The 69,382-nt window shown below is 45.6% G+C and overlaps 4 protein-coding genes across 5 annotated transcripts in view; 3 read left to right on the forward strand and 1 right to left on the reverse strand.

The window, feature by feature from the left end:
- Positions 1 to 1,625: 1,625 nt before the first annotated feature.
- Positions 1,626 to 14,728, reverse strand: LOC135449015 (acyl-CoA 6-desaturase-like). Its single transcript, XM_064715447.1, has 12 exons — positions 14,290 to 14,728; positions 10,815 to 10,925; positions 9,620 to 9,817; positions 9,405 to 9,506; positions 8,794 to 8,919; positions 7,519 to 7,579; positions 7,113 to 7,189; positions 6,851 to 6,948; positions 6,193 to 6,289; positions 5,209 to 5,288; positions 4,060 to 4,185; positions 1,626 to 3,177 (listed from the first exon to the last, which is right to left on the reverse strand). The coding sequence occupies exons 1-12, from the start codon at positions 14,494 to 14,496 to the stop codon at positions 3,126 to 3,128; spliced, it is 1,335 nt and encodes a 444-aa protein (XP_064571517.1). The 5' UTR covers positions 14,497 to 14,728; the 3' UTR covers positions 1,626 to 3,125.
- Positions 14,729 to 22,425: 7,697 nt separating this feature from the next.
- On the forward strand, positions 22,426 to 30,467 carry LOC135449017 (acyl-CoA (8-3)-desaturase-like). The gene is made up of 12 exons (XM_064715448.1): positions 22,426 to 22,689; positions 24,634 to 24,744; positions 25,014 to 25,211; positions 25,960 to 26,061; positions 26,193 to 26,321; positions 27,431 to 27,491; positions 27,602 to 27,678; positions 28,157 to 28,254; positions 28,564 to 28,660; positions 28,863 to 28,942; positions 29,336 to 29,461; positions 29,664 to 30,467. The coding sequence occupies exons 1-12, from the start codon at positions 22,492 to 22,494 to the stop codon at positions 29,713 to 29,715; spliced, it is 1,329 nt and encodes a 442-aa protein (XP_064571518.1). The 5' UTR covers positions 22,426 to 22,491; the 3' UTR covers positions 29,716 to 30,467.
- An 8,556-nt stretch (positions 30,468 to 39,023) lies between these two features.
- Positions 39,024 to 47,790, forward strand: LOC135449019 (acyl-CoA (8-3)-desaturase-like). Its single transcript, XM_064715452.1, has 12 exons — positions 39,024 to 39,242; positions 41,827 to 41,937; positions 42,318 to 42,515; positions 43,485 to 43,586; positions 43,750 to 43,878; positions 45,011 to 45,068; positions 45,424 to 45,500; positions 45,945 to 46,042; positions 46,344 to 46,440; positions 47,107 to 47,186; positions 47,295 to 47,420; positions 47,739 to 47,790. The coding sequence occupies exons 1-12, from the start codon at positions 39,024 to 39,026 to the stop codon at positions 47,788 to 47,790; spliced, it is 1,347 nt and encodes a 448-aa protein (XP_064571522.1).
- Positions 47,791 to 68,408: 20,618 nt separating this feature from the next.
- The window catches only part of LOC135449018 (acyl-CoA (8-3)-desaturase-like), a 9,172-nt gene continuing 8,198 nt past the window's right edge, over positions 68,409 to 69,382 (forward strand). Inside the window, exons 1-2 of one of the 2 annotated variants that reach the window (XM_064715449.1) lie at positions 68,409 to 68,541; positions 69,092 to 69,264. In XM_064715449.1, coding sequence (XP_064571519.1) covers positions 68,439 to 68,541; positions 69,092 to 69,264 — 276 coding nt within the window. In that variant the 5' untranslated portion in view covers positions 68,409 to 68,438. Of the gene's footprint in view, positions 68,542 to 69,018; positions 69,265 to 69,382 lie in introns of those variants that run through there. The other variant, XM_064715450.1, reaches the window with a different exon arrangement.

Raw genomic sequence — 69,382 nt, forward strand, 5'->3', positions numbered from 1 at the left:
AGGGGGCCTCAGTGTGAGACCCAGCTCACTCCGAGGTGCCTGTGGATGTCACCAGTCCCTGCCACCCCCTCTGAGCCCCAGCTCTGCCCTGTCCTGCCCTGTGGCTCCAGCACAGCCCTCCAGGCAGATTCCAGCCATGCTGGGAGATCATGGGACACCTGATCCCAAATTTCTCCTCCTTCATCCCTCAGTATTTTTTCTCCAACTCTCATGCATCCCTCCCCAACCCCTGACCTTCCCAAACTTCTCCCATCTGTCATTCTCTTCCCAAAACACACCCAGAGGCTTGTCTTTGCTGCAGTTTGTGCTTTTCTCTGGCATCCTCAATCATCCTGGTCCTCCAGCTCCTACTCCAGTCCCCCACAGAGAATGGGGAAAATAAATCCAGTCCTTCCCTGGCTGTTGTTTGATTCTCTGCCCTGAAACCAGCTCTGTGTTTCTAGCTCCCCACTGCCATGTGTGTAGCTGCGTTCAATAAACCCTGGCAGGCTCCCAGCACCTCATACTGGCTTAGAGGTTGTTTTTTTTTTTCCATGTTTGTGTCTCATTACAGTGCAAATGAATGACCCTTATCAAGTGAGACAGTGGACAAGATTTCACCTCATTATTTTCAGAGAAACTGGTTAGTTAAGAGTCCTCAAAAAGCTGGGCAAAGCTGTGCTGAAAATTCTGTGTTTCAGTCATTTTGATGGCAGATTTTAATCTGCTCATGTCTCATTCATTGCTGCCTTGTTGGAGACAAAGCTCATGGGAAGTTTATATCCATCTACATTTCCAGTCTTACTGAAACTTCTGGAATATCTCCAGATAAGCCTAATATCACTTGGAGAACAATGATAACAAAGCAGATTGATCCAGACTTCCAGGGCTCTTTGACCTGCTCCAGTTTAAGAGGGGAGAGCTTGCAGAATCCTGGAATGGTTTGGGTTGGAAGGGGCAATAAAGATCATCCAATTCCACCCTCCTGCCATGGACAGGGACACCTTCCCTAGACCAGGCTGCTCCAAACCTCATCCAACCTGGGCTGAAACACTTGCAGGGATGGGGTGTCAACAAGAAATCAAGGCACATAGAAAACAGCTCAAATTCCAAGAGAGAAAACTGGAATTTTTTGGAAGGAGAGGAAAAAGCTATATGAGCCGGAGAGGCTTTGCCTGAAAAAATAATAAGGTTTTTTGGGGAAAAAAATGCCCATTTGCCTAGCAGCTGATACTTCCCCAAGATCAACCCAAACAGCTTCCCAAGAAGAAAAGTGAGAAGAGATGAAGGTGGCAGGGCTAAGGAGGAAAACATCTGCTCTGGGAATAAGACAAAAAGCCCCAAGGGCTGTCAGAAGAAGCAGCTGGATATTTAAAAGCTTGCACTGCTGATGCCACTGTGCTCGTGGTCATCCTTGCTGGAGCACAGTGAGGTACATTCAAGGAAGGGATGCACAAGTTAAGGCAGTCCTGATGAGGTTAGCCAAAGGAGAGCTCCTTACTACCTGCCTGGGAAATCACAGCATCCAGAAGGATGTTACTTATGTAGCTTTTCACCCTAAACATTCCTGCTGGCACTTGGGTGAGCAAGACCCCCAGAACAAGCCCTTTACAAACTTAAACATTACTTGCTGAAGTTGCAAGATGCTGAATTCCCCACGGTAAGCAAAGATAAAATCTCATTTTATTCTCCAAAGAGGGTGTGGAGGGAATACATTTATTTTTGTTTTGCAATGCTGGCCGCAGTCCCAGAGTTGTCTCTATTCATGATGAAGCACCTTGCTGATTCTGTGGGATGCTGCTAGGATTCAAGGATTTGACAGAGAGGATCCAGTTTCAGAGCTGAGGGAAGTAATGAGGCGTGCAAAGTAACCAGAGTCTCCCTCCTGGTGTTTCCAGGGAACACTGAGGCAGATGCTGGAGCTGGAGGCTGCTTTTGGAACCATGGCCCTTTGTCCTACACCAGATATCTCTTCTGTTGTGTTGCAGCTGAACCTGAACCCCTGGATGTATTTGGGGTCAGGTCACCTGTTCCAGAAGCACCTGGAAGCTGTCCAACCATATCTCCTGATAAGCCATTAGTGAATCTTGGTAATTAGGTGGTGGGCAGAAAATGGAGTTTTAGACAGCTTGTAAGAGGGTTCTCCAAAGGTCTCTGATCAGCAGCACAGCCTGGGCAGGGCTGATTCCAGCTGGGATTTGAGCAGTTCCTCCTTTTGCAGGGAGAACTCCTTTTCTCCTGCGATTGTTCCCAAGGGAAGGGTGAACAGTGCCATGGCTCCTGGCCTCGGGCAGGCAGGAAGAGGCTCGGTGCCATGCCAGGCATGTGCAGACAGGCAGAACTCTGGGTTTCTGCAGGGCAGGATGGTGAAAAGGCCGTTTGTGGCTCCCCTGGAGCACTGAGGAGCAATTAGCACGTTTTGCTGGTTTGATTGTTTTGGTCTTTTGTGTGATTTACTAACCATTCGCTGTGCCAGACCTGCTGCTCATTAAAGAGAAAACAGACCCTCTCCTAAAGGAGACCTTTTGCTGTTTAAACCCAGAAATCTTCTACAGACCCCTGGGAAGAGGGGCTGATCCTAAAAACACGGCTATGTTAACCCTGCTGTGGTTAGGGGTTAGCTGTGCAGGGCCAGGTCACAGCTTGCACTAAAGGGATGCTACGGTTAGAGAAGGGGGGGAGGCAGGGAAAGGAGGGAGCTGGGCTCTGGACAGGGCTGGGAGCAGCTGCCAGTGCTGTGGGATGTGATTCCTCTTCCACACAAACATGGGAAAGAGGCATGAGCTGACTGGGGTGTCCTTGGATCACAAACATTCACTGAGGCCAAAAACCCCCAGGTGTGAATCAGGGTTTGTGTGGTTTAGGCAGAATGAGAGCAAATCTTGTGAAAAGAAGGTCAAGGTCAGATGTTAATGCCCCCTTTTTAAACATTTGCACTGCTGGCCTTGCATTCCACCCTCTGGAGCACATTTTAAATCTGTGTGGATTGAACAGGGCCTGCACCAGATGCAGCTGGCAAGACAGGAACTCCCCTCCAACCCTGGATTTAGACTGAGATCTGAGAGTAAAAGACACAAGTGTGAATTCCCCCCCACGTCCCCCCCATCCCTCCCAGTCAACTCACACCTCCCCAGAAAGATTCATGATCACTTATGGAGATAAGCATCCAGCCAGAGATCTCCAGATTTCTTGAGGGACCTGTGGGAAGAAAAGGAGAAGTTTGGGAATCTTGGTTCTGTTGTGTTTTTCCTGCAATGAAGGCTGTTACTGAATTTAATATCAATCACAGGATCACACTCACAGAACCCACCCTCTGTCAGTGTAAAGCCATTCCCCCTGCTCCTGTCACTCCAGATCTGTGTCCAGAGTCCCTCTCCAGCTCCTTTGGAGCCCCTTTAGGCACTGGAAGAGGCTGTAAGTTCTCCTGGGAGCCTCCAGGGCTCACTCCACTGTGCCTTGGTGCCGTGTGGCCCTGTCCTAACCAGATTTGGGGACAAAAGCAGGTTTGGAGCCAGCTCTCCTGCCCACTGTGGCCACCCCACTTCAATCCTGCTTTGTGCAGGAGGTGCCTGGACTGCAGAGCTTTCTCATGTTCCCTGCCATGAATTATTCCCCTCAGAGGAACTGAGACAGCAACATCAACACCGAGGCTGCTGACAAGGACTGTTAGATCCTCTCCAGCCCTGCCTGTAGGGAATTGCCTGTTGCTGCTGGCAGAGCTCTCAGGGGACACAGCAGGGGCTGTAACCTGACCAGTTTCCCTTTGATTCATCTCACTTTGCAGCAGGAGATCTGCTAGCAACTCCCAACAGCAGGAGCCACCAGCTGTCAGAGCAGGGTTATATAAAAATCAGAATCATTAGAGATGGAAAAGCCCTCTAAAATCAACCCCAGCACTGCTGAGCCACTGCGTCCCCAAACACCACGATTGGGTTTGTACCTGTCTAAAGGTGAAGTGTTTGGTACTTTGACAGCAACAACACAAATTTCTGAAAGGTCTGTCGTGTCCTGGATCCTCTGTGCTAGAAAATATCAGGTGTCCCTGAAAAATGAGCTGCAGTGGGCTCAGGAGGGCCTTACCCAACAATGTCTACAAACGCTTTCCCAAGAGGCTTCTCCTCATAGTGGACTCCATACTTGGCACATAAAGACTTCACCAAAGGCTTCACCTTCCAGAAGTTGTGCCGTGGCATTGTTGGAAACAGGCTGAAGACGAGAGAGAAAACAAAGCTGAGAAAACTCTTGAGACAAGCGACAAGGGCTGGGCATTAGGATTTGCATCCTCAGGGGCTCATCGTTGGTGCCTCCTCCTCAAACTGCACAAACAAAGGAAGGAGGCACAGAGACACCCCTGCTTTACACTCCTCTGTCTCAGGGAGGTGGTGAAAACTGATTTCCTGTCCTGCCTCAAAGCAAAGCCATGCTCAGGACACACTGAAAGCCAGTTTGTGCAAGAAGGGACATGACTGCAATGAGAGGGCAGTGGGAGTGAGGGAACAGCCTCAGAGATGGCCGACCATTCCTCTGGCAATAATTGTTTCTTGCTGAACTGAATTCCCAGTGAACTGCTTTTTCACCTGTGGAAGCAGGTAAAGAAGGATTTTGGGGGCACCTTGCCCTATGCTCTTCCATGGAGATTTCCTAAGCTGGCTCCCAAACCAGCCAGCCTCACCCTAAAAGCCATTTCTTTTACATTTGCTGTTGCCATTGGCAACAGACTGTCCATATGGCCCTGTTTTCCATATTTTTTCTGGAATCTGGTACCCAGCATCCTACACAGTCCCACACTCTATAAAACACTGGAATACTTTAGGGAAGGGGAGTTTTCTGAGGTGGATGCTTGGGATTTGAGCCCACAGCAACTGGTAGATGCATAACAACAACTCCTAATTAAACCCTAAATTAAGGCTGTGAGAGTGAAAGCTTTGAAGCAAGAGAGAAAAATGTCATGGCTGTAAGAGAAGCACACTATCATGGAATGGTTTGGGTGGGAAGGCATCTTTAAGCTCATTCAGTTCCTACCCCACCATGGCAGGGTCACCCACTAATGCAGGTTGCTCCAAGCCTCATCCAGCCTGGGCTTGAGCACTTCCAGGGATGGGGCAGCCACATCTTCCATGCCTGTGTAGTCTGGGACTCTGCTTCCTGGGCATACAATCCTTCCCCAGCCCATCATTCCCTCCCCTGGGCTGGGACAAGCTGGCAGTGCCATCCCAGCTCTGTACTCACTGGTGCTCGATCTGGAAGTTCAGGTGCCCGGTGAACCAGTCGTTGAAAAAGGACTGCTCAATGTTGCAGGTTGCTGCCATCTGCCAGGGAGAGAGGGAGCTGTGAGGGTTAGGGATGGCTCATCCCAAAATCAGGGTGAAATTCCTCTTCCCTGACTCTGGGAGTGCAGAGCCTGCCACGGCCAAGTGCAGCAAGGGGAGTTTTAATCTTTCCTCAGGGCCTCAGGTAATCAAACTCTCACTGGTGATGTAGCAGCCCAAGCCCAGATTCCTAAATCTCAGCCTCTCCCATTGGAATTCAGAGGATTGACAGCAGTACCAACGTGGAAAACAAGAGGAATATGGACACAAATCTTCCCCATCACCATGTAGTTATTGCTCAGTTTGCCTTAAGTGTGATATTTTGAGACTATTTCTTAGGTATTCTTGCCATTAATGATCATTAAAATTAGGTATTTTTTCTTAATATTCTTAAAATTCAACCAAATTTTTAATAGGGTTCCTCCCTCACACATTTTACTTGGATTTGCAGAGAGATAGAACTTCTAAAATATCAAGAATATGGTTCTAGAATAAAGAAGAGGAAAGAGAGAATTCAATCACTCATCTTCCAGAAAAAAGGACAAAGGCAGGCTCCAAAATGAAGAGTCAATATATTTTCCTCAGCTGTTTTGTTACTGGGATCTACAGGCCTCGCCAAAATATGCAGGAATGTTTTTTGGATTTGCAGTCACATCCAGCTTCACTCACCACAGGAGCAGGTAACCTTTTGATTGTCAAAGTAATTGCAGAACTTTGGAACTCCATGTCTTTCCCCAGCACTGCTGGCTCTGGGAAGAACATTTTTATGGGAAAACTAATAGACAGGACAACTCTGTTCTAGTAAGGGGTGGTGGTAACACTGGGGGTGGTGGTAACTCTCATGCTCTTTCAGTAAATCCCATTTTGGGGTGAGTCAGGGGTGGTTTTCCTCCCTCCCAGTTACCTGGGAGCTCAGCCAGTCTCTGTGCTTCTCAGAATCAATTTCCATTGGAATGTGATTCATCTGGGTGACCCACACGAACCAGTGACTCTCCAGAAACCTGCAAAACCAGGAAAAATTGTGAGAATTTCTACCAGACATGGGTACATCAGGTAACTAAAGTGGGGCTTGCAGGGGGCAGCAGAGACTTGGATGGATGTTGACAAGGAATTACCTGGAATCATCTTTGTTCCAGGCTTGTTTTCTGCAAAAGCAGATGATCCAGTTTTGCTTTTTTTTTTTCCTTGCACTTTGAGTTTCTTCAAATATTTTGGGAATAATGGGCTGGTTGTGATAAGTATTCCAGCTTGATTTCAGACTTGGAGCATGCACAGAATTACCTCCACAGTCTGCTGGGAGGTGGGTGGGATGAGGCACTCTGGGAGGGTCCAGCCATGACCAAAGTGGGGTCAGCAGTGTGTGGGAACTGGGAATGAGGAAAGGCAGGGGAATCCTGGCAGGACCATCACGGGGCAGGGGAGGGTGCAGGGAGAGTGCCAGAGGAGCTGGAACTCGGAGATGCTGACAGGGAAGTGAAGCAGTGGGACACAGCAGAGCTGAGGCCAGGCTCAAACAGCACTGGAGGGATGGGAGAGCAGCAGGGATGCCCTGGAATCCCTACCTGACAAACGTAAGGAGACACAGGGATCCCAGGACGCCGTAGAACGGGATGTAGGTGATGAAATAGCGCAGGTAGTAGCTGATGGCCCAGGCCAGGTCCTGGGGGACAGAGAAAAGACCAGGCATCACTTTGCCCATCTTGGATAATGTGTCCTTGCTGGTGATGTTTGGAACACTGGGTAATTCCTGCCTGCCCCCTGGCCTCCCTCTCTGCTCCAGTTTCCAGCCAGACCCCGTAAGGATGGAGGGAATGTTTCACTCACCGCCCAGAACCTGCGCTTGATCATGGTCGAGATGATTTGGATTTGGAAATACACAGGGATGAGCAGAGGTGGGAAGACTGCAAGGCAAAGGGAAATGGTTTGGCCATCAGAGGGGTGGGGAGGTGTGTGACATGAGGGACTGCTTCCATGGAACTGGGAACATGCAGTTTTTCCATGGAGCCTCTCACATGGAGGTTATTCCCAGCCTCAGCTGTTTTACTCCCTTGCTGTATGGGGCAATGTTCCAGGTGCTTGGATATCCCTGAGCTGATTCTGGGACCTGCACAGGGTCCTGAGGAAGGGTGGGATGAGTTGGGATTTGAGGAGTTGCTCTGCTCACACAGTGAGGGCTGGAAAGGACAAGTGGCGTTCCAGGAAAAGGGAAGAGAGGAGGGCGGATACTCACTGAGGAAGAAGTACTCATGCTGATGGTTGTAAGGCAGGTACTTCAGCTTCTTCTTGCCATACTGCAGGACACAAAGAGACAGCTCAGCCTGGGATTGGGACATTCCCAGGTAAAAGCAGATTCTCTGCAATAATTCTTAATTTATTGACCAGGGAGTTTTGACTGAATTCCCACAAGCAGGTAAGAAGAGATTCAGAGTGATTAAATGTCCTAACTTTGTCACTGTTAGGTGTAAACTCAATTTTTAAAGATGGTTTCTATTTACTTGATGGAATTTTGATGCACTTCACCTTCTGCCGTCCCTGTGTCTCTGAGAAGAGCTGCCAGCACCTCCATCTTTACTAATATGAATGTGATAGGCATAAAGTCTGATTTTTTGGAAGGGAAGGCTTGTAACACCAATAAATCAGGCACATTATTCCCTCTGGCTGAGCTCTGCAAGGCTGTGTGCTTGGCATCATTTGGAAAATGATTTTTGTACCAATGTGAGAATATTGGGATAGACTGTTTCTGTCCTAATATCAGATATTTTGAGGTGGAAATCCAGTTTTTCCTTGTTATCATAAATGTTTAGGTTTTCCTTTAAGTAATAGAACCATGGTCTGCTTTCTCAATAATACAAAATCTGTCTGAGAAACTATTTTTAATGTTGTATTTCCCTGTGTTGTCTTTGCTGCTTGACCCTTTTCTTGGGGTTTTGTTTTTAAAACTAGAAATCCTTGTTCCACTGTTAAAAACACCAATGATTTAAGTGCTTTGGGTAGGTTTTTATAAACAGGCAGTAAATATTTTGGCTCTGGAGGGGTAGATAGAACTAAAATTAAAATCACTTGATGCTGGAAGATATTTGCTATGGAAATGGAAGGTCAGATTTGAAATGCTCCTGCTGGAATACTGAGGAACACTGTATTCCCCCTCATATTGGTACTTCAAACCAGCAGCATGAAGTGACCTTTAGTGGCTTTTTGCTTTCTCTCCAGCCCCATCTGCATCATTTTTCCTGAGGTAACCCAAGACACTTTCTCCTGTGGTCAGCACAGGAAATGGATTGGGAATTAGTAGTCAGTGCTGCTCCTCAGCCCAGGGGTTGGCTCCAAACTGTCAGACCACGTAGCCAGACGAAATCCCTGGATTAAGCATTTCCTTTCTAGCATTCCTGGAAGTCCTGCCTGTGTAAGTCATGTCTAACAGTGGGAGCCAACTCCTGGATTTGCGCAACCACTCTCAGGGCCCTCTCGGACAGTAGTTTTCCATGTTTTCCCCACTTTTCCTTACCTCAACGGGCTGTGTGTCTCCCAGGACAAAAATGTGCAGCATGTTCACATCTGGGTCCTTCTGGAAGATGTTGGGCTTGGCGTGGTGCTGGAAGTGGCGGTGGTTCCACCAGTTTGCAGAGGCACCCTGGGCAAGGAGAACGAGGAGTTTTCATCCATGGAGAGCTGCTCCCAAGGTGGGAGTACCCAATCATTTATAGGGACTAAAGTGGTGAGAGTCAAGTTGTGGGATTTGCTTTGGAAAGAGCAGCAAGCAGGGAGTGGTGGAGTTGTTGGTTGCTATGAGACTGCTGCTTGCAGAGGGATCCCTAAGGATCATCCATATTGAAAGAATACAAAATAAACACACTCTGAGCGAGTTACAGGTCACTGTGTCTTCCCAGAAAATCCTGAAATGCTTTGAGTTGGAAGGGACTTTAAAGCTCATCCAGTCCCAACCCTGTGCCATGAGCAGGGACACCTTCCTCTAGCCCAGCTCGCTCCATGGGCAATGATCACCAACTTATTTTGTGCCTCTGCTCACTCTGGGAAGGTTGAGAGCCTCCCTTTCCTACTCTGCCACAGTCAAAGTGATGCATTCCCAGAATTCCCTGGCTCCATAATTCCCTTTACCTTCAGGTGCCCAATGACAAACTTGTGGACAATGTGGTTCCAGGAAGACTTCTTGAAGACAGAGAGGTGTCCAAAATCATGTTGCAGCCACCCTGCCTGGGCCTGGGACAGGGAGAAATCAAATAGTTAAGAAGCTATTGAGAATCAGAGCTAATCAGGAAAGAAATGGAGATGGAGGGCACATTGGCAGTGTGAGGAAGATCTCTCTTTGTCACCTGGGAAGTTGTAAGGATGCAGGCAAGGATAAGGGTTGTGATCCAGCCGGTCCCAAAGTAGGAAATCATGAGCCAAGCCAAAACTTCCATGACAATGATGTGTCCCAGGTAACAGGAGAAGAACAAGGGGCTGGCTTGGAATAGGTTCATGTCCTCTGCTGTCTTCCTCAGGGTCCGGAAATCTTCCACCAGCTGGGACTGCAACAGGACAGGCAAGAGCAGGGTAAGGCTTGGGAGTGAGCCTGGCTGAGTTGTGGGATGGATGGAGGAAGGATGAGCTCCATGCCAAGTTCCCTGGCTCTATATTCCAGCTTTTTGCCCTGTATCCCTATGAATAAACATCCTGGCTGGTCTGAGCCCACATCCTGACCTTTTGGACTTGGAGCCAAGAGAGTGAGTAATCCAAGCTCTGTTGAGTGTCACATCACCTGATGGCTCTTGTCTGAATGAGCTTCCTAAGCACTAAGGAGAAGCTGGAGCAAGAGGGAATTCAGCGCTATTGTGCCTAATTCCAGAGCTCTGATAATGAGCACCCACTATCACCCGTCATCCATTCAATCTGTGGGCCAGCTCCTGTGCAGCCATCCATGAGGGGCATTCCTGGGTCACTGGGGGCCAGCATTGTCCCCTCTATTGTGAGTGACACAGATATAGCACAATCATGGCCAGCCACAAACAACGGGGCAGGATTGAGTTTCCCGGGCAGAGCCAGTTGTGCCACGCTCTGGGCCTGAATAATGGATGAGCAGGGATACAGAGCTGCCCTGAGGATGGGCAGTGGCTGCTGCTCCTTAGCAAGGCCACCAAAATGGGACATCTGGGGACTTGTGTTTTGGAGCTTGGTCACCAGCAAAGGAGCAGCAAGAAGGGACCACAGTCACCAGGGCTGGTGCACATTTCCCATTCCACCTGTCCCAGTTCCCATTTCCCTTCAGGATGGGCTCAGTCCAGGCTGGGTGCCTGGAATGGGCTGCCAGAAATTGGCTGTTGGTGGCTCTGTGGGAAAGAAAATATTTGTACAGCCAAAAGTGTCACCCCTCTTTCCATACATATTCGAATCCATGATAGGATGAAAATACTCTACATGGAGATGTTCAGTCACTGAGAACTCCTCTCCCTCTCTGGAGAGCATCCCAAGAGGGAAAGAATGGTGGCAATAGGCAGCCTGAACCCCAGCTGAGGAATAAATACTCACATTTTTGTCTCGGTCCTGGCTGGGCTCCCCTGGAGCGAGTTCTCCAATAAGCAGGGGCTTGAGAAATTTCTGCACCAAGGTGGGATTGATGTGGAAGGCCTGGAATGCATCCTGGAGTGGAAACAGGAGAAACTCTGTGAGATCCAGGAGTAAGATGTGCTTCCTATTCACTGTGTCATTCCCACCCACCTGCAGCAGTTGTGGAACCGGTGGAAAAGGGGGCCAGGTGACCTCCAGCTCTGGGATCACTTGTTGGGACATCAATTCCACTGATGAATTTGCTGTGCTGGGAATGGTGAGTCCTGGGATGGCATCCAGCCATATGGTGAAAGGCACCTCAAGAAATTCTTTCTAAGCAACTAAATACTTAAATCCTGTTAATTCCCTTAGAAGGTAGGCAGAGGCGAATTTGTGCAAATCCCTCCTAGGATATAAATACCCTTGGAAAGTCTGCTCCTGGAGGCAAGTCAGGAGAGGGGCTGACTGGTGACTGAAGCTGGATGTGACTGCAAACACAAAAAATATTCCTGGGTGTTTTGGCCAGGCCTGGAGATCCCAGCTGTAAAACAGCTGAGGAAAAATTGGTGACTTTTCAAAAGAATAATGCCTTGTTTGTGGAGTCCTTTGGATCCTGGCATTCACGAGTTTATCTGGCTCTTCTTTTTCTCTGTTCCTTCCCCTTTCCACATATTTCTGTCCACCTGTATCCCACAGGTGCCTGATGCTCATAGTGGGATCTTGGCCAGATCCTTTCACATGGCACAGCCAGAATTTTAACCCCAAGGACAGCAGCAGGGACAGAAAGCTGACCCAGAACAGAAACCCTCACTCTGTCCTTGCCCTTTCCTCACTGCACAGAACTGGAGTCAGCTCTTGGAATTCACCTGGGAGAACAGGAAAGATTGGTTCCATGAAGTGCTAAGAGAGTATGGAAAAAAAAAATCATTAAAAACAGGAGTGAGGGGAACCGTGCTCCAGCCTTTCCCCTTTGTCCCATTGCCTAACAGTTGTAGTGACCAACTAATATTTCCCTCCTGGCTCTAAAGACAAAGGGCAGGCTGGAAAGCGCTCCCTGTGTCCAGCTGACCCTTCTGGGAGCTGCCCTCCATCTGGAGTTCAAAAATACCAGACAACAACCTCGGGCCCAAAGTCCTCCAAAATCAATTGAAACTTGTCACCTGGGAAGTTGACCCAGAAATGGGTCACTGAAATGTTGACTCTGGTTCCCTGTTTGGAACGATTTGTAGAAGATGTAAAAGAGGAAGGAAAAGCAGAATGAGGGGGAAGTAGACTGTATCTACTGCAAGACTCTGCAGTTTTGGGTGAAAACAAAAAAAAGGGGAAGAGAGAGGGTGACACAAAAAATAATACTGAATCAATATTTTTTAATGCTTCTTAACTGCTGGGAATAAAAAAGTCTGGAGGTCTGATTGGGTGCTTACTGCCTGGAGATCCTGCAAATGATGGAAGGATTGGATTTTTGTTATGTTTATCTGATTAAGCTCCTGTACTAATAGGTCCCAAATATAAGAGAGTTCCTGAATTTTGGAATTGTTCTCAGTTCTGTACTGCAGGAGATAAAAAGCTTAAGGGAAAAGATAATCCCTGGGAAATGCTGTGTGATGTTGGCACTTGACCTCCCAACTTTGTGATCTACTGACCAAATAAGCCGAAGTGTTTTATGGGATATGGGAGTTATTCCAGCTGCTTTTCGTGAGAAAAAAAGCTTTGTGTAATTGAGATATGAGCTGTACTTGAGCATTGGGAGTGCTTACAGCAGTCAGCACAAGGATTTTCTTTTACACCCCTGAACACTTCTGGGACAGAGACACTGCAAAGTGTCCCTGCCTTTGTGTTCTGTGCACAAGGTGACACCAGAACAGGTTGTGTTTAAAAAAATCAGAGTCTCATGGAATGGTTTGTGCTGAAAGGGACTTCAAAAATCATCCCATTCCACTCCCCTGCCATGGGCAAAGACACCTTCCATGGACCAGGTTGCTCCAAACCCCATCCAGCCTGGCCTTGGACACTTGCAGGGATAGAGCAGTCACAGCTTCTTTGGACAACCTGTGCCAGGGCCTCAGCATCCCCACAGGGAAGGATTTCCTCCTAAAATCCAATCTAAACCCACAGAGGGTTCTCCCCCTGAATGAGAGAGGGTTTTCTGGCTGCAAATGGTTATTCTCCACAGGGAAGCTGCAAAACTGATGCCAATCCTGATTTAGTGCTCAGAGTGGTGATTTAACAATTTCAGAGCATTTTTAAGGCCATGCCTTCATGGAGTGTGGGATGCAGTGTAACCTGGGGAGGTGGGAGGAGAACCAGCAATCCTGGAACCACCAACCTGTGTTTCAGCCTCCTTTCAAGGATTCTGCAGTAACAGATGCTTTCTGGTTGCTAATGAAGATACTGGAGTTAAATTCTTGGGGATAGGAGTCAAACTCCTCCTGTTTCAGCAGCTCTGGGTTTAAGCAGTTGAAAAGAAAACCTGGCCCATCTTTCTGAGGGAGAAAGCTATTCATTCAGAGGATTTACTGCAAAGGGACAGAAGGGCCAAAATGCAGCTCAGTGCTTCAAAGGAAAAGAATGGAGAATACCCACTGGACGCAGGGAAATGGGGGCTGATGGAAAGGGAAGGTTCTGCCAAAAAAATTTGTCACACATGGAGCCTCCTCCTTGCCAAGGTGTCGGGAGCCGTGGGAGAGCAGCAGTTCCTGTTCCTGCTTGGGCTCTCCAAGCTCTGAGGCTGCTTGGATTTCATTAACACGCCCTGAAGGGAGAACATGCTCTCTGGATGCACTTCTGAGGAAGGTGGTTTTGAGGGAAACCCCAGACAACAAACAATTTATTTCTAATTTGTTCCTGTTTCAAGATTGGGTGGGGTTTTTTTTGTTGTTGTTGTTTGGTTTCTTATCTTTGACTGAAACCTGAGAGGTGGCTGAACCCAGCGAAGGAGCAGCTGGAGCAGCAGCAAATGGTTTGCTGGTTTGTTTTTTTTTTTCCTCTTTTCTGTAGCAACCTGTAACCAAATTCTCCAGAGAATTTGCTCCTGGGGAAAAAATGCTAAAAAGCTCCTTGTTTTAAAGCCTCCTCACAGAAGCAACTTTGAGACACAGCCTGGCCTCTGTTTAACCCTCCCTGTGCTTGGCTGCGTGACTCTGCATGTCACAAGCTCCCCCTGGAAAAGGGGACATTTGGGACACTTTGCTCCTGAATTCAGGGCTCGGGGCACGGCACAAGCAGGAGACAAAGGCAAACCAGCAGGATTTAAGCAGAGCAATCCCTACCGACCCATCGCGGGGGGACCTGCATCCGCTTGAACCGAGCTGGGAGCAGCGGGAGGGCTGAGCCGGGTGTCCAGCAGGTGTTGGGGAGCTGGGGACAGGGGACAGCAGCAGCTGGCTGCCCTCGGGGAGGGAAGGAGCTGTCAGAGGATGCTGCTGGAGCCGGGAGAGCCGCGGGGGTCGCTCCTTACCGTGGCATCTTCGCCGGCGCAGTGGCTGATGACTCGCTGGCCCCCCGGGTGCCTCTTTGCCCACTTGGTGACATTATAAACCTTTCGCTCTATCACCAGCCACTTGTCCGTCCTCAGGTTGTGCTTCTGGATCTCCTCCCAGGTGTAGAAGCGGATCTGCGCCGCCGGCTCCCCCGAGTCCCCCCCTTGCTCACCCCCTTTCCCCATGGGGCCGCTCGATTCTTTTTGTCTTCTTGACCAGAGGGGGAGAGGAGGGGGGAGAAGCCGTCCCTGCGCCTCTCGGGGCTGTGCCGGAGAGGAAGAGCTTTCCTGGCGGGATTGGACTCAGCTGATCCCCTGCTCCCTCCCTTCGCCTTCGCTCATGTCCTCCCTTCTCTTTGTTTCTGCTTCTCTCCGCCTGCTCGGAAGTGCCCCCTAGGCTGGCTGTCCCCGCACTGATGCACTTTATCCTCGCACATAGCCCTGTGTTTGGAGGGAAGCTCGGCCCCTTCCACCCACACGCCCCCTCGCACCCCCCTCTCGGGCATCCCTCCCCGGGCATTCTCCTCCCTCGGCATGCCCTCCCTCTCCCGGCATCATCCTTTCTCCCAGACACTCTCCTCCCTCCCGGCATCGCCCCCCTCCCCAAACTCTGCATCCTCCTCTCCCCTGCCGGGCCCGCCGCCCCTCTCGCCGCCGCCCCCCCGCCGGTGCCGGGGCTCTCCCGGCGGGATCAGCCGAGCCCCAGCGCCAATCCCGGCTGTCCCGCCGCCCTCCCGCTCCCGCCCATTGGCCCGGACCGATCTTTCGAAGCGGCTGCGGGCCGGGACCGCCGGGGGACGGCAGCCCCTCGCCTCCACCTCCTCCTCCTCCCGCTCCCAGCTTCGTGTCCTCGAGATTTTTTGGCTCCTGATGTAAAGAGCTGCACCCGCCGGCTTTTTTTCTTTTTCCCGCGTTATTTTTCTTGCCCTTCCCCTTCTTCCCCCCCCCCCCCCTTTCCTTTTCCCTGTTTTCTTTTTTTTTCCTTCGTTTCCTTTTCTGCCCTCTCTTCCTTCCTTCATTTTCTCTCCCTCCCCTTCCCCACCTTTCCCACTTCCCTCCTTTCCCCTCTTTTTCCTCCCTTTATCCCCCTTTTCTTTCTTCTTCTCTTTCCTACTTTTCCTGCCTTTCCCCCTTTATTCCGTTTCCCTTTCTTCCCTCTTTCCCCCTTTCATCATCTCTTTCCCCTTTTCTCCCCTCTTGCTCCCTTTTTCCTCCCTTCTCCTCTCCTTCTCCCCTTCCTGCCTTTTCCCTTTCCACTCCTTTTCCCTCTTTTTTCCCTTCACCCCTCTTCCTGCTTCCCCTCTTTTCACCTTTTCTCCTCCTTCCCCTCTCCTTTTACTATTTTACCATTTTTACTCTTTTTTAAACATTTTTTCTATTTTTACTTTTTTTTTTTACCCTTTTCCTTCCCCTCTCTTTTTCATACCTTTTTTCCCTGCTTTTTCCTCTTTCTGCCTACCCTCCCCCAGACTTCTCACCCCACTCTTCACTGCTGAGCTCAGAAAGGAGCTATTGCTGTTCTGCCCGAAATCTGCATTGTTTTGCTCTGTTTTTGCCAGGCTGCCGCTGGTGGCTGCCAGGTTTCACAGCTTTGCTGTGGCACAGGCAGAGCTGGTTGAGCTCTGCTGCCCCAGGCCATGCTTTTATTGACAGGTGGGATAATGGCATCTTTGCCATCTTTTCCTTGCCGTGGGGCACGTTACTGTACACAATTCCTGCGTTAGGTTATGCAAGGTGTGGTGTGGCAAGGAAAAAAACAACACAGACCTCTTTCCCTGAGGCTTTGCTTACCTCCGACAGGACCTGTGGCCACTTTCCAGGGCCAGGCAGGTGTGATCGCCAGCTTTCCTGGTGATAGGAATATTTTCCAGTCACTATTTTGCATGAATAAGTGGGAGGATTATTAATCCTTTCTGTAGTGGCAGAGCAGGGGAAGGAACCCACAGGGTTAACCATAGAATCACAGAAGGCTTTGGGTGGGAAAGGACCTTAAAGCTCATCCAGTTCCAATCCCTTGGACAGGGAAATCTTCCACTATCCCAGGTTTCTCCAAGCTCCATCCAACCTGGCCTGGAACACTTCCAGGGATGGGGCAGCCACAGCTTCTCTGGGAAATCTGTGCCAGGGCCTCACCACCCCCACAGGGAAGGATTTCTTCCTATCCAAATCTCTCCTCTTTAGCTTTGAGCCAAGGCATGCCAGAGCTTTCCTCTGTTTCTGCCTGGTGTTAATGCTGCAGGATGGCTTCAGCCTGTCAGACAATCTTTGCCTGTGGTGTGGGGTGAGGAAAGTCAGAAATGACAGGAATGTTTTGCTAAGACATGCAAGTTTTATTTAGTTTGGTTCAAAATAGCCCTGTGACAAGGATCAGACTAAATTACAGCCAGACACCACATTAAGGTGGACCTGAAACTTGTTGCTTGTGGTGAGGAAAAAGTTCACTGAGTTCTTTGAATTTGGGGATTTTAATCCTGTAGATGGGCCTGCATATGTACAACCCAGGAAGAAATCCTTCCCTGCGAGGGTGCTGAGGCCCTGGCACAGATTTCCCAGAGAAACTGTGTCTGCCCTATCCCTGAAAGTCTCCAAGGCCAGGTTGGAGGGGTTTGGAGCAACCTGGGACAGTGGAAAGTGCTTCAAGCCCCATCCAACCTGGCAGGGGGTTGGAATAGGATGAGCCTTAAGGTCCCTCCCAAACCATTCCTGGATTCTGTGTTGATTCTATGAAATAAGCTGAAAAGGAGGTTGCTCCATTTTGGAATTTACCTGTAGATGGACAAAGAATCAAAATCAGCTCCCAGAACTCCCCACCTGGATATTTCCCATGGAAAATTGCACCATAACTTAATGACAAGCCATTGAAAGATGCTTCTGAAATAATCCCTGCTGCTCTCAGCCTCCTGCAGCACAGCCAGCCAGGCTGTCAGGCTTCAGGCAGGGCTTGTTCCGAGTTTTCTTTGGCTCCTGGGACTCAAACCAGCCCCAGCACAGAGAGGAGAACAGGCTCTGCTCTATGGCCAAGTGGGTGAAAGGCTGCGGTCGCTGCCCGGTGTAGCTTTAGCAGCACAAAGAGCTTGTGTGAGGGACATAAAAGCCCTGAGTTTAACCAAAGAGTCACGAGATGTGGGCAGAAAAGGTGAGGATTGTGAAAGGGAGCAAAGTTTGGGAAGGGGGGATGTAAAAGTGGGAGAGTTTTTGCAGAAGTGGCATGTCTGCTCTTCAGCTAATGAGTCAGTGAGGGATTTCTTACTGGAGTAGACTGGGATGGTGAAAAAAACAGGGAAAATTGGTAGCTCAGGTATCTTTACACTGTCTCATGCATTGGTTTAATGTTAAAAAAATTCCTTTTCCCTGAGGAAAGCGCTTTAATAATGTAGCAAAACCACAACATTTTCTGTGTTTGTTGTCTCATCCTATTGTGGAGTTTTATGTGGGAGGCAAGGTCTGATATGTTTATTTTTGCCAAGGTCTGATAAGTTTATTTTAATTTGGTTTTCAGAAAGGACTAGACTTTGACAGCAGCACGCAGACTGGCACCAGCACATGGAAATGCCCTTTAGCTGTGCTGCAATCCTCATGGATGCAGGGAAAATCCTCCTTTTCCACCAGTTTATAGTATGAGACCTACCACTTGGTAAGGCCAGATGGCTCCAAGGCATCTTGGCTTGGTGGGAAAAGGAGGCAGCAGGAAAGAGCAGTGAACAGGGGAAAGACACAAAGCAGCTTTCTGAAGGGGTAGAAGGCAGGAACTGAGGGTTTGGGGAGGAAAACACAGTGAAAATCAGGCTTAGCTGCACCTTTAAACTTTTTGATACTTTTAATAGTCTTTTTGATACATTTTTCCTTTCTGCCAAAAAAAAACATGTGAGGAGAGAAGGGACCCCAGGTTTTCTCTGTCTTTCGCAAGAGGGAAAGGCTGAGGAGCTCTGAACATAAAAATAAATAGTAAATTGATTAATAAATTCAAACACAGTGGGAAACAGCTGGGCAGGGAATGGGGGCCTGGAGCCTGAGGTGAGGGAACCCAATGATTAGGTGGGAATGCTGTAGCAGTCCATGCATTTAAAACAAACAGCTACCAAAGATTTCCTTGATATTTTTTTACTCTGACATATTCTGCTTTTTCTCTAATCCTGGGAGAGTGGCTGAGAGCTGAGGAACTTTGAGAGGGAAACAACCAACAAAGGAACAGAAATCCCCATTGTGTGGGATCCATGGCTGGCAGGGATTCCACATTCTGCAGTGGATCTCGGGCTGCCCGTGGGTTTATCAGGGTCAGGGCACAAACTGCCAGGGGAGCAGGGAGGGAATCACACTCAGACAGCAGCAGACACTGGAATTCCAGCAGGGCAGGAATAAGCAGATAAATGCTCTGTTCTGATGCTGTTTTGTAATGATTTCTAGTGAAAGTCCTGCTGGTATTCCCATGTTATCATGGGATCCTTTCCTTTTTTTCCTTACTCAGGTTTTGTTTTCAAAAGTGTCGAACTCTAAACAATCACCACCTCACTCCCTCAGTTGTTAATCTGAATTTATGACTTCTGAAGGACAAAAAATAAGCTTATTTTTATCTCCTCCTTTACACAGAGTAATTCCTGGGTGCTTCTCCTTCCTCACAATCTCAGTCTTTTTTGCATGTAAACAGTCACTTTTACATTTATCAGTCAGATGAGTTATTAGAGCAGAGCACTGAGCAAATATTCCATGAAGTTACACTGTTTGTATGGAAAATCAAGACTTTATTGTGGGTATGAAGTGTTTGCAACCCTAACAAAGAGTTCTGGGTACACCACTAACTCATTTAGGCCAACCTATTCCAGTATTCCAGCTTATTCCCAATAGTACAACAAGAATAAAGGCAATATTTCCAGTTCTCCTCTTCTGCTGTTGTTACATAGATGCTTGCAGTGGATCCCAAGCCTGGTGTAGGAATGGTGTTACAGGGAGCTGTCAAGCTCTTCCCTGGTAGTAACACAGTGACTAAATTAGTGGTTTCCTGCTGCATTTGCTTCATCAACGTGGCTGTTTTAATTGCACTGATGACAGAAGTTTGTAAATCATGCCACCACAATTCCCCTGTGCCTGGAATCTTCAGCTTTTCTTAGCCTGAATCAAAGCCAAGAACTGAGTCTTCTTTTAGGCTCTGCCCTTTTAAACTGTTTTTCGGCATTTGTTGTTTTCCTTTTATTTTTTTTTCCCTGTGGTTTCAGACCTCACCATCCATCATTGTAACTCATTTTCTCTAAAAGGAGAAAAGAGAGACTGCAATCCTTTCAACTCATCTCCCTCTTTCCCTGATTACTGGTTTGGTCACCAGATGCTCAAATATTTAGTGATCCCTCACCACCCAGGTCACTTGGTTATTTTAAAGCATGTTCCAGTCAAGTCGTGGTAGTGAAATAAGGAATTTTAATATATTTTCTCCAAATTCTGGTGATGCCCAGTCACCAGATTTGCAGGCTGATCAGAGGAGTGAACCAAAGAGCATCTCTTCCCTCCCTTTGGATTTTTGGTGGTTCATGGTAGTGGGTTTGGTTCATGGTGGTGGTTTTGGCAGTCTGGGGAGCTGGGTCACAGCATGATGGTGACAGCAGATACAGAGGTGGAAGCAGTGAAGGTAAAACAAGGAGTCAGGGCACTGAAGGACTCATTTTACCTGGTGAATTGTGTTCCAGCAGGGATTGGTGCCAGGAATCCCAGCTGGATGCAGGGTGCTGGTGAGTCTATGACAGCAGCTGGTTTTTCCCTGGCAGTTTTCATGACAAAGGTCCCGTTCTTGTCTCTGAGACACCCATTGAGATCCTGAGTGGGGCAAGGGCAGGGCAAACAAGCACTGCTGGCAACTGGCAGGACACAGAAACCTTCCCTGCTTAGGGCTGGTGATTCCAGGTGCCTCCATGGCTTGTCTTGAATTTTCTGCTCAGGGGAAAGCAATCACAGCCAGGGATTTCATGTCAGAAGGAGCTTGGAAGAAAATTCCAAGGGCTGTGGTATAATTTGTGTTAATAAGGCATTAACAGCCCTTATAGCTGCTGAAACCAGAGGAAGCACATGAATGGAACAAGAGTGGATTTTATCAAGTTTAGTGGTGCTTTTTGCCTTTTAAAATCCCTCAAAGCAAGTATTCAAAGGTTTAACTCATGTTGGAAGATGGAATTTATTTGCTTTTAACAAATATAGGAAAAAGAAAACTGATCTCTGCATGTCACCTGTATTCATGATAAAAGATCATAAATATCAATTAAATTTAGGATAAATATCCTGTTGTGCAATTGATGATGGGGAAAAAGATAATTTGAAATAATTACTGCACTGTTCTGAATATAATTATATTTTAAAAGATACTAAACATCCATTAATGTTTATTAATATGAATTGCTGAAGGGATGGAAATAAAAACATTCCATCCAGTGTTTTGCAGGCACAGAATTCCAAGATGTGATGTAGCCATCAGGTGATGCAGCCTGGTGGCTCTTTGTTTCTATGGTTACCTTCAACTGGAATTGCTGTAACTAGGTCAGATTGGAAGGTGTGAATGGAAACAAAGAAATCTGGGATCAATAACAGAGTTCAGGGAGAAGGCTGCTGCTACTGCTGTGGAAAGGGAATTGAGTGTGGGGAGAGGAATTTTAATTTGTAACTCATATGGATGAGGTCCCACACAGAGGGATTGGTCTGTTTTAGCATCATTCACTCTTCCAGCATTATTCTGCTGTCTGAAGAATCATCTGCAGGGTTTTGATGTGATTTACCTGTGGCAACACCTTCCCTCCCTCTGGCTGCATATCCAGGCATGAGCAGCCAGAAGGAGCCTCAGGACAGGAAAGACTGAGGCAGCTGGAAGGGAGAACAGATGGAAGAGAGGGAAGGATCTTCTGGAAAGGGGAAGCAAAATCAAGGGTAGGGAAGATATGTCACAATCAGCATAGAAATAAGGAGGAACAGGTTGTAAAAGTGGTTCAAAAGAAGGAACTTGAGTGTGAGGAAGGGAAACTCCCTGTGATGCCTTAAGTTTTAGCTTTCATATGTTCCAGATTCTGCACTGCATTAGTATATAACTCTGAACTTCACATAGAGTGTTAGCAAGTTGTCTTCACAGTTTAGTTAGACAAAACAATCCTTTTACAGCCCCAGAACCAAGGACACCATTGCAGCTTTGAGCCCAGTGTAAACAGTGAATTGAGGAGAGCAAACTGGGAGGATGGGACTTTATAATGAGAAGCTGTAATTGGACAATTAACCCCAATATGTAAATAGACCAAAACTTATAAAAGTGTGAAAATTCATGATCCCTTCATCTTAGGTGCATCTTGGGTAGAGACATGGCCAGGCTCTTGTTGTGCCCAGGGTGTATCCTTTGGGGGCCTTTTAATAAATACCTACTTTATTCCTTTAACTCTGTCTGGCCTCTGCTCCAGGTAGCCTCTCTAGGCATCACCTGGAAGGGCAGTGGAGACAGTTGGGGATCAGTCTCTTCCTCAGGTAACAAGTGACAGGACAGGAGGAAACAGCCTCAAGGTGTGCCAGGGGAGGTTTAAGTTGGATATGAAAGAGAATTGTTGTCAAGCCCTGGAACAGACTGTTGAGGCAGTGGTGGAATCAGCTGGGGGGAGTTAAAATCTGCATGTATGTGGCATTTGGAAATGTGTTTCAGGATGAGGAGCAAAGGCTATAAACTGAAACTCCAGAAGTTTCCCCTCAACGTGAGGAAGAACTTGACATTGAGGATGGCAGGGTCCTCTGGACAGGTGGCACATGATCCAGTGGGTGTGGAGACTCCAGAGAGGGGGACTCTACATCCCTCCTGAGGTCTCTAAGCAGCCTGTCCCAGTGCCCTGCCATCCTTGGCAGGGTCAGGTTGAACTGAATGATCTCCAGAGCTCCCTTCCAACCCGAACGCTGCCGTGGTTCAGTGACTGATGGCCTGGGCAGTGCTGGGGGACTCGCTGCTCTCCGATTCGGCTCCGGGAGCCATCCCAGCCCCGACAGCCCGTGCTCCCTCCCGTCCCTGCGCCACCCCCGAGGGCCCCGGCATCCCGGCCGCCCCTCTCGGCCCCGGGGGCGGGCGCACGGCGGGCGCAGCCCAGTGGGCGGGGGGGACCGGCCTGGGCGTGGGGGCTCCGCGGAGGCGGAGCCGGGCCGGGCCGAGCCGAGCCGAGCCTGGGCGAGCCGATCCCGGCCATGGAGGGCTCGGAGCCCGTGCGGAGGGAGATGCGGCGCTTCACCTGGGAGGAGATCGGGCAGCGGAACGGGCGGGGGCCGGCGCCGCAGGAGCGCTGGCTGGTGATCGACAGGAAGGTGTACGACATCAGCCACTTCTGCCGGAGACACCCGGGCGGCTCCCGGGTCATCAGCCACTACGCCGGGCAGGACGCCACGGTGAGCGGCCGGCTGCGGGCCCGGCAGGGAGGGCTGGAGCAGGGATGAGCGCCGAGCAGGATCCCTGGGGCTGGGAGCGGGATCCCGGGGGCTGGGAGCTGGGAGCAGGCACGGAGCCCGTGTCGCACGGCCGGACCCTCGGCTGTGGCACACACGGTACGCGGGGAGCGGTGTGCGAGGGGACGCACAGCGCACGCTCCGCCGGGAATTGTTTGGGATTGTTGTTACGAGGAAGCGCTGCTGGAGGAATGACTGAAAAACAGCAGCCAGTTATTAAAAAATAACCCAATCCCCTCGGTAATTTTTGCACGCAGAGCAGTATCGGGTGCTGCCACCCGTGTGGCACACGCGGTGACAGAGTTGTTGTTTGCCTTCTCCCTCCTCAACTTCCCGAACCCGAGAGATGGCACTAGAGCAGAATATCACTGAAAGTCGTATTTCAGTCACGAAAAAGGAATGAATCACTCGTGTCTGAGTGCCAGCGGCTGTTGCAGGATGGAGTAAATGCTGCTGGAGTAGGGTGGCTTTGCCAGCGGTGTTTCCTTCCTTTGTCTGCCTATTCCTTTTCCATGAATCTTTCCAAATGCGCGTGTTTGGACCCAGGGGTGGATATGGGGTGGGAATCCACCTCTAGGATGGTGTTGATGGACTGTGTTTCGGCCAGGCTGGAACTTGAGGTCTCCACGTGAAGATCCCATGGTAGGAATATCATTTAGAGCCAAAAATAACAACTGAATTTGCAACATTTGCGAGGGCAGAGTGCACATGTGCGCTTTCCATGCCCTAGCACTGGCGCAGGTTGCCCAGACAAGTGGTGGAGCCCCATCCCTGGAAGCGCTCCAGGCCGGGCTGGGTGGAGCTTGGAGCAACCTGCACGGTGTCCGTGGATGGGACGAATGAGACGAGTTTTGAGGGGCTTTTCTCAGCTGAACATTCTGAGTTTCTGTGAGCAGAAAAGGGTGAGCCCATGGAGTGAGCAGGGCTGCACGGTGGGATTGCAGCCAGCTGCATTCTTTAGGTGATGGTGATGATATCAGTGCCACCGCCGGCTGCAGCTGAACTGCTGACCGCTCAGAAACCCCTGCCAAGTTTTATTTCCCCATGGTTTTGTCCCTGGGGATCAAAAGAACGAGACTCCACAAAACGAGGAAAAAATGGGAAGTAAAGGAAGAAGTCTGATTTCTAGAAGGTACAGTCAGCCATCCCCTAACCCCAGCTGGGATTGCACTCCAGGTTTTACAGCCTGCAAGTAAAGGATTGGTCTAAATGTGTGGTACCATCCTCCCCTGCTCTGCCCACATACTCCTCCCCATTTTTTCCCTCTTTTCTAATGAGAAAATGCAAATGTTGGTTCCCCTCTCTTTTTCCCTCCTTTATTCAGTGACCCTGAGCAGGGAGGATGCTACAGCTGACCCAGAGCTGGCAATACAAGCCTGATTTTTAACCCCTTTCCTGACCAGAGATCTTTTAAAAGCACATTTTATTTTAAAAGCACACAATGATGGCCTAGTAATTATAGTGATAATCAATGCATGGTGCATTAATTTTACAAAGTGATGCCCAGCAAGCAAATATTGTCCCAGAAAATAAAAAAAACCCCACATCCTTAGGTTGAGGGAAATTGTAAAAATATGCTAATTTGGGCATCAGGAGGGAAATGTCAAAAAGGAGGTGAATGGGAGATCAGGAATTAGATGCCAAAGTGTCATGTGTGCCTACAGGATTTGTAATTTAAATATAGGGATGGAATCTGTAGTGATAACAGCCACTAGTGGTTTTTTTCACCTGGTTACCATGGAAATTGACACCATATTTCAATAATAAAAGTAACTGGTTTCCCCAACAGGAATCTTTTGAATACTCCAGCATATCATGGAATAGATTTGTTTTGCTGCTACCTGAATGATGGTTTTTCTTCTTCCTGTTCCTCTGTCTGCGTTTCAGGATCCTTTCATTGCTTTCCATCTTGACAAGGCACTGGTCAGGAAGTACATGAACCCTCTCCTGATTGGGGAACTGGCACCAGATCAGCCCAGCTTTGAGCCCAGCAAGAACGTGAGTGTCATAAAAACTTGGTTTGGGCTTGAAATTTTGCTGTTTAACTTTTCTGACTGGCAGGCAGAACTCCCTGTACATAAGATCACAGGATCTCCTGGAATCACTGTTGGCTGAAGCTTCAAATTATTATTTGTAGTTTTAGCAAAGATTTGTCTCCAGGTGACCCTCAGCTTTCCCCCTTTTCATCCCTGAGAGGGAAAACTATGCTCCTATTGATGTTCCTGAGGTGTTTTCTGACCAGTGGATGCTTTTGGGTCTCCCCACAGAAAAAGCTGGTGGAGGATTTCCGTGAGCTCCGTGCCACCGTGGAGAGGATGGGGCTTCTCCAGCCCAACCACATCTTTTTCATCCTTTATCTCTGCCACATCTTGATGCTGGATGTTGCAGCCTGGCTCATCATCTGGTATTTTGGAGCATCCTTGGTGCCTTTCCTCTTCTCTGCTGTGCTTCTGGGCACTGTCCAGGTGAGCAACTACACAAAATAAGCCCCAAAAAGCCAAATTTGGGACTTGGGGGCTTGTTGCATTAAGGAGGGGACAGATCTTATCATCATGGACTTCCTCAAATCCTGCTTCTCTCTGGATTCCACCAAAAAGCAAAACTGCACATGCTGCTTTGCCTCACTTTTTCCTCCCCATATTCCATCAAAGCCTTCCTTATTCCAGCCTTGCCCACACGATGAAAGCCGTGCCCCGCTCCTGAGCTCCACGGTGCCAGAACTCCGAGGCAGCGTGCAGGGGCCAAGCCACTGTGTTCCCATGGGAACTTGCAGGGAGTTAGAGGAGAGGGCAGAGCAGCTCTCAAAGCCCCAGCTATTCCTCCCGTGGCCAGTGATCCCCTTGGAATTACAAGTACTTGGAGGAGGCAGCAGCAAGCTGCTCCTTAAAGGAGACTTTGTTGCCGATTTCAGAGCAGTTTTGTGAGGGAATAAATGCTGGTTCTCAGCTCTGTGACTGGTTTTTTTCCCATGACTTTTTTTCCCTTCCTCATGGAAACAACTGTCCAGGACTAAAAGTCATTAGGCAGAGCCTGGAGTGCACTGGTGTGTAGTGAAAAAGGAGAGTTGGGATTGGGCCCTGGCAGTGGAAGTGCTATTGCTATCCAGGGATACGCTGTGAGGAGCGTGGGAGAGGGAGAAGAAAGCCCTTTTCAGACACAGACCCTCCTGGCAGCTCTTTTTCCCCAGCAGCACTGTTGCATTCTTCATTCCAGGCCCAGGCTGGCTGGCTGCAGCATGATTTTGGACACCTGTCAGTGTTCAGCAAGTCCAGGTGGAACCACTGGGTGCACAAGTTCGTCATCGGCCACCTCAAGGTGAGCGCTGGCTGTGGGCAGGGGCTGCCAGAGCCCTGCTCTGCCGCCAGAACCAGTCCCAGGGTAAGGAGAGACCTGAGGGCAGAAGATCCACCTTCTGTAGGGCACTTTCTCCTCATCCATTCCCACAGGGAGCCCCGGCCAGCTGGTGGAATCACCTCCACTTCCAGCACCACGCCAAGCCCAACTGCTTCCGGAAGGATCCCGATGTCAACATGCACCCCTTGTTTTTTGCTCTGGGGAAAACCCTCTCTGTGGAGGTGAGACCTGAGAGAAGCTGGGAAGTGACAGCAGTGGGATTCAAATTTGGGAAACTGCAGAGAGAGCTTGGACACTAATTAGTATGATTTTGTATGGTGCTAGTCCCTAATGTTCCTCAGTAATATTCCAGCAATTCTGAGACCTTTGTATTCTTCAAGCTTCACTCAAAGTTATTTTTGTGGTGTTGGAAGATAAGAATGAAATATTTGCCACAATTACAAGTTCCTATTTCCCTTGATGAGAGAATTTCAGTTTTATGAAGATCAGAACTACAAGTTTTTCTCTTTTGCCAAGATCAGTGTGACTAATTGTAGTGATCTGGGAATCAGATGGGAAGCAACAGATGACAAGCCAGGGCTGTCTGGAACTTTTACAATTCCTGATCAAAGAAGCTATTTCAGTGGTCTCAGCCTGGCAGTGGGTGTCACAGTGGTTCCCATCTGGAGTCCAGCTCTTTTTCTGGTACACTCTGCAGTTAAATGAGTGGCTTTAGCATTTGCTGTCCTTTAAAAAAAAAGCTATGTAAATTCATAGTGTCACTTTTAAATGCTCTGATTTCTATTGAAATTAAGGGATGGGCTATTGGGAATTAATTTGAGCATGTACAGGGATATCATGGCATTCCTTAAGGAAGCCAGTGGCTTGAGCTGTTATGTTTGTACAGCAAACATTGAAAAATGAGCAGCCTCAGAGGGAAGATAATCTGTTCACCCTCATTCTTGTGGACACAGTTTCATGCTTAGATGCTCACTTCTCTGTTTTCCAGAGTAATTGCAAGGAGATGGGAGTTCCACACACTGCCATCTTCATTAACAGTATCATAACAGTACCATAGCCTGGGGTTCTTTAGTTCTGAAGCTCTGCTTTGTCAGCAAACTGTTTGTGTGGGTTTCTATTTCAGCATTTTTAGGCAGCTTGTGCCCTCTGTAGGGGCAGAGCTTCCTGTGCAGGTCGCTGTGTGTGTGCAAGGCACTGCCCAGCCCCTTCTGCAGGGTAAAAACTTATCCAGGCCAAGGTTCCAGGGGATGGTTGGGTAGAACATCTCCTGGAAGTTTAGAAGTGTGTGCACAGGTGTCTTCATGGCCTGAGTAATTTGTGTATTTAACAGCTTGGTGTGCAAAAGAAGAAATTCATGCCTTACAACCACCAGCACAAGTACTTCTTCATCAGTGAGTAACCTCCCCCTGTGCAGTTCCATGGCCAGCAGTCACTCTGCCCCTTGTTTTCCCATTCCATCCCATCCTGCTGGGATAATTCATGGCTCTGTTTGTCCCTGCAGTTGGTCCCCCAGCGCTGGTGCCCCTTTATTTCCAGTGGTACATCTTCTACTTCGCCGTGCAGCGCAAGCAGTGGGTGGTGAGTCAGCTCCACCGGGGCCAGGGGGGCTTCTCCTGGGTTTGGGGATGAATTCCAGTGCCAGATTTACTGGGAGGTGTGTGTGTGTGCAGCAAAGGATGTGGGTATAGATTTGGGAATGGTGTTTGCCAAAGGGGGATCTTCCACAGCTTTTCTTTGTGAAAGATCCTCTGGGAAACAAAAAATGTTCTCTGGTGTTCTGAGTTTAGGGTTTCTCACTGCTTGGTTCCTCTTTAGATCCAGAGGAAAATGTGGTGCTTTAGAGCATGTCCTGTCTGGTGTTGGCCCTCTGCTGGGCTCATCGAACCAGGATAATTCCTGAGCACAGGGAATGGTGTCAGGTTACTTTGTGATGAGGCTGGGGAGGAAAAACTGATCAGTAGAAGATGTTATGGGATATTTTAAAGGAAGTGATGGTAAATTCAGAAGTCAGAAATTCTTCCTTCTAATGAAGTTTTGCCTGTCCCCTGTACTACAGGACCTGGCCTGGATGCTGTCCTTCTACATCCGATTCTACCTCACCTACTTGCCCTTCCTGGGTGTGAAGGGTACCCTGGCGCTCCACCTGCTAGTCAGGTATCATCCAACTGACAATTCCAACATTTTCTCTGCCCAGTTTGTATCAATCCTTCGTGTCAGCTTCTCTCCAGCCTTCTGGTTATTTTTCTCATCATTCCCTGTTCTTCTCTGTCCTGATCCTTTCAGTGGGACAGGGGTGATTTCTTGTCAGGCTGCAGGAGGTGGAAGGTGTGTGTGGGTCTGATCTGTTTGTGTTTCTGATGTTTATTTTGTCAGGCAACAACCAGCTGGTGTGTGCACAAGTGTTTTGTACTGACTTGTCACATCATGGGTGTGTGATCTGTGATGGTTTTTTGTTTTTGACAGGTTTATAGAAAGCAACTGGTTTGTCTGGGTCACACAAATGAATCACATCCCCATGCACATTGATTATGATAAGAATGTGGACTGGTTCTCTACCCAGGTGAGACCTTATTTATGGAGATATATGACAGTTCTGGGTGTGTAAAATCCATCTATCTCAGCCTGGCCAGCTTGTGTTGGCTGGAAATAACTCCTGAAGCTGTTGTGTCCAGCCAGAATTCCTGTGGGGATGAAAAACCTGTGTTTGAGACAGGGCATTGCTAAAATAATACTTAAAACAGGACTTCTGTTTTTTCTTTCAGCTCCAGGCAACCTGCAATGTTCATCAGTCCTTCTTCAATGACTGGTTCAGTGGCCACCTGAACTTCCAGATCGAGCACCAGTGAGTGGAAGCAGGGCTTGGGAATAGTTCCAAGGAGTGCTAGATACACCAGGGCTGAAGAGCCTCCAAGGTCCCTCTATCAGCTGAGATAGGAACAAAAGATAATGGGGGTTCCATTTTGTGCTCTTTGTGTGGGGGCAGAACAGGAGCTCCAAAATGAAAATTTCTGGAGCACCAGTGAGCACCAGCACCACTTCAGATCTAAGCTGCATGGCATAGGGGGGAGAATTCCCAGCACAGGCACTGAAGGGACACGAGAGGGACATTGCAGAGCACCCATGGCTTTGGCACAAGGGGAGCTGGGGGCACTTCCAGAATTAGGCACAGCAGTGGGGCCAGGATTCCATGTGGTGGTGAGGGATGCCATTGAATCAGCACCTCCTTTTCCCACAGCCTTTTCCCTACAATGCCACGGCACAACTACTGGAAGGTGGCACCTCTGGTGAAGTCCCTGTGTGCCAAGCATGGCATTGAGTACCAGTGCAAGCCTCTGCTCACAGCCTTTGCAGACATCGTGCAGTGAGTATTGACCCGCCGTGCTCCCAAGGCAGGGGCTGTCAGTGCTGTGGAGGAAAAAGGGGAGGGAACAGACAGGGAGGGGCAGCTCTACAGGTCCCTTCTGATCCAAATCACTCATGATCTCCTTTGCTTTGCCTGTAGACTTCTCCCCATGAGACTCTGGTTGGAACGTGTGTTCATTCCCTTGTTTCTGTCTTGGCAGCTCTTTGAAAGATTCAGGAGAGCTCTGGCTCGATGCTTATCTACATAAGTAAGCAGCAGTGGATCCCTGCAGAGGAATTCCCCAGCCTTGCTGCCTCCTGTGGTGGTCACCCTGAAGATCCTGCACTGAGGAGAGCTGGCTAAGCCAGATTTGGGGAGGTGGTGCTGCTTAATTCCATGGATGAATGTAATTAATATGATTTTTCCTTTTATTTGGTTGGTTTTCTTTTTTTGTTGTTTTTTTGTAATATGTGCTGTTAATTTTTTCTTGTGCTTCTTTCATTCCTCTTCTCTGGTGCTGAGTGCTGGGGAGAAGCTGGATGATGGAGGTTGTGTCCCACCAAGCTGGGTGCAGCTTTGGGACTGGGAACAGATTTCTTTCCATCTGCTGATCCTTCATTTATTGAGTATATAGGAAGGAAGCTTCTTATCTAACATAGGCTTTTTGGGGTGGCTCTCACTGTGAGTGTAGTAAGAAAGTTGGGAGAGTGTGAAATCAAGGAATGTGGGAATTAGGGAAATGTGGAAGCTCTAAGGAATTGTGTAGGTTCAGTATTTTCAAATCCCTGTTTGTAATAGGGAGCTCCCAGACCAATTTGTACATATGTGGGTGGGGAGGTGCAGGCAGCAGCTCTCTAGGAACAGGATCTAGTTAGAGCCCTCATTGAGGTAGGGAAACAGGAAAGTGGAAGTTGTTCCATGGGCCGTGTTCTGTGGGAATGCTGCCCTCCACATCTCTGGAAGCCTCTAGATTATTTGGCCACTGGTGACATTCCAGGGGGATCTGCAAGGGGTTTCCTCCGTGCCAGACTTTGGAGTGTTGTGAAGCCATTACTGAGTGAGAAGAGAGAGAAACCTGTCCTATCCACACCCAGGATCCCTACAGGAGTGACAGAGGAAGTGAAAGCATTCCAGACCAGGCTGGACAAGGCTTGGAGCAGCCTGATTTAGTGGAGTACAATAAACCGTGTCAAGGGGTGGAATGAGCTGAGGTTTAAGGTCCCTTCCAACCCAAACCATTCTACAATGATTCTGTGTGAAGGGTGATCATAATCACTCTTGATTTGTGCCTGAAGCTTTGGGCTTTTTTGGACCTCTGGGTGATTTGTTAAAAGGAGAGAATTCCTGTCTCCTGGCCCATGGAGAGTGAGGCATTCCTGCCTGAGCAGCAGACAAATCTAAGTTAGAAAGGTGGTGGGGGTCAGATTGCTGTTTAAAAGTGTTTAACTTTCCATTCAGCTGCATATCCGCAGGCACACCTCAGCCAAAACATTGCTGGTCTCCCTCTCTTGGATGATGTGCCTTCCAAACACATCCCAATCCTGTGGGATTTACTGAATATCTTACTGCCTTTCCTGGGGCCTTTTAGTTTACTTCCCCAACGTTACAGATGCCAAGCCAGGATGTAGCACCTGCCACATCACTGAGGAGGATGCTCCATCACCCTGGTCCCCCAGGGACTGGTGGATTATAATCCAGGAGGGATGGGTTGATATTGAGGAATTTTTTTCCCAATCAACATCCAAAAGGAGGATGAGGTGTTGACAGAATGGAAGAAATAGATCTTCTCAGGCCAAGAGTGTTGTTAAGCACAGGATAGAATTGTAATGGGAATAATAATACTGTCATACCTGTATAATATATATAATATTGTTATTGTTATAATAATATATTGTTATATAATAACAATACATCATGCAATCAAATACTTGGTGATTAAGACCGTAGAGAAAGTGGGCCTTAGTTATTGTTTTACCTTGGTTTTTTCCTGCTCCATTTCTTTCCCTCGTATTACAACTGTGGATGGAGGAAAGTCTATTAATAAAATTCCTTATCTTACCAATTTGTGCTGTCATCAGAGTAAAATACATCTGTGCAAGAGTCTTCACTCTGTAAAAGGTGGAACAAATGGCTGTCCACAACTACAGAGAGAGAACTGTCATAAACCTCTTTCTCCAGAATGTGCTTCTCCTGTGTTTTCCCTGCTACAATAAAGAGGGAACATTCACCATACAATAAACCAAATGCCTGGATAACCAGGAAAAATAACACAGATGAGCAGATTCACAATCCTGAAGAGTGAAAGGGGACCTGACTCAACATAACCAGGTATGAATGTACTGAGTTTCCTGGAAGTTATCCAGGCTTGAGAAGAGTTCTCCAGAGAGTTTTCCAGGCTGAGGAAATACACTGAATTACACGACCTTGGAAGAACACCAGCCCCAACTTTGCCATCTAGTGGAAACCTTTTGGCCTTGAAAACGGAACCTGAACATTTTGGAATAGCCACAGGGTGGCACTCAGACACCAGAAGGGGAGGAGGACATCTCAAAGGATCAGAAGGGAAGGATCAGATCATGAAAGAGACTTGGCAAGGGCATAGAGTGACAGAACAAGGGGGAATGGCTTCAAACTGAAAGAAGAGAAGTTTAGGTGGGGTAGTGGGAAGGAATTCTTCCCTGTACGGGTGGTGAGGCCCCAGTACAGGTTGCCAAGGGAAGCTGTGGCTGTCCCTGGATCCCTGGAAGTGTCCAAGGCTGGGTTGGACTGTGCCTGGAGGAACCTGAGATAGTGGGAGGTGTCCCTGCTCATGGCAGGGAGAAGAGGATATTGTTCCTGAAGATGTCAGAGGTTCATAAAGCTTTGAAGATTGTCCAGTTAAGTAGAATATCATTGAACAAAGAAGTGGCTCCAACCTGGAATAAATGGCTTTTTCCACATCAGGGAGGAACATCTTTAGCAATGGAGCAACTGGAATTGCAAAAATGTCAGGGTGATGTTCATACAGTTAAGGGTGATGGGGCAACTGAAAGTTGCTGTAGTTTTCCCGTTCCCAACACCCACCCATTTGGACTTGTTAATGGTGTGGATTTGCAGTCCTTGCCCAACTTGTGGATGTGTTTGCATCCATTATCCCAAATTCCTGAAGAGGGAAATGGTTTTCTTTATGGAATTTTCCCCACCTTTATAAAAGTAGGGGAAATCAAGCTGATTGTAGATCCCACAGGATGGATGATGAATGCAGCTGTCTGTCTCATAAACAAGAGGATTTGCTGCTTCCCAAGGTTCTTTTACAAGGAATATAAAGAGATTTCCTAACAGGTCAGGTGTAGAGGGCAAGTGCAGTAATGCAACACTGCTCATGGGTGGGAAAGGAAGAGGATTACACTGGAAGAGATTTTGCTGGGATTTGCATCTCCTGCAGGGACTGGTATTAAATGTTCAGAAAATGGGGAGGAATTTCCACCAAGAATAGTTTTGAAACATCAACAGGTAATGATACACCCGTGACAGCTTATATGAAATGCTGGTTATGATGGTGCCCCTTAGGCAAAATTTCCAAAGGTCTGATTGATCCATAGTAATCTCCCTTGGCTTTGCTCCCAAGAACTAGCCTGGCTTTTGGATTTTTGCAGCTCATTATTTAGGCTCTTGTCAGTCTGGTGATTTTTTTTGGTGAGAGAATAAAACTCAGCATTCCCTGACCCCAATAAAAGAAGAGGCAGTGACCTGATCATAAAATGAGAAGTTTTAGAGCAGAGAATACTTCAATCTGTCAGTAAGAAAGAAATATTCAGCAGCACGATCTGAAGTGTGCATCAATACCAGTTCAAGATACAGTGTAAGTGCAAATTCTAAGTACCAAGGTTAATTAGTCCAATTAGCAGGAGCAGTGCTAGATTGTCCTCTAAGGCTAATATAAAAATTCAAAAATAACTCAATTTTATGAGTGATAATTCCTTGTATAATATTTTGCTTTGACTCAGGAAGAGATCAGGGCAGGCCTGTGGGCAGTATTATCCTAATTAGGTCAGCTCCTGCATAATAGACTTTTTCAGATGAGCACTAACCCATCATTTAGCTGCAGACCAAGATAGAATGATAACTTCTTCTGGCAAGAAGGGGTGCCAATGTTCTAACAAGTGAGCCTGAATTCCTTTCCAGGATCGTCTCCCAGTCGGTTAGGAAAAAGAAACAAGGTGAGGTAAGAAATGCTGGGTGTTGCCCAAGTAAAATAAAAGGTGAGTGGAGATCTGCAATGAGCTCAGGTTTTGACATTTTCTTTGTTTTGTTCCCTCTTCTCCCCTCATCCATAGAGGAAGATCAAAAACATGTGAGACTAGGAAGCCACAGCTATTTCTGTCTTCAGCAAATATTCCAAAATTGCCAAAATAAAATTATGGGGCTTAGATCCCTAGCAAAGAGCGGAGAAACAAACTCAGGAGACCATTTTTGAGGGATGAGGGACAACCTGTGAGGCTGATTTGGAATAGAAAGAACAGTGAAAAGGTCATGGAACTACAAATAGGAGTTGCTACTTGTAGTAACTTCAGCCATTTAGTAATTGCTAAAGTGTCAAAGGAAAATTAAATTTTTCAAAAGAAGAAACAAAACATGGAAACTATGAGTGGTGCCCTTGCAGGCAGGGTAGGATGTTGAAGTGTAAGGATGAGGGACATCTGTGAGGCAAAATATTTACATTGCCCTAAGAATACACCCCAAAATATGTGGCTGAGGAAGGACAGAGGCAGATGGTGAAGGCCAGGGAAGGAATTATGGCCAAATATTGGCTGTGCCACGTTTATTGCAGAGGCTGGAAGGTGGCCCAAGGCCCACAGGAAGGTCAGAGAGAGGAAGGTGCTCTGAGTGTAGGCCATGGAGCCACCGTGGGTGTTTTAATCCTGGCTTAGGCCACCTTGTTCCTAATTAAGGTTGCACAAACCAAGTATTAAACTTTCGAGCATGGGCACCTTTTGTGGAGTTTCTCTTCTGTGGATGCCCAGTTTCAGGCAGCCAGAGCATTCAGAAGTTTGTAAGCAGTGGATGCTCTGCACTGGGCACAGGAAATGCAACAAAAATGCTGCCTGGTCTGAAAAAAAGCCAACCACAAATACACAACAGTGAGAAAACAAAATGGGTTTGTTACGGGCATTTAACAATTTTGACTTGGATCATGTTATGTCTTATTCTTTGTAACAATATAAAGCACTTGGGAGAGGAGAGTTACAGAATTTATTACTTTAGATCAGCTTAATTTAGATCTTAAATGCACAAAAGAGCCCCTGGGATTCTGATTATTCATTCTTCTGATTCTTTCATGAAGCTGAAGGGTGCAAAGGGTTTATTTCATAGGAGTTGCAAAAAAATTATATAATATGTGTTTTAATGCAATTTAATGTTCTGTGGGGAGATTTAGATGAGAAGGTTCACAGGACTTATTACAGAGCCTAATTTTAGCCCTCATTCTAATTAGCATCTCAGGGTTTTATTGTTTACTCATAAAATGCAACCAAAACCTGGGAGGGAAGGTGTGGCTTTCCCAGGTGTTTTTTTTCTTCTTTTGCAAAGGGTGTGAAGATGGTTTTCACAGAGAAAAAAAACCTCTGTGTTAATTTACTATTGATATCTGGACTAAGGAATGAAACAAAATTAATAAAAATTTTAAATATCTGAGCAAATTAAATCCCTCAAGGCAGGGTGTCCATTAAAAACTTGACTCTGTCTATAAAAAAACCCTTTGGCTTTGCTTTAGGTTTCTCTTTCCATTTCATGGGACATGGTATTCCTGGTAAGTAGCTCTGTCTGAGGTGCAGGGTGGTATTTCATCAACACCGAATATACTAAAAAAGGGAAAACCTGGTCCTTTTCTCCTCCTGACTGACATGGTGCCTTATAATGTTTTTATCCAAAAGCAGTAAATTACTAGAGTCTCTTTCCTTTCCAAAACAAAATTTTGCCAACTGTGCAAGTTTTTTATCACTTGAAAAGATTGCAAAGATCTTTCTGAATGCAGCTTTTTCTTGAATTATGGATTCCCCATTAAGTTTTGTTCTGGAGATAAAATAATTTTAATTGTTTCTATTTCCTGGCTGTGTTTGGGATGAGGCACATCACAGTCACAGAAGAGGGAGCCTTGAAGAAGAATCCATGAAATCCAGGCAGAAAAACAGACTGTGCACAGGAATGTGTGTGCTGACTGTGGATGGATGCAGGTAATTTCCTTGGAGCCACTGTAGGGCAGAGCATTCCTGAACCCTCCACAATCCTGTGAGCTCCATTCCAGAGTCCCTTGAGGACAAACTCTTCAAAGCATAGTTATGTTATATAAATTAGATGGTATTATTTTAGGTATAAATGTTGTATAAATTATATTATATAAATTATGTTATATGAATTACCTGCCTTCTGATGCAGAGACATCTCAGATCATCTCTGCTTTGATCAAAGATGCTGTTCCATGGCTCCAGAGCAGCCAGGACAGGGCAGAGAGGCTCAGCTCTGCTTCCAGAAGGAAGTGCAGGTGTACTTGTAGATGCTCATCCGAGGTCACACTTTTCCAGCTTTCCCCACTGTTGACACCTAATTTGGGAGACCTGTTCAGCCCAAAACTGTTTATCTTCTATCTAACAACTCTGGTGAGGCTCTACACTTCATAAAGTAGACATTCTGCACCCAGTTTTGCCTGGGAGCCCCACCTGGGAGGTGTTCCCAATTGCAAGGTTCTATGAAAACCCTCTATAAAAGTAAGACAGTATTACTCAGAACCTAAAGATCCTCTCTGGAAAAGAAGATTTTCTTAGAAACAAGAATCATTAATTCTTGCTGGAAGAACCTCTAAGACCATCAACCACTTCCAAATGTTCTGGGGTATTTCAGTACCAGATTTATTTTTGGATTTATTTATTTATTTATTTATCTCCAGTGGATTAAGTGTAAGCTGCAAACATTTACGTGCCAGACAATAAAAGGGCTGAGGCAGCAACTGCCAGCTGAGCAGTCACGTAGTGTCCTTCTGGAAATCTGGGAAAGTGTCAGGAGCCTGAGCAAGGAGGCTCTGAGTCACGGGAGCAGCCCCGTGCACGTGTACCAGCTCCCGGGAGCGCAGGACACGCTTCTTGGCAGCTGTGTGGGCAGCGGTTGCAGAACACCGAGTGTGGTGTAAATTCACTTCAACAGGTTTCTCAATCCTTGTTCTGGGTGAGCAGGACCATGCCTTTCACTGTCTGAGCTTCTGGAGTCAGTTTGGTAACCCGGATCATATAGACAGAGGCAGCTTCTGCTTTCACATTGGGAAGGGATTTTAATTTAACAGAATATCAGTGGGTGTTACAGGCCCCTCTGGATGGGATCTGATGCTGAATAAATTCAGACAATAAATATTTATACACACTGTCAATACAGAGGACAATCATCTTAGAGTTCCCAAACTTAATTCCAGCAGTTTGGTGGATGCTGGCACCCACAGTGTTAACAGTGAAAGTCACAGCTGCTGACTGTGGGTATAGACAGAGACATCCCTTATTTGTTCACTCCAACACATTCCTGGCTCTTTATCCTGCATCTCCTCGAGGACCGAAACCAAACCCCACATTTTTATCTCCTCCTTTTCAGACATGTTCAAGTCTGAATATAGGGCCATGGGAAGGATTTTTTGTACTTTCAGCCAGCTATGGAGTAACTTGATATTTTCACATGTGCACAAAACCCCACATCTGCACAAAATTGCGCAAACTGTTGCATATTTTATTGCCACCACCTCAAGTACTGAACATTGATTTAGGTAAGACTCTTCACATGTACATAGATCATGAACACATCATTAGCGTGGACACTCTCAGCCTTTATTTAGAGCAAGATAAAGAGTTACAAAATACAATGTGACAGCAGGATAGAAATTATTCCTCCCATTCTTTTATCACTGTCCAATGAATAGCAGCAGTTACATTTCTCTTTTACTTTGGGTGGTTCACCAATTGCCACATGTCAGACAGTTTAAATGGCAGTTTGGGGCTTGACTGATTAATTTGCAAGATGCTACATGATTTGAAGAATTAGACTTGCATAATATGGAGTTCTATGTCAGCCAGAAAACTGCCCACTCTGTGCTTGGAGACAGGGAAAACGCCTGACTCCGCTAAGGTGCCTTGGTCAAGAAAGTAGTTTGGCATTTTTATCTACCTTTATCTCTCTGTCCTGTTTGGAGTCTGCAACTTCACCTGAGTGTCTTCAGTCCTTCTCAGAACTGGGAGCTCACACAACAAGCAGTTTTCTTGGAATCCCAGAGTGTGAATTGTCTGGGAAGCTCATTGTTATGAGAGATAGCTGAGAACTTCAGCTGCCTGGCTTCAGGCAGGGACTGGGCATCACTGCAGGCCATATCTGGGGTTATAGACCTAAGAAATTCAGAAACATAAATAGAACATTTGGGGCAAGGGTGAAAAGTCAGGATTTAACACAGTATTGCATTACGAGGGGTATGATGGAAATACCCCATCTGTACCACCTCAGAATGTACCATGTCTGCCTGCTGCTTGTACCTTCCTTAAAAGCACCCAAGGCTTGGAATTTTGGATTTAAAAAACCCAACCAGGATTAAGACACTGCTAGATCTCAAGTAGGACAATATTTAATTTCTATTACTTAATTTTTTCTGCAAAACTGATGTGAGTTCATAGGAAACTTGGCATTGCCTTGTCACTGCATTTTATTACAGCTGAGAATTCTTTACCTCTTTATTGCCCAGCAGACCTTCACAGTATCAGAGATGCTTCGGCTTGGTTTCTGCAGGAGTAGTGTTTCAGTAAAGTTAGTTATGTCAACATTGCCTTTAAGCATAGGCTTCTGAATTTATAGCCAAAGTTGGTGTTAACAGTTATTGCTATTATTATTGTTATTATTATTGTTGTTATTTTATTGTTTAATTGTTTATTATTTATAATTATTGTTATTTTTATCATTATTATTACTACTACTATTACTACAAAATATTTTAATGTTATCAACTTATGAATGAATGAATGACTTGAACAATTAGGTGGTTGCATGGCCTCAGGAGCATACAAGAAACTCTGAAACCAACTGTATGCAAAGTATTATCAATATAGAAGCCAAATTAACTGGAAACAAAGAATGCTTTCTTAATGCATTCTTTCTTTTCTCTGATCTGGTGGTATTTTAATAAATTTTTTAGTTAAGAAAGGCACATTAATTTGGCATGCCAGAGTCAAGAAAATTTCAAAGACCAAGAGCAACATGAAGGGTTTTGGGTGGTGATGAGGCCATTTAGAGGTAACAGGTGGTCTTCCCAAATTTCTGTCTTTATTGATGTTTGTGTTCAGTGGAGCAGTCAGACCTTGCAAAGGCAGCTCAGAAAGGACAAGAAGGAGCAGGGCTTTTCCTCACGGGCGTGTCCAAGCGTCTGGAAGAGGAGGGAACTTGGGATGGGTGTGTTTGGGTGAGGAGAGCCAACCAGCCCTTGGAAGCGCAGGGAGTGGCTTGGAGTGGGGCTGTATAACGGGCAGGCCAGCATGGGCCACCCTCAGCCTGGACAGGGAGCTGGCGCTGGAGAATCCCAGCACGGATGGCTCCACAGACTGGCCCCAGCGAGAAGGAGACGGGACCTGTTCCAGCCTTTCCACAGCTTTTCACCTGGGAAGAGATCGGGATCCGCAACGGCCGCGGGCAGGGCCGGGAGCAGTGGCTGGTGGTTGACAGGAAGGTTTATGATGTCAGCCAGTTTTCCAAGAGGCATCCCGGGGGCAGCCGGGTTATCAGCCACTATGCCGGGCAGGATGCCACGGTAAGAGCTGGGAAAGCAGTGGAGGAAGGCGCTTCCAGTGGCAGGGAAGGAGGATGTGGTGGGGAATCCTGTCTGGTGGTGGTCATCGCTGTGCTTGGTCAGAGACAGCACTGAGAAAGCAGCATGATGACCTTGGGCTGCAGGACATGAGGAAAAGTCCTACAAATATAGTTGAATGCAGATCTTCCAGGGATTCCTACAAAAATCTTTGATCTAGAGGATTTATCTAAAATCATTTGGTGCTTTTTGGCAGGAATAATAAATTCTAAGCAGATCTCCCAGACTATGCTGAAAGGAGATGCTGAATTTCTGAATAGGCAGAAATCTGGGCATTGGAAACATGGGTATAAACTTGTGATGTGGGAGATTTAATTCTTGTCACGACAAGACTTTCTGACTTGAAGAAAGTTGCTTAGCCTGTCTTAATTCCTCATGTTTCAGCGTGTGGAATGGGATAGCACTTCTAATTCCCAGCCCAAAATGGACCAGATCAGTGACTTTTCCCATTTCATCCCTTGCACCCTGCTTGGAACTGGGGCAGAAAAATACCTGGTGATCTCAGAGGCAGCAAAAGGAGAGGTTTGAGTCTTGTTTGGTTTCTCCCAAGTTCACTGACCTTCAGAGCACAGACCAGCCCTGAGATCCTGGTGCTATCTCCTGCACTTTCTGCCACTGGACTTTTACAGGAGTCAAGGAATGCAGAATGCATGGAATGGTTTGTCCCCAAGCTATGTTTCCCCAGCTCCTGAAAGGACCTGCACTTTACATCATTGTATTTGTAGACACCCAGGGGCTTTAACTGCAGTGAATGGGTTTAAAAAATGACCTTTGATCTTACTTGCTTTTATTGTAGCAATAATTACAATCTGATTTTACTTGATCTTAAAGATATTTTCAAACCTCTAGCTGTACTACACCCCTTTGAAGACAGGACCACAACAAGTAGCCAAAATTGTGGGTTCAATGTGGATTTGTTTTGCATCCTAACAACACTTTCTGTCTTGACCTTGCTAATCCTTTTTGCTTTTAAAGTGCTGTTTTCTTTGTCTAGGAAATCCACATAGAAAAGCAGGACTGGAAGGTGTCTCAAAAACTTACTGGTGCAGGACTTTACCTAAAACCAGGATCCAGGATTTTTTTTTTCCCAACAACTCTTGACTGCTCTAGAGCTCATAATAGTCTATACACAGTGAGAATTTTCTTCCTCTGGGGAGGTTATTTTGAAAATACAAGGCAAGACCATTGCAGAGCATTTAACTGATGTCAAATGTTGTGAGTTATGTGTGTTGTAGGTGATAGTTCTTAAAGTTAATCTCTAGACTTAATCTTAAAGTTAGTAAGATGCTAATCAGGGCCTAAGACCAGGGAGGAGAAAAAACAGGCAGGACTTAAAGGCTTTCAGTGATAAGAATCTGTGATACTGATCTCATGGATAGGAGTTTCTGCTTGAAAGGATTCTGGTTCCTGTTTCCAAACTGCAGTATCGATACTTATGGATTATATCAGAATTCCTGGCAAGATGAAGGGATATAAAAATGTATAAGGACCTGGAGGATGAGGGGCACAAAATTATGATGGAAAGATTTCCCCAGTCCTCTTGGTCTGGACAGAGTTGTTCATTTGTCACTGTGACAAAGGGTCACTAGATGTCTGTAGAAAAGCCCAAGTGTCCAAAAAGTCACCCTGTTCTGACTTTTTCTAGACTACAGTACTCAGACTGTCTCCAGCCAAGAGGCTCCAAGGAAGTCCTCTGTCCTCTTCCAGGGATTTGATCCTGACCAGACCTGTGCAGAATATTTGGGTTGTGCTCATCCCTGCTGATTTTCAGAGCCAAAATCAGCAAAACCAGACTGTTCAAAATGAGGATTTTGTTCTGTCTGCTCTTTCTGGAAGAAAAAAGGGATGGCCAGCCTCTTTACCTTTCTTCTGGAAAATCCACTGAGGACACGAGCTAAAGAAGAGTTTTGATTTATCTGGAATCTCATCCTTTTTCCTGTTTATATTTGATTTGAAACTATGATTTGAAATGGTTCTTGGACAGGAACTTTTGTGTCATTAGTGTTCCCACATCCCCAAAACATCAACCTGTTCTGGAAATTGGGAGGGAACTGTAAAGAGACAACCAGATTGTGCTGCTGAATATGAGACTTCAGCATCTATTTTGTATGGCCTAGTGTTGCACAGACATGATTTCAAAGCCTCATCCCAAGCATGGCAGAGACACACCTCATTCCCTGCTCCTGGTTCCCGTCCATAGGGCAGGGCTGCTGGCTGGAGCCTTCTAGGGACAGACTGTGCTGAAACAAGCAGATGAAGGAACAGGTTTCCCTCTGCAGAGGGTTTTTCATCAAACCCTTTCATGTTTATTACCAGCCTCACCCAGGGGGTTTTATGAAATCTGGGTGCTTGAAACTCCTCCAGCTTCCTTGGGCCAAGCTCCAGTCAATAGGAAAGAGTGACAGGAGAGACAAAATGGACAAGGGGAGCAAGATTTTGTGTTATAATCCAGACCTGGGGAATGAGAGGCTCAGCTCTGGTGTTTGGTCACGTGCCCTCTCTCACTCCCTCCCTTTGTGTCCCTCAGGATGCCTTCGTGGCATTCCACAATGACAAGAGCCTGGTGAAAAAGTACCTGAAATCTCTGCTGATTGGGGAGCTGGCACCTGATCAACCCAGCTTTGAGTCCAATAAGAAGGTGAGTGCCCTAGATTCCAGCGGTGGGAATGGCTCAGGGTTCAGCATGGAAGGAGAAGGAAAACAGGAGAGGTAGCAGGAATGGCCTCTGAGGGAGCACGCGTGATGCTGTGGGTGGTGACAGGCAGGCATGGAAATATGACTGTCCCAGCATCACTAAATCCACCCCTGGGAGCAAGGAATGAGGTCCAGAGCCCCAAATCCTGCTCTCCTCTCCTCGCTGGGGTGTCTCAGAATCAAAGCAAAGTCTGTTGACTTCATGCTTGTTTTGGCACAGAGCCCCTACTGACAGACATCTCAAACTTCTGTGGCTGTTTTGGGGTTCCTGGCTCTGCTCTATTTTCAAAGTAAATAGTGCATTAATATTCACTTTACCCACAGAAATCCCTCTTGGAGGATTTTCGTGAGCTGCGCTGCACCATTGAGAAGATGGGACTTCTGAGGCCCAATTACTTCTTCTTCTTCCTGATTTTCCTTCACCTCCTGGTGCTGGATGCTGCATCCTGGCTCGTGCTCTGGTACTTTGGCGTATCCCTGGTGCCTTTCCTGGCTGGCATGGTGTTCTTCACCACTGCCCAGGTAAACTGCTGACGGGTGCTCAATGCTGCAGACGCCCTCGGCTCCTCCAGGTGGAGAGGATTAATGGAATGCTCCCATCCCAGGCATTGCCTCTCCTTAGATCCCATTATCTGGCTGAAGATGACAGGCACGTTCTACGTCACAATTTTTGTTGCCTCCAGCAGATCTCATTTTGCTGACAGGCTGCTCCCTCGGGATGGTGGGGTTCTTGTGGAACTGGCTCTTTCACAAGATGGGATGAGCTGATTTAATCACTTACCCCAACAAAAAGAAGGAATATTTCATTCTCACCTGCACTTTTGGCTCTCTGTTTCTTCTGTCAGATGGCTCTAGTATTTTTTGGTTTCTTGAGTCCCCTCTAGCCCTGAATAGTTTTCTGCTGGATTAATAAATTCAGCCATATAAGCAAAGGATCAATTTCAGTGTGGGTGTAGGGATTTGTGGCACTTAGATGGGAGAAATTGAAGGGTGTGGTGGAGGGAGGAACACGAGATTTTCTTATTAGCCCTGAATGCTTAAGTTTGCTCGGGTCCCCCTGGAGCAGGTGCAAATGAGCTAATTTATTTAATTAATCTGTTTTAATTGCCTAATATCTGCTAAGGCAGATATCCCTCAAAGAGCAGTCTTGTATTTCCATGGAAATATGGAATGCAGTGAAGCCACAGACTTGCTGTGGCTGGTTACTTGGAAATTAATTATTCGTGATGGTAGCAACACAATTCCATGCTGTGACAGTGAAGTTAATTGCAGTGATGCTTCACTGCTTTCCCTGTAATATTCCTGATGAAACTAATATCTGGAATTGAGCAGCTGTAGTGGACAGTGGCCTGGATGGAAGTTCCCAGCCCTATGAGTGTCTCCTGACACATCAGAAGGAGGATGAAACTCACACTATGAAGATAGAGACTCACAAAGGAAATTATTGCAGTGAAGCAGTTCTCTTTCCTCAGTGATCTTTTTGTCTCCCAGATCCAGATGGGCTGGTTCCAGCACGATCTGGGGCACTGCTCTGTCTTCAGGAAGCCCAGGTGGAATCGTCTCCTGCAGATCGTGGTGATAAACATGCTGAAGGTAGTGGTGGGAATGTTCTCTGGGGCTGATCGGGACTAAGCAATGGATGGGAGTGTCCCTAAATCCAGGCAAGGTCTCCTGTGAGGGAATTGCAGTAAATAGAGATGGGATCCTTGATATTGCTCCAGTTTGAATCCCTGGTGTTGCCCTTTTCCCCACGCAGGGGCTGCCTGCCAGCTGGTGGAACCACCTGCACAACCAGCACCACGCCAAGCCCAACTGCTTCCGCAAGGACCCCGACCTCAACATGCACCCTCTGCTCTTCAGCCTGGGAAAGACCCTCTCCATGGAGGTCTGCAAAAGCAGATTTAGTCACAGAAAGCCAGAGTGTGATATGTATTGATATGTGTCTAATATAGAATAATAACAACCCAGATTGTGCCTTGAAACAAAGTGGTTTTTAAGGTCCCTTCCAACCCTGACTATTGTAGGATTTTATGATAATTCCTGAAGTTTTCCAAGATCTGAGAATCTTGTGTTATTGCAATGCTGAGGCACTTGCTCCTGAGAAACAAAGGCTCAAAATCAGTGCTTAAGTAAGGGCAAGCACCTTAAGGCAGCTCCAGGGGTGAGTCAGCCCCTTGCATTAGAGAGTGGCAGTGAGTCAGATGTTCCCTCTGGATCCTCCTGGCTGCCAGAGCTGTTGGGCACCCAAATCCTTCAGGGCTGGCGGAGCTGCCGCGCACCGAACCAAACACAGCAGAGGATTTCCTAATCCTGAACTTCATGGCTTTCATAAAAAGAGAAGCTATGAATAGATCCTCCCTGCTTCCATGATGGTTTCTGACAGCATCAGGATAGGCAAGGGCTCGTTTGCCTTTTCCTTGTAATTCGTTTTACTCATCATTTAGTGATGAAACAGCCTCGTTGCGAGATACACCAGCCTCTTAAAATAATGCTCTCTCTCTTTTACCTGCTGATGAAACTCTCCAAGGCACATGGAAAATTCCAGCTCTGCTGTCCCGGACATATTCCTGCAATGGGAGATACAAAATGCTTATTGATAGAAAACCATTGGATTTTGTCAGGGATTTTGGGAGAGCTCTCATGTAGGAGCATAAACATCCAGAGCAGGCTGGCTGTGCTCCAGTGGGTTTGGTGGAGTGAAAATGTAGGAAATCAGTTCTCATGTCTTCCTGCTTTTCAGCAGGATCAGTGTTAGGCACACTATGGATAGGCAAAGTGGATTGCAGGGCTTTTGTTTATCCAGTTTATTTGTTGCTCTAGTGTTGATCCAGTGCAGACTGGAGCTCTGGAAATAGTTTGCTTTATCTCCTTATTATTTTGTCTTTTGAAGAATTATATTCACAAAAGTTTGGGGTGATGTTAAGAAACTTTTTGTGCAATTGGTGAAAAATTACAAGGTGAAGAAATAAACTTAATTGTGCTTTTTGTGAATATTTCTATATCTTTTCATTTTTCAGCTTGGAAAGCAGAAGAAGAAGTTCATGCCTTACAATTACCAGCACAAGTATTTCATCTGTGAGTATCCCCTAAAACCACTAGTGCATCCCCTTCCCTACAAAATACGGGTTTTTAAAGATATTCCGATTGAAGTGAGAGCTCTAGGAAGATTCCTTCACGTTAAAGAAGGTCCCATGAGGAGGAATTACCCCTTAAGTGTGTGTTTGGGTTATAAGATGTAGTTGGGGGGGTATCAAACAGATACAGAGATAAGGAAGAAATGGAGAAGTGATGAGAAGAAAAGAGGAAGAGATTATGTGGGTGCATGGAGGTTAATATGAGTGAAAGCAAATTTTCTTCTACTGGAAAGAAGAATTATTTTTATGATGCAGTGAAAATACAAACATCTCTCTTTTTCTGTTCTGTCCTTCAGTGCTGGCCCCACTCGCCCTCATACCCTTCTTCCAGCTGTCAACAATCTACTTTGCAATCAAGAGGAAAAAGTGGTTGGTAAGCACTGCTTCCCTGTCTGGAAAACTCCAAAAATGTCACTGCATCCACCTTCACCTCCTATTGGTCAGGTGGCTGGGGGTAAGAGAGAAGAAGGATAGAGAAGGCTGATTCTAGGCTTGCTGCAGCAAGAGAAAATAGTTTAGAAGAGGCTTTTTAGCCTTTTAGCAGATAAATAAAAATTACCAGGAAATTCCCAGACCCAGAGTGTGATGGCAGGGCTGTTGTCTGCAGTTATTGATGGTTAAGTAGGAATATTTCAGGGACACACCCACGTTATGCAGAATGGAGCATACTCCTGACAAATCAGAAATTTGCATATCAGAACATTTTTTAAGCTACAGTTCAAGAAAAAGAGAGAGGATGGAATGGAGGCATTTGATCAACAAAGGCTGATTTTCATCCTGATTTGTTTGGGGGGGTTTTTGTTGTTTTTTTTTTCAGGACCTGATATTGGTTGTGACTTTCAACATCCGAGTCTGCCTCATGTATGTTCCTTTAATGGGATTTAAAACCTTCATGATATACTACTGGCTGTCCAGGTAACTCAGAACACATGGGGCTCTGGAGCACAATAATTAATATTTGTCATCAATATTGAGCTTCAAAAGAAAGAAATGAAAACTAAAGCAATTATTTTCGCAGAAATAAACAGTCCAGAAGAAACAGTTTAACTTTGGGGTGGGGGGGGTGGCTGCTCAGGGACATCTGCATCTAAAACTTGAGTGGTTCTTAAACTCCAAAAGTGCTTTTTCACTTAAGAGGAGACATAGCCAAGTGTTTTAGTGTTAAATTTGGATGGGATTAGAGATATGACAAGAGTTTCTGGATTTATCTGCCCAGGTACCTTGAGAGTAGCTGGTTTATTTGGGTGTCCCAGATGAACCACATCCCAATGAACATTGATTATGACAAGAACAAAGACTGGGTGTCTACTCAGGTGAGAAACTCTTTTTTCTGGAATAGTGGGTCTGCTGGTCTAAATTATAGAACAAAGACAGTGTTGTTATTCTCTTAGATTTACTTTTAATGAGGTTAAATAAACCTCTATTCATTAAATAAACCTTTCTCTGATATTCAAGCCATTTAAAATTTTAGTTGGAAAACAAGAAATCTAGATGTAAAAAATACTGTTTATTCACTGAAAGGACTTGACATATTTTTCACAACCCTTTCCCCTCTCTATTATAGAAAAGTACTGGTGGTATAACAGCCAATTTCCTTTTTAGGCCAAGTAAAGGGAAGCAAAGTGGGATACCTTGATTTTTACCCTACAGGCTGCAAGTTTACTACAGATAAATCTGACAAAATTGCCTGATAAAATAGAACATGTAAAGAGAGCTTTGCTCACATCTATCCTGCCTCCAGCACTATCATCCCACATAGTGGGTTTGCAGCAGTTTCCTGTTTTATCAAGGATGAAAAACTCAGCCTGGCTAGTCTAGACTGTGTTGAATTCCTCAGGGCAATGATGGCTGTAATCCCTGACTTTGCCTTGATTTTTAGACTAGATAAGGGTGGGCAGTGATTGCTGGGGTTCAATTGTTGGACTTGCAGGAAAATAAAATCTAAATCATCTGAGGGTTTTGGGTTTTTCCCCTCCCAGCTCCACGCAACCTGCAACGTGAACCAGTCTGTGTTTAATGACTGGTTCACCGGGCACCTGAACTTCCAAATCGAGCATCAGTGAGTACCATGCTGGGGGAAAAAATGGGAATCATCTGGGGCAGGGGGATGTTTTGAAGAGGGAGAAAGCCAAGCCTTGCAATAACTCTCCCTCATCCCATTGTGCAGCCTGTTCCCCACCATGCCTCGGCACAACTACTGGAAAGTGGCTCCCCTGGTGAAGAGCCTCTGTGACAAGCATGGCATTGAGTACAAAACCAAGCCTTTGCTGACAGCCTTTGTAGACATTTTGCAGTAAGTATCAATTAACCAGATGATTTTGCTCTGTGGTGGCAGGTAAGAGACACCCAGGCAGCCATTTCAAATCAATGTCCATGGCGAGATGAAATCTAGAGTTTATTTAGACTTCTCTAAAGTTTTAGAGTTTCAAAGCTTGTTTTTCTCATCTTTAAATCCTTTCAGCTCATTGCCAGCAGTCAGACTTTGCTATGAGGTGTTCATGCAATTTAAAATCCATTTCTTTCCCTTTTATTTCTACAACTACAGTTGGCCTTCCACAAAGTTGAACTCTGTCTCCTCCTAAGTGATTTTTTTTCCCTTCTGCTCCTGCAGTTCCCTGAAGGATTCTGGGGAGCACTGGCTGGAAGCGTATCTGCATGGATAGAAACTGGCAACTCTCCAAAGGAATCCCTTCACCACACAACTGCTGCCAAAAGCCAGGACACATCCCTGTGCATCCCTCAGGCATGGGAACTCAGGAGCTGGGCAAAGTTAATTTCAGTAAGAATGAAATGGGAAAGTGGCTTCAAGATATATTTTCACCTTGTTCCCCACCACGAACCTCTGTTTTTTCCTGCTCTCAGTCTCTGAATTCAGAGATGTGCTTTTAAACTTGGGGAGAAGTAGCTCTTCATTCAACTTGACCAGTTTAACTTTATTGGAAGTGCCAGCTCCTTGCTTATGGAAAAGGTTTGAAAGGAAATTCTTCTCCGAGTCATAGAATCCTGGAATGGTTTGGGTTGGAAGGGACCTTAAAGATCATCTTGCTGCACCCCCTGCCATGGGCAGGGACACCTTCCACCAGACCAGGTTGCCCAAGCCCTGTCCCTGGCCTTGAACAGTTCCAGGAATTGGACATCCACAGCTTCCCTGGGAAACCTGCTCCAGTGCCTCACAATAAAGAATGTCTTCCTAATGTCCAATCTACACCCACTCTCTGTCAATTCAAATTGAATTGTTGTCCTCAAAAGTCCTGATATAAACTCTCCATCTTTCTCACAAGCCTCTTTCAGTATTAAGGTCTCCTTTGTGTTCTTGGCTGAGTGGATCAGTGAAAAAATGCAGGAAAAGTGCAGGAAGTCAGGAGACATTAGGCCAGAGGGGATTTTTTTAATTTTAATTTTCTTGAACAGATCAAACAAATGTACAAAGAACAAGATAGCCTCTGGGGCACGTCCCCATCCCTTCTGGTCAGCTTGCTGTGACTCTTAAGGGTTGTAACCTGTTCTGTTCCTGGATGGCAGGGGCAGGCAGATCAGCTGGGGGCTGCTGACACCTGCAGAGGCAGTGTGAACACAGTTGGCATGGCCAGTGGTGTCTGTAGGCATAAATACATGTCTGGGTTCTAACTGAGTGCTGAATCGGGCTGAGGAGACAAAGCACTGAGGAGTAGGTCCAGATTTCAAGGGTATTTAGTGTACTCCTGCTTTTTTATATACATTACATTTTATCTAAAAGTTTACCTCTTGGTGGTTTAGTACAGTTAGTTTTATGAGAGAATTATGAATAGAGTTCTTGGTCATGAATTTTAGATTGAAGTCAAAGCCTGTTTTAGAAGGAGCTCTGATTTATCTTGCTGATTTTGAAAGCAATTATTATTCAATGACATTTCCTAATGCGACTTAGAGCAAATAATATTCCATTATGGCACTGGCAGAACCCCTGTGGTACTATACCCACCTCATTGATCCAAAACTAGAAAGGTTTTCATGGCAAGAACGTGTAGTGGCAGATAAAGAGATAATTTGCCCATAAATGCAAAGGCCACATGGTTCCTGTCCTCTGCCTTCACGCCCAGAACTTTCAGTAGATAAATCACCCACAGGAGGAAGATGTGGGAGTTATAAAAGCAGCTCTCTTGTGTTGCAATTTCTGAGTAACAAGATCAAGCCCAACAAACAAAGCAGAAGGCGTTTGGAGTTTTTATTTTTGCCTTTGTTTTTTTTCCAAAACATCTCCATTTCTTCTTGGGTTTTTTTTATATTTTTATGTGTAGGTGCAGGTACCAATAACACTGTTCTGGATGTATCATAAGAATGGTTGACAGGTGTCTTTGAAAGGGGTCCTGTTTAAAAAAGTAATTGTTAAAAAGTGGTTAAAATGTAGTTTAGAAATCCCTGATAACTGATCCCTAGAGCAATTAAGTGTTCCTGAATCCAGGGCTGGTTATTATGGTGATATCCATAATTATTTGCAAAAGCAGAAACATTATATAATTATTTAATGGACAATAATATCCTAAGATGAATACAGGGATTTCATGGTACTATGTAAAGACATATTAAAATTATAATTAAAATTTCTGTCCTGCTGAAGGTAATATAAGTATTAAGAACTCCTCCTTTTTTTACCAGTGAGACTTTAAAGCTGTGCTGATCCTGTGAAATCAATACAAAGCTGAATCAAAAGGGTTCTTTGTAGTGTCAGTCCCATAAATTAAACTGATCATTTGTACTGTTTGATTAGAATTCTGCTTATTTGAATGTCATTATTATTGATTCTTTTTCAAATCTGGTTTTAATTAAAACATTTCTGTCTCTATTTGTCTCAACAGGCTGCTCTGTGTTGATAATAATTTCTTTATCTTTTTAATAAAGGTTATTCACAGTGGAGCTGGTTTACCTTGGTTAAATTCTAACATGCATTACAAAGTCCAAGGGGTCAGGTGAGAATTTTAATATTCCCTGAAAGACAATATTTGCCATCTGAAATACCTGGAAGAGACAAGGAATTTAGGGAGATGCTTTGCAGAATCCTCCTGGCTGCTGGAGTTTGTGCTGAGATGCTGCTGGAAGTGGTTTCTTTTATCCAGGTAGAGCAAAAGTTCTTTTGTATCTTTTTGTTCTTCCCCCAGGCCCCAGATTTAGGGGTGCAATTGGATAATATGCTTTGGGTGGAATCTGATGAAGAGGATTTAGAAATGGAGAGAACAACTCCCACTGTGTGGCAGCATCTCAGTCCAGCACCTCTTTTCCTGATGTAAAATTATTCACTTAGGCACTGATTCCTCTTACCAGCCACCCCTGCAAAAAAACTCCTTCAGTTTTATTGCCTAAAAACTCTTCAATGATTGTTTGGAGGGCAGCTTGTAGCCTAATTTGAAGGAAATTGCAGTTTATGTGTCCATAAAGAAAGAGCCAGAAACAGAGGTTGTATTTACACTGAACTCCAAAAAAAACAGGTGACCTTATTCCAGCTTGCCACCTAAAATGCCTTTTCCTCAGGTGCTGCCCACAGAAGGTGTGTTCTGCTATTACTCCTCAGCCCGAAGTGCTGAGCTGTGCTCCCCTGCAAGTACAGAGCTGCCTCTGTCTGAGCAATTTTCCTCTTATCTCCCACCCAAGGGTGGGGCGTGCTCGGTTTTCCTGGCTGCCGTCCCCCTCAGGGACCTCATCCCATGGGCATGCTTGGATCACACTCTTAAAGGCAGCACTATGCTTTCCAGAGGATATTTATGGCTGTTTTCTCTCAAAAATGGAGCTGGGAGAAGCAATCCTGCATCCTTTGTCATTAAACTTACAAGAGCAATGTGGTACCTAAGGTTTCATCTCAGTCCATGGCCCTTCAGTTCAACTTGTCCCTCAGGAAATTCCTCATCTCCTCCATGGATTGTGGCAGATTTACATCAAAATATTAATTCTTTCACTCTGCTTCAAGTCTTAACTGGGGAATGCTGAGGATGTTCCTCACTTAGGCTCTTGGCCTCCCAAAGGTATTTTTCTATTTTCTCAGAAAAATATAAATGCATCTTTCTTATATCCTCTTATCCTTGGTGATAGATGAAGAAAAATCAAGTGAAATAATCTTTACTGATTTGTCTGGTCACTAAAGTCAATCTAGTCTGTAAAAAGTAATTTTTCCATAGCAGGTCTGTATTCTCTCTTGGAAGTGACACCTGAAAACACATAAAAATAGATGTGAGAATACACCTTTTAGGGATGGTTTAGGTTCTGGAAATGGTCTAGAACTCTCCCTACTGATTGTTCCATCCTTACAAATATTTACCACTCAAGTCTTATTTACACGATCTGTGTGTTTTATCTGCGGGGTTGTTAGGCTTAGAAGGGTAAATATGTTTATATTTGAGATTTTGATTTTGTGGGGTTTTTTTTCCATTCTAAAAAATATCATGCTCAGCCACCATGTTATCTTTTTGTGCCAATTAATCCAGTTTATTGATTGAAGGTGTTGACACAAAGGTGCCCACTGGAGCTGTTATTCCAGTCTGTGATGAGTTAGAAGAGATTCACTTTAAATGTATTCATAAAATAAAAACAAAGGCATTTTTTTAAGTACTATCCCTTGCTTTTTGGGGGTTTTAATAGCATATAACACCTGAAAAATCCAGCAAAAACTTCCAGAATCCAGTCCTGTGAGGAGATTATTGAGCAAGAACAAGCTAATTATGCAAATAAAGCCCATATTGCCTGCAAGAATTGCTGCACACAGCGATCTGCATGACCTTCATTTTCACTCTGACTCATAATTCCACTTTTGGGAGCAGAACTGTGCACACCAGTTGGATCTCAGTCAGTGAAGGGCTGGGGTTTGCTTACGGGGCTTTTCTGCCCTTTCACAACCGGTTGGATCAGTATCAGCTTTGGTTCATGGTCTGTGGGGTATCCAGAACAACAAACAGGCAGGAGAGGGCAAAAGAGAGACCTCATCAGATCAGGGCATTATCCCAGTGCCCAAAAGTGGAGGCCTGAAGAAAGAAATAAACCCAGCTTCAATAGGGATTAATTAGTGTTTATTTTATTATCCTACATGGGCTGAATCCACAGGGACTTATCCCATGTGGGAAGAGGCAGCTCTGATTTAAAGGGTGGCTCCTCTTGGGAATTACTCATTCCACTTCCACTGATTTATTAGGACCTTTGGAATTGCATCCTCATGCCAGAGGTCCCAAATATTCACTTAACCTTCTTCTGTTCCTCTGGAATGATGAAATAGCCTAAACCCCTTTGACCTGTTGCAACAGTGGATTTACCAGGCTTTGGCTCCTCATGAAGCTCGAAGAGGATTTGTGGGTTTTATTTTTGTCTTTATTTTCTTGTTGATGTGGGTGTTATATCTACACACACCATGACAAAAAAAAAATCAAATAAAAAACTCCACACCAAACCCAAAGCCTCCATAAAAATTGCATATTAAAATATCTATGCCATAAAAACCAAAACCAAACATAATGAAACTTCAAACTAAGATTTCCTGCATTCTGTGGTCAGGGAGAGAGGAGCCAAACAATTTTGGAACATTCTACCTGGGCTTTTTTTAGGGAAATAGATGGGATACAAACTCCAGCTGGGATTTTCTGAGGCTGTGTTTCAACACCCCATTGTGAAGCTCCAGTTTGCTGAATCAGAAATCCATCAGCTGTGCACAGCAATGAGCAAAGTAAAGCAGGCAGGGACTACCCAGCAAAATGCTCATTAAAATTATTTAAATATCAGCTGTGGGACATGAGCTAAAAGTGTGATATTGCAGCACACAAAATTTGCTCAATATAAGTGGTGGTGATGTAAGATTTTTAACCCTAGGATTGAAGTTGCAGGCTTTGGGTGTGTGAGAATGAAAGAGATGCTCTCAGGGTAGTTTTAAACCCTCTTTTATTAACCCATCTCTTCTTTTTATTGCTCCTACCAACTCTTAAATGAAAAAATCCCTTGAGTAAGAAGGTGAGACCTACTGACAGCCTGTGAGGTGAGAGAAAACTCTGCCAATGTGACCATCCATCCAACAGTCCTGAATTCTGTGATCTCTGGAATGAGGTGAAATCCAGTAGTGCCTAAGAATGTAGTAGAAAAAGTACTGAGGAAATTTTTTCCTGACTCAGGGTATTCTTGGGGCTGTAATTTATAGTTTGAGCCTCTCTCTGTGCTCCTCCAATGAAATATATCAACTCCTTTTTGTCCTTTTAATCCTTTCAGTTCCTTGCAGCATGGCCCTGAGTTCTTCATTTTGACTGTTTATATTTAAAAATAGTTGATGATGAAAGGCCCCGTGTTATATCTTTAACCAGCATCTCCTTTTTTTCAGTATAAACTCTTGATTTGCATCCTTGCTACACTCCCCAGTCCAAAATCTGAATATCCCTGGATAGTTTCACTGCCTGTGTGAGTTATCTTGCCACCTCCATCTCTCCCTAATAACACCTTGGGAAGGGATTTACCTCTGGGCTACTCTCTCCAGTTTTGTTACTCCTGGGATTCTGCCACTCTTCCCCCACAAAGCTGGTTTAAAATAAATATTGGGGGGGGGGGGGGATGTCCAGAGTAATATCCAGATTTAGGCAGCTGTGCTTAGTAAAATCTGCTGGTATTTCTTATCATGAATACACCCAGTGACTTACAGAGCAGAGGAGGAGAGATCCCAGCTAATGTCCTGCAAATTTGTTGTCAGTGTGCCAAGATAACAGATATCATGCCAACAAATCCAAGCAGTTGGGTAGTTGGCTTTTCCAGGGAGCTGCACAAGATCCCAGTTCCCCATCCTTGTATTCCTTGTATTATGGTGCCTTTCAGGCCCAACTGCAGTCCTTTCATGTAGCCAGGGCCTCACTGCCCTCACAGGGAAGAATTTCTTACCAATATCCAATCCAAACCCATCCTCTGGCAATTCGAAGCCATTCCCCAGTGTCCAAGGAAATAAAAACCTTCCATTTTTCTCTTAATGAAAACATGGCTTTGGGGAAAAAAAAGGTCTGTGGAATATAATTTGATTTGGTGTTGCTTCTTCAGGGCTGCAATCCCTGTGGAACAGAAGATTCCTGGAAAAGGAATTCTCTCTTGACTAACAAGCTCTTAAATATGACCTCAGATATTAAAAGCAAGTTTGAGGCATAGCTGCCTCCTTCATGCAGTGTTTTATTGTCTGCTGTCACTCTTCAGTTGCATGAACCAGGGTGTGCCTGGTGTTCTTGTCTGAATCTGTAGACAGCAAGATAATCCCTCTTGTCTCTGCAAAGAAAATCTTTTAACAAGTTTCCCACTGGGAGACCTGGAACCTGGCAAGCCCAGAACTCAACTTGGCCTCTGGGTCGCTGCTTGACACTTTTAGCATCATTCCCACCTGGAACTGGGAGTAAACCTTGCCTGCTCCAGGTGCACTGGTGCTTACTAAAGCTGAATATTGGCTGCAGCTCTGTGCTCCCCCCTGCTGGTAAATGCATCCAGGTGACCATGGAATACATGTCAGGATTAGACTTTGCATTTTCTAAACCCAAAATGTGAAATCGTTGATTTTGGAGTGTAATCCTCAGCTACTGGGGGTATTTTATTTGACCTCCTCAATTCTGGAGTCAGCAGTTCCCCTTATGACTTGAAATCAAATTAAAACTTTAAAAAAAATTATTTTCCAGATGATTTCAAAGGAGTGTTTGAATGTGGATCTGGAGAAAACCACTGTGATTTTCTTCACTCCCGAGGGAGAGGTTGCTGAGTTTCTAATTGATTGATATTTGGACAGCTAAGGAGAGGAAGGTTGGAGAGCCTCGACAATTGAATCAGCTGGAAGTGTTCTCAAGGAAAAAAAACAGGGAAAGGATGAGGGAAAAATGATTCAAGTTTGCCCCGCTGTGGCAGAATCCCGCTGTTGCACCTGGAAATGGGCCAGTTTTGCCTTTTCTTTGGATGAATTCCTCACTGGAACAGGCGCTGCGAATAACATAGAAATGTTCTCCAAATCACAATAACAAATGACAATATGAAAAAAACCCTTAATTATAGCTGCTGTGAATAACGCAGAAGTGTTCTCCAAAACACTATAACAAATGACAACATTAAAAAAAAAATCTTTCTCCTGGATTACATTTGGATTAGGTGTATTTGATAATGAAAAGGTGCAGCAATTGTAACACTTTATAGCAACTTTACAGCTGGAGCTATTTTATAAATGCTCTGCTCTGGGAGTAAAAGAACCCAAATTATCTCCAGACAAGAATTCCAACTTTTAAGCAGCTCATGAAAGAGAGGAAAAAATGAGATGAAAACCCTAATATTTTTGGGTGAGTTATTTTGAAATAATGGTGGATTTAGAAGCTAGGACTACACAGGACTTATAATTTACAAATTTCATCCCCCCCAAACGTGTATATTTTAAAGAAGACATTCCACCTCCTGAACAAGAAGAATCATTGTCCACATGAAATTTCAGAGTGTGAGAATTTGGTTCACTTGTTTTGCCACCACATCGTGAGGGTTTGTGCATAAAGGAGAGGCCTTGTCTGCCTGCAGCTGTGACAAGGGGGTTCGGCCCATGGCCTCACACTTATCACTGCTGCTCCCCGTGGTGTGCAGGCCTGCTCCTCAGCTCCTGCTTTGTGGGGATACCCTTGGATGCTGTGAGGCTGTGCCAGTGTCCAGGAGGACAAATGGCACCTTTGAGGTGATTTTTTTACCACAGAAAGTGTTTGCTACCAATTTTTTGGTGCCTCATTTTCTGAGGGGGAGAGCCTCGGAGTTCGGTCAGAGTCCTTCTCCTCCTCCAGAGTTCCATTCTCCTCCTAAACTTCTTCCCCAAGGAAAGGAGCTCAGGAATAGCTGCATGGCCTCTCAAAAAGCCTTTTCATTCAATTTATCTTATAAAAAATAAAAGGGGATGTGGTGTTTCCATTGCTTGCTCCATGTGAGAGACCAGCAGTGGCTGGGCCTGACTCAGCCTTGCATGGTTAAACTCATTACTTTGCTTCCCTCTGCAGCTCCCACAACCCTATCATGCCTCTTCCAACTGGGAAATTTAATTTCATTGTGTCCCTGATATAATCCCTAAAGGTGCAAATTAATTACTGAGCCTGTTATCCTTTAATTAATTACCCTATTGTTGTCCCAGGGCAGGGGAGATCCCACTATGGTAAAGGTTTTATTTCTAGATCTATATGTATTTCCATCCATTATCCTGGGATAATCCCAGCTGCTCTCAAGATTTCTGTTCCATGCCCAAAGCACAGGACATGGAGTGCTTTGGTGCCTCCTCTGGTTTGCACCTGTGATCAATCAGGACATGAACAAAGGTGATGGTTTTAGCTGCTCAGGGCTAAGATTATCCAATTAGTACTTGAGAAGTATCCCACAGGCACAGCCCAAGGCCTCTGTTTGTCTCATCAAGGATTAGGAGCAATTAAGGGAAGTCAGTTGCAATACTGGCATAATATCCACTAATATCCATCTTGCTGGGCTGGAGCAAAAGGATTTATAATGCAATTTCCTTCCAGGGTTAACACTCCAGGTGGCTCATGGAGCACCTAAAGAAGATCCCATACTAGAACAACAGAGCATTCAAACCACTTAACCTATGGAACAGTAATCCATGAGTCCAAATAAACAACTAGTCCCTTAATTGACTTATCTCAGTTAGAATCTCTCTGTTCAAGGATGTAGAATTGAGAGGAAAAAGACTGCACAGGAAAATTCACCTTGAATCTACACTGTTTGCATGGTTTTTATTCTCTATATTATATATTTTCTATATATAGATAGATATAGATATATAAATTTTATTCTCCATTATTATTATAATTTTCCCAGTTACTTTCTGAGTTTGCTTCCCTCAGAAGCTGCTTTATCTGACTCATTTCTAGCATTTCATTATATTTTAAAGATGCCTTTTCCCCCCTAAAACTTTTGCTCCTGTGTTTTGCTTAGGTAGTTTTAAATGGTGCATACTCTGATAATTTCTATGTACATTTACTCTTTATTTACTGACTCATTGTCAGAATCAGAAAAAGCTTAAGTAAAAAACAGCTGGGAATAGTTAAATTGTATTTTTACAGATATTTCTTTCAATAATATAGGTTAGTTTTGATTGAAGAGCATAAAATAATACTCTTAAAAAACCCCAAGGGAGCATTAAATAATCTGGTCAGCATTAATAATCATTAGTGATGGGAGGTTTTTAGACTTTGAGCACTTGGTTATCTACAGCAAATCAGATTCTTGAGATAACTTATCTGATGACATTGGAAAAGGATAATGATAAACCATTGCTGATCCATGTAAGCTCTGCAGGGATTGTGCAAGGAAATATTTAAATATTTGTTATACTTAATGAATGTTTCCATTCTACTGAATTTTTGAGACCCGTCAATCCTTTTCTTAACGTGTGTTTCTTAACAATTTTAACTTTATAGACTCTTTAAATGTTTTTTGGAGAAGATAATTAAAGGTTCTGCCTGAAAAATAAGACATTTTGATTATAGGTAAGAAGAATAAAGGAAACTTTGAACTGAACTGCTGGGTTTTGTCCCTGAGCAGGAGCAATGACACATTTGCCCTGTATGAAGATGTTTATGATTTAAAACCCTCCTAAAGAAGGCACTGCAATGCAACACTCACTTATCTATGCTTAACACCCTTTCTATTGACTGATTGAATTTATTATCTGCTCTTTATATGTTGGACACTACCATGAAAGGAATATTTAATTATTTTTAGGATTCCTAATAAATGGGCAAGAAGTTTCCAACAAATATTGTTATTACAGATATGCAAAGGCACCGGTTTTGATTGTCTGAGTTGTAGCCTTTATTTTACAGCTCTGAAGTTGCAGTTACCAAATCCCTGTGGTTTCTGCGAGCTGCACAAGGGCGAGCTGCACTTGTGCACCCAGTGATGTGAAGTTAGTGTGTCCTGTGCCTATGTCACCTATGCAAATTGATGTTTCCAAATGCAACTGCAAGACAAAATATAAATAAACTAGACACTTTATAGGTTGTTTTAGATAAATTCTGTTTGACAAACAAGAATGGTGAGGTTTAGGTAGCATTAACTTTCCATTTCTGCTTCTTTGCCCTTCACAGGGATGCAGGAGGAGGAAGACCCCAAAAGAAAGGATGGATTGTGATGAAATGTGGATCCAGCCACTCCAGGTGAATCAAGGCAATTAGGTAAGCCAGGTGGTGCTGGGCACAGGTTGAGCAAGGAACTGGTCTAGCTACAAAATACAGTTCCTCCCTTTTGATCTTGATAAAGGCTCCCGAGTGACAGGATGAATTATATCCCTCAGCTCCGCTCCCCCTCGTTTCCCTCCAATAAAAGTGACAAGATTGTCCTCATGGAGTGAGTGGGTGTCTGGGATTTTGTAAGACAATTCTACGTGTGGAAAACACCAGTTCTTGCTTGAGACTGGCTGAATAACTTGACTGGGTTTTTAATGTTCTCTCTCCCCTGGGGAGAATAAAGGAGAATCATTTAAGCTTTTCTGAAATGTGAGAAAGTTGTAAAAGCTAATTGTAAGAGTGTAATTCTGCAAAGGGGTATTTTAATTCTTTGATTTTCTATTTCAACTGCTTCTGCAGACTTTTTCTGAAAGCACAGTTCCTTAAAGAGCTCCATTATTTCACTTATGAAAGAGAAGATGAAGAGCTAAGCTGGTCACTGTCCATAACAAAGGGAAGGAATACAAAGAAATGCTGATTAGAACTCAAATACTCCAGTTGTCCTTAAATCTAGAACTCGTGCTGCCTGCAGCAATGGCTTTTTAGAAAAAAAACTTTGTCAACAATAGCACTGAAGTACTCCTCAAATCAGATTCATCTTGTCCATCTTTATGGAGTCAAGCATCTTGTCTAAGCTGCTGCCTGGGTTTTCTTGTCAATGGAGAGAGATAATTACCTCTGGATCTAATTTATGCTGTCCATTTCCTTACACGATTATAGAGCAAGAACACATAAATCATTTACATTTTAAGCTAAAGCTAAGTAAATAAATTCATTTACTTTACTGTATTTGAAATATTCTGGTGCTCACATCATCCTGTTTGGAGACAGAGAGGTTCCATGAAGCACTTTCTGAACCTGTGCCACCACACAGCATAATCCTTAAACATGTAGTTGATAAAAGGGGATGAGACTGTTAAAGGACATAACATTCTTCATGGAGTCATGGAATGGTTTTGGTTGGAAGAGACCTTAAAGCCCATCCAATTCCATGGACAGAAACACCTTCCCCTTGAACAGATTGCTCCAGCCTGGCCTGGAAGTCTTCTTGCAAACAGCAGAGGGGGGAAAAAAGAAATAAACAATTATGAAAGGACCAATCACATTTTCTGGTGATATTTGCAGTATTCTTCTCCAGATGAAAAGTCACTGCAATTTATATTTTTGTGTTTAAATTTTGCAGAATAATGTGATTTCCAGCTGGGTTTAGTACGAGCCTGTTAGTGCAAAAAACTGCAAAGGAAGTGCTTCTCAGGAGGTACAGTGAAGGACACACAAGCTGAGTCCAAGTGTTACAGAAGAAGCTTCTCAGGAAGGTAATTTGGGTTGTGCAATGTGTTTTCACCCTGATGGCTGATGGGGCCTGCCTGTACCTGCTGGCACACCTCAGGTGGGAAGGCTGGGTGGGTCTTTCCTCAGGAGCTGGAATGAGTTTGGAATTTTCCCCAAACACTAAAACAGACAAAGCTTCCTACCAACAGGATCTGTGTAGTCTGTGTAGGATGTGGACACAGCTAGTAATGTGCAGCAAATCCTTGCTGGCTCCTTGCTCTTCTTCATCTCCTTGTGCCTCCTCAGCTCTTGAAATGCACAATTCCTCTCTTTTATAAGAAAAGGAGGGAATGCAGTGGCACAAACATAAGAAGTGCCCCTCTCTGCCTTCCTTTCCAGGAGAAAATGTGCATTTACGGTGGACACTGTCACAAGTTTCTCTCAGATTTGCTTTAAGAACATGACTGTAAAAGGTCTTTTCCAACCAAAATGGTTCCAGCTTTTTTCTGCATTTCCCCATCCTTGCCAGTAGTGTGACAGCAACATAATCACCACCTTTATGAAATCTCTCTGCTGACTTTCCACCACGAGTGAGAACCATGTTTCACCTTCTATATCAGCTCATTGTGGATGGGTTTTGTTCCTTTCTTTTCCTTCATAATTCCAATGCATTTAGAGTTGCTGGGCTGCTCATTTAGCCTTTTCCAAACACTCTCTTCATCAGGACATCACCCTCTGGAGATTAGGAAAGGAAGTAATTACGGTTCTGATATACAGGACTAAGAAATTAGGAATTATGCAACATTAATCCCTCTCTCCCCCACAGATTGGCAATGTGAAGTGGAAATCAGCTCAGGATATTCCAGGTACACTTGAGAGTGAGAGGTCAGTTTAGCAATACTGTGATATAAGATTATTTGGAAGAGCCAATGATTTCTGAGGGATTTCTGGCTCCCTCTGACTCTTATTCTAAAATAAAGTGTCTATGTTTGCAGGAGAAGAGGGAGGAAGAGAGGGACTGGTAGATTTGGACATCTCTGAAATTATGTATAGAACTGGGCCTAACCTTAATTCTGTTTTCATTTCTCAGGACCAAGTTTGAAATACTCTGTTTGAAATAGTGCAGTTGTGAACACTTTCACTGATTTTCTGCTATTGGTAGGACTGGTATGACAAATAATCTCTAAATTAATCAGGATAACATGAGGGAAAGTCATGTGGACTGATAAAGCTTTCAGTTGCTTTATTTATTACTTCTTGCTCTAACAAGAGAGTAGTACCTCCTGTGGGAGTGAGTGATCATACAACTGGTTCTATGTGTAATTTTTATGTGGAGGTGGTCTGTCCTTCTTTATTCTGGCCTCACTTGCAGGTAATTGCTGTCATGGTGAAGTGTGAGGTGTGAGAAACAAGGTTGATGAGAGAAATCACTTCCCCAGAGATTACAAAATCCCTTGTATTATGCAGCAACTTCAGCATGTGCCAACTCCATTACTCCTGTACCCAGCATTTCCTTCAGCTTATTTCCCATTTTTCCCACTAACAGCAGTAGGAGTTATCCCATGTTAACATTCTGCATCCACATTCTTTGTAGTTTTTGTTCAGGTTCTTCTTTTCCCTATTTTTGTGCCATAGTTTGGCTCAAACAACTCTGAAATATGTTTTGAGTTCCCATGGAAGCGTCTCTGTGTTGACACCCTTGCCTGCCTTGTTCAGGCATGCAGGGCCACATATTCAGTACCTCATCAGCCCTGAATTTGGGACTGGAAAGTTCTGATTTGTTTTGGGTAGAAGTATGGTAATCTGGTGCCTGGAAAAGCCAGTTGGGATGAAGAAAATAGGAATAATGCAGGGTTTTCCTTAGAGTGTAAGTGGTTAAAAGTGAGGGAAAGTTGGTAGGAGGTGGCTTCCACATGTTTCCAGAATTTCTTCAAGGGCTTAAGGGACCTGTGGGTGCAGTTCACAGAATCACACAGGATCACAGAATGACTGGGTTGGAAGAGACCTTCAAGATCCTCGAGTCCAACCCATGTCCCGACACCTCACCTGAACCATGGCACCCAGTGCCACATCCAGCCTTCTCCTAAACACATCCAGGGATGGTGACTCAAGCAGCTTGAGACTGTCCTCTGGTTCTGTCAGTGCTGCCTGGAGAAAGAGACCAACCCCACCTGAGCACAGCCACCTTTCAGGGAGCTGTAGAGAGTGATAAGGTCACCTCTGAGTCTCCTTTTCTCCAGGCTGAGCACCCCCAGCTCCCTCAGTGGTTCCTCACAGGGTTTGTGTTCCCAGCCCCTCTCCAGCCCCGTTGCCTCCTCTGGATGTGTTTGAGCATCTCAACGTCCTTCCCAGCCTGAGGGCCCAGAACTGGACACAGCACTCCAGGTGTGGCCTCACCAGTGCCAAGTACAGGGGCAGAATGACCTCCCTGCACCTGCTGGCCACACCATTCCTGATCCAGGCCAGGATGGCCTTCCTAGCCCCCAGGACACACTGCTGGCTCGTGTTCAGCTGGCTGTCACCAGTACCCCAGGTCCCTTTCTGCCTGGGCACTGTCCAGCCACACCATCCCCAGCCTATAACGCTGCAGGGGATTACTGTGGCCAAAGTGCAGGACTGGGCACTTGAACTTATTAAACATCATCCTGTTGGACTCTGCCCACCCATCCAACTGTTCCAGGTCTGTCTGCCGAGCCCTTCTTCCTTCCAACAGATTGACACATGCTCTCAGTGTCATTTGCAAACTTACTAATGAAGGACTCAATGCCCTCATCCATGTCATCAATAAAGATATTAAACAGAACTGGCCCCAGCACAGACCCCTGAGGGACACCTCTGGTGCTTGGCCCCAGTTGGATGCAGCACCATTCACCATCACCCTCTGTGCCCAGCATGCAGCCAGTTCAGAACCCAGCACGGAGTGCTCCTGTCCCAGACATGGGCTGCAGCTTTTCTGGGAGAGTGCTGTGGGAGACAGTACCAAAGGCCTTGCTGAAGTCCAGCTACACAACATTCCCAGCCTTTTCTGCATCAGCCAGACAGGTCACTTGGTCATAAAAGGAGACCGGGTTGGTCAAACACAACCAACCTCTCCTAAACCCTGCTGGCTGGGTCTGATACCCTGGCCATCCTGTAAGTGCTGTGTGATGGCACTCAATATAAATTGTTCCATCACCTTACCAGGTACTGAGGTCAGGCTGACTGGTCTATAAATTACTAGGATCCTCCTTCCCACCCTTTTTGTGAATGGGTGTCACACTGGCCAGCTTCCAATCCTCTGAAACCTCACCAGTGAGCCAGGACTGCTGGTAAATGATGGAGAGCGGTTTCGCAAGCTCATCTGCCAGCTCCCTCCTCACCCTGGGGTGGATCCCATCTGTTCCCATGGATTTATGAACACCCAAGTGGTTCAGCAGCTCTCTGACTGCCTCCTCCTGGATAACAAGGGGACCATTCTGCTCCCTGACACCATCTAACCAGGAGGACAGCTATCCTAAGGACAAGTTGTCTTCTCACTAAAAACTGAGGCAAAGAAGGCTCTAAGCATTTTTGCCTTCTCCTCATCTGCAGTTACCGAGTTCCCTCTCACATCCAGTATAGAACAAAGGTTGATCTTAGCCCTCCTTTTGCCATTAATATAGTTGTAAAAACATTTTTTATTATCCTTTACAAAAGTTGCCAAATTAAGTTTGAATTGAGCTTTGGCCTCCCTATTTTTTTTCCTACATGCCCTAGCAGCCTCCTTAAAAACTTCCTGAGAGACCTGACCCTCCTTCCAAAGATGATGCATCCTCTTTTTTTCCTAAGCTCCTCTGAAACCTCCTTGCCCATCCAGGCTGGACGTTTGCCTTGTTGACTGATCTTTCAGCACACAAGGACAGCCTGTTCCTGTGCCCTCAAGATCTCTGTTTTGAAGCACACCCACCTTTCCTGAGCTATTTTGTTTTTAAGGGCTGCTTCCCAAGAAACTCTCTGAATAAGTCTCCTAAACAGACCAAAGTTTGCCCTCCAGAAGTGCAGTGTAAAATCTTATTGATGTTCCTCCTCATTTCACTAAATATTGAGAACTGTCTAATTTCACGATCATTATGCCCCAAGCAGCCTCCAACCACCACATCTCCCACCAGATCATCTAACATAGTCCTTTTCCTGGTGGGCTACCCACCAGCTGCACACTCTAAGAACTTCCTGGGCTGCCTCTTTTCTACTCTGTTAAGTTCCCAGTAGATATCTGGTAGGTTAAGGTCACCTACAAGAACAAGGGCTGATGAATATGAAACATTCTCTAGCTGTTTATAGAATAAGTTATCCACCTCTTCTTCCTGGTTGGGTGGTCGATAACAGACTCCCAGTAGGGATATCAGCCTTGTTGGCCTTTCCCTTAATTCTTACCCACAGGCATTCAACTTCATCATCATTAGTTTCAATACCATGGCATCAAGAGCTTCCCTAACATAATGGGCCACCCCTCCACCTCTTCTCCTTTTCCTGTCTCTTCTGAAGAGCTTGCAGCCATCCAGTGCAGTGCTCCAGCCATGTGAGTCATCCCACCATGTTTCTGTGATGGAAATTACATCATAGCTCTGCTGTTGCACCATGGCCTCCAGCTCTTCTTGTTTGCTACCCACGCTGTGCACATTAGTATACGTGCACCTCAGCTGGGCTGCTGATTTCACTCCTATCTCAGGCTTAGCACCCTTGCGCATGTTTTGTTTTCAGACAGCCCCTTCCCCCTTCAAACCTTCTAAACCTAGAAAAGCCCTCAGGATGAGTTCCGCCAGTTCCTGAGCTAAAATCCTTAACAGAGAGATGGTGCCCATCTGGTTCCAGCAGGCCGGGTGCCATAAAAGTTGCCCCATGATCAAAGAACTCAAAATTCTGCTGATGCCACCAATCCTTGAGCCACTTGTTGATAATGTGAGCTCTCCTACTCCTTTCAACATTTTTCTCTGCCACCAAAGGGACTACCTGAACACTACCTGTGCTCCTGCCCTATCAACCACTCAACCCAGTGCCCTAAAGTCCCTTTTACCCTGATGCTCCTCTTTTCAGTCCCATCACTGCCAGCCTGGAGTATCAGCAGTGTGTGATAATCAGAGGGCTGAATCAGCCCAGGCAGTCTCTCAACGATATCCTGCAGCTGGGCCCCAGGGAGGCAGCAAACCTCTCTGTGGGGTGGGTTGGGTCAATGGGTCATGGGGCTTTCTGTTCCCCTCAGAAGGGGTCACCCACAAGGACTACCCTTCTTTTACTTTTAATGTCAGAGGCAGTGATCTGTCTGACAGATGAGGTGTAACTGGGAGGCTCACTGGGCAGATAATTTTCTTCTAAATCATCTGTCTGTCTCTCCAGATCCAGGGGCTCATACCTAATCTGGAGTGGCACCTGGCTAGGGGATGGGGGTCAGGAGGAATTTTTGGGTCAGCAGGGACCCATTTCCACTCCCCTTCACCCATCAGGTGTCCTTCTATTGCCTGGCAGTGGGAGGCATGGGAGTCCTCTGGTGGGCCTCCCTCAAGGATGGAAGGGTGGAACTCCACCAGTCTATTTCCCTTTCACTTTCCCTGATATTCCTTAGCCTTTCAACTTCCTCCCTGAGCCTGGCCACCAGCAAAAGGAGATCATTCACCTGTTCACACTGCAGGCAGGCTTCTTCTGCAATGCCCCCTGGAAGCACTGATAGCTCAAACACTCTGCCGCGAAGGGTCTGGACAGACACATCCTTTTGGAGGGTTCTATTTGGCTACATGCACTTGTACTAACTGCGGCTTTTCATTGTGCAAAAACCATTACTAACAAAAAACCCCAAAACCAGCCAACCAACAGAAACACAACAAACTAAAAACTCCACTAGCAAGAGGGAACCTGCAACCCTGCCTGTGTGAACTGCCTCACCTCGCTCCTGTTGGCGCAGGAGGAAAGCCCTGCCCTGCCCCTTTGTGGCTAAATTATCACCAAAACAGCATAAGCAGCACTACCAGTCCTCAGCAGCAGAACATCAGGACCCTCAAAGTCCCTGCCATGGTGTCCCTTCCAGTTTGCTGTAAACTCCAAGGACTTGCTCAGATCCTGCTAGGAAAAATGAGGAATAAATAGAGAACATTCCTCTAAGGAGTTGCACCACATGAAAGAATAAGAAAAGAAAAAGAAGGAACAGGGGTTACAGACTGCAAATAATAACTTATGGATACAATTTGCATTCTTCTATAAATTAAATTTTTTATGGCTAAGTGGTTTATTTATTTATATTTAATAATGTATTTTATTTATGTTTTGCTCTGAGTTACTCAACTTAATTACTGCTCCTTTTATTTCTTTTCCCTTTTTCCTCAAGAGGTGGGTGATGCTCCAAGCCTGGCAGTGTTTAAGAAGCATTTGAGCAATGGTAGAGGCTTTAACTTCAGTGGTCAGGCATGATATTTGTAGTGATCTACATGATCTAAGTGATTAAATTATAGTCCCTTGCAACCGACTCAACTGAAATATTCTGTTGTATTCCATTCTCTTCTATTTTCTCCTGTCTCTAAGAGAGAGGAGATTCCTGCTTGTTCATTTATGAAGGTGCTTGATTTCCTCATGCCTTTGGTGTCAATCACCTAATCAATATTTCTCTCCAGAATCTGCCACATTCATGACCTACAGAAGGGAACTAATGGAGTTCCTTTGGCAGTCAGCAAATATATTCATCATTTAGGAAGGGCAGCACTTCAGTTTGGAAAAAATCAGATTTTAGTCTGCACAAGAAGTCCATTTAGCTTTGCCCAAATTTTTTTCTTTTTTTTTTTTTTTTTTTTTTTTTCAGGCTTGATGACATATGTATTAAGACAAAAGTTCCAGAAAGGATTATGATGCAGCTTTGGTACAGTGCAAGGAAAGGAAGGCTGGATTACAGGAGCATAAAGATGTGGGATGTGTGAAGGAACAATGGTTATCAGATAGGTATCGAGTCATAATTTGATGCTTATCTTTTTAGCAGTTGACATCTTTGTTGTGAAAAGACAGATTGCAAAAGCAATCAGTGCTGCTTAATGTGGGTAGAAAACTGAGGAGCTGGAACCTTGGTGATGTAAAGGCTGTGGTGCAGATTAATGAAGGGTTTGTTCCCAAATGGATTGTCCCCCTTGAAGGAGCTGCTGTAATGTTATCAGCATTCCTATCAGAGCAGTGTCTGACACGGTGACAATGTCATGAGTGTCTTGCATGTGACAGGCAGCTCCTTCTCTCAGCAAATTACCTGGCTCATCCTGAGGCAATGAAAGCTTCAGTTATCCAAGGGCTTGACATAAATCCATGTAAGGTCTTAAAACCTCACTACCATTTTGGGTGCTTGAGGTCAGTTTTAAAAAAAATCTAAAACTCCAGCTAAGCTCGTGCTTGTCTCCTGACATGCCCAGGTTCAAGCCTTGTCCAACCTGGCCTGGAACACTTCCAGGGATCCAGGGGCAGCCACAGCTTCTCTGGGAACCTGTGCCAGGGCCTCCCACCCTCACAAGGAAGAATTTCTTCCCAATATCCATCCCATCTAACCCTGCCCTCTGTCAATGGGAAGCCATTCTCCCTGTCGATCCAGGCCCTTGTCCAAAGTCTGTCTCCAGCTTTCTTGGAGCTCCTTTAGGTACTGGAATTGTGCACAGAAGTTGTGGTGTTTGGGGTTATTTTGTGTGCTCCATATACTAAAAAACCTTTGGGGAGGAGCTTTTGTTTGTCATATTAACCCATTGAATTAACCTATTAATTAACCTATTTAACCTCGTGCAGGATTTTAGGATCAGAGAAAGGTTGGGCTGATGGTTTTGAAGGTTGGACTCGGTGATCTTGGAGGTCTTTTCCCACCTTAATAATTCCATAAAGTAGCTAAGGAGGTATTAACGTGGGACAAGAAGGGAGTGGATTCTTCCCCCTTTTCTGCTGAATATTCAGTATTGAGTATTCAGTGTAAGAGGAGAGGCTAAAAGGAAGGAGTTGTGCTGCATTCCTGAAGGTATGCGCTGGAGTGCTGGAAGTGGTTTGTCTCAAATGTTATAAAAACACATTTTGCAAAAGCACCAAATGGGAGCCTAAAGGGATGGCAAAACCAGGAATCAGGAGGCAATTGTGCCTACTGTGACAGGGACAAGAAAAGAAATAGGTTGATGATAACGACTGTTAAACTTCTTTTAAGGCCCCTTATTGTGCTGGCTGTCTGAAAGCTGGGCTGAGAAATCAGCTTTAGAATTTCACACCTTCCTGTAAAGGAGAAGAGCAGGAAATATTGTGTAAACAGTTTGATTGAGATAACTAGATGAGATTTCTTCTTTTGCATCATCTCTTTTGGAAATCTAGACTGCAGAATCATTATCAAGTGTGAGCTTTACCAGCACAAGTAGACTCAAGGAGCAAACAAGCCCTGAAAAAAAAAAAAGGGCAAGTAGGTGCATGAGAAATGTTATAAAGAAATAATTTCAAATTCATTAATCATCAAAAGATATAGATATCTCACATAAATTAATTCATGCACTTTGAAAAGCCTGTCCTAATTGTGGGCTCCTCCATCTGGGTTGTTGCTGTTGTGGGTTTTAACATATGGTTTTCTACAGGATAAAGAAATCATTCTGTCAATTGCAGTTTTAGATTTTCAAGATTGGGTCTGTTTTGACAAGAGAAAATTATGTGAATGCTGTGACTGTTTAGGGGGAAAGGAAAAGTGGGACCAAGTGTTGTTCTGCAATTAATGCTCATTTCCTGGAGTCCCCAGGTGTAATTAATAATTTTACAAACATGAAGGGGACAGTGGGAGGGGAAGAAAGAGCAGTTTCACAACCTGCTATCAGAACCTGGTACAACATTCCATGTGTGCTATCCCAGGTTTATCCCAGGTAACAGAAGCACTTTCCAGAGCAGAGCTTCGAGGATTATTCCTGCCATGGGCTCTGTGGGAGCTCCCTGCTTGCTGTGAGTGTTGGAAAACTGGACTGAAATGTAGAGTTTTATCAGGTTTTAACTGTTATACTGAGTTTTCTGGAGATTGGTGTAGTTTGGTTGTTGGGTTTTTTTTAGTAAAACATAAGAATATGCTTAATTCTTGTTTCATCCAAGGGGCTTGTAGACTGTAACATCATAAATTAAGCTACAGAGTGATATTTTTCCTGGTTATTCGGAGGAGTATTTTAAGGGAAGATTTCCCTGAGCTGGTTTGGGAATGGAATGAATTTGCTGAGGACCCCCCACCTGAGGCTACCACGGGGCTTTTGGCACTGGGGATGCAGAACCAGGGTGGGAAAGGGGCAATTCTGGGGGGCAAACCCAACCCCGAGGAGCGGGTGGAGGAGGCGGGGAGAGGTGCCAGGGCGGCTCCCGCCCTTAAATGCCGCGGCGGAGCGGGATGCGGGGCTGCAGCCGCGGGAGGGAGGGAGGAGGGCAGGAGGCAGCATGGCACCGCCGGGGGGCGGCGGGCAGCTGCGGGACGGGGACAAGGATGGCGACAGGGACAGAGCCACCGCAGCGGGGATGCGGCGCTTCACCTGGGAGGAGATCGGGCAGCGGAACGGGCGGGGGCCGGCGCCGCAGGAGCGCTGGCTGGTGATCCGCAGGAAGGTGTACGACATCAGCCACTTCTACCGGAGACACCCGGGAGGGGCCCGGCTCCTCGTCAGCCACGCCGGGCAGGACGCCACGGTGAGCGGAGCGGGGAGGCGGGAGCCGGGATGCGCCGCAGGAGGGCGCCCGGGAAAAGCCGGGCGGAGCGGGTTGGGAACGGCCTCAGCGGGAATCGGGGTTGGGACAGAGCCGGGGG

This window comes from Zonotrichia leucophrys, chromosome 5 (assembly GCF_028769735.1).
Source record: "Zonotrichia leucophrys gambelii isolate GWCS_2022_RI chromosome 5, RI_Zleu_2.0, whole genome shotgun sequence".
NCBI lineage: Eukaryota > Metazoa > Chordata > Aves > Passeriformes > Passerellidae > Zonotrichia > Zonotrichia leucophrys.

Coding starts and splice junctions, on each gene's coding strand:
- LOC135449015 (XM_064715447.1), bottom strand. CDS start 14,496: ATGGGGAAAGGGGGTGAGCAAGGGGGGGACTCGGGGGAGCCGGCGGCG. Junction 7,580..8,793: donor GAGACACACAGCCCGTTGAG/GTAAGGAAAAGT, acceptor TGTGTCCTGCAG/TATGGCAAGAAGAAGCTGAA. Junction 7,190..7,518: donor GCATGAGTACTTCTTCCTCA/GTGAGTATCCGC, acceptor TTTGCCTTGCAG/TCTTCCCACCTCTGCTCATC.
- LOC135449017 (XM_064715448.1), top strand. CDS start 22,492: ATGGAGGGCTCGGAGCCCGTGCGGAGGGAGATGCGGCGCTTCACCTGG. Junction 25,212..25,959: donor TGCTTCTGGGCACTGTCCAG/GTGAGCAACTAC, acceptor TCTTCATTCCAG/GCCCAGGCTGGCTGGCTGCA. Junction 28,255..28,563: donor GCGCTCCACCTGCTAGTCAG/GTATCATCCAAC, acceptor TGTTTTTGACAG/GTTTATAGAAAGCAACTGGT.
- LOC135449019 (XM_064715452.1), top strand. CDS start 39,024: ATGGCTCCACAGACTGGCCCCAGCGAGAAGGAGACGGGACCTGTTCCA. Junction 43,587..43,749: donor TGGTGATAAACATGCTGAAG/GTAGTGGTGGGA, acceptor TTCCCCACGCAG/GGGCTGCCTGCCAGCTGGTG. Junction 46,441..47,106: donor AAGACTGGGTGTCTACTCAG/GTGAGAAACTCT, acceptor TTCCCCTCCCAG/CTCCACGCAACCTGCAACGT.